Source organism: Podarcis filfolensis (genome assembly GCF_964270895.1).
Source record: "Podarcis filfolensis genome assembly, chromosome: 1".
NCBI lineage: Eukaryota > Metazoa > Chordata > Lepidosauria > Squamata > Lacertidae > Podarcis > Podarcis filfolensis.
In genome coordinates, this window is record NC_139604.1 from 20,149,500 (window position 1) to 20,220,404 (window position 70,905).

The following is a 70,905-nucleotide window of genomic DNA, read 5'->3' on the forward strand; positions in this document are numbered from 1 at the left end:
CGCGCGGTTGTTGTCTAGGGCGAGGAATCCGACCAAAGTCTCCCTACCCTCCTCTTCTTCTTCCTCCTCCTCCTCCTCCTCCTCCACCTCCAGCCTCCCCGGCCAGTCCACTTACAGCTCAGGGATCCTCGGGGAGAAGGCGGCGGCTGGGTCTTCCTCAGGTGCGCAGCTGCTTCGCTGCTTCTTCTCCTGCTGCTGGAGGGAACCGTGGATGCTGGAGAACGCGCAACTCTACTTCTTTCGGCAGCTTAGACGGGCTTTTCACCGCCGGGGTGGGGTGGGAGTTTTGTGGACAGGGAAGTCTCTCAATTCCCTGACCCGCCGAAGAAGGTGATCTGCTGAAGGGAGGCAGGCTGGGTGGATCCCTTCCAGTTTGGCTCAGACACTCCCCCAAGGGATTTCAGCCTCAGTGTTGTTTGGATTTGGAGCAGGGCGTTCACTTAGGTCTCAGTTGTTCCGCTTCCTTCTAACCATCTCTCTTTCTCCAGCCAGCCAGCGAGCAAGCTGCTCTCAGGCTCTGGGAAAGGAGTGAGCCACAGAGCGAGCGAGCGAGCGCGCCCGTGGGGAGGGGAGGCCTCCCCACTAATATCTGTAACGCCATCAGCAATGTAATTTGTGCGGAATGTTCATTTTGTATTGGTGTTCTCCCTGTGCCAAAAATGTGCGCTTGATTGCATAGAGTGGGCTCGTTGACGGAGCAAGGTGTGACCGCTGTCGAGGGGCGGAGGAGGGTGAGGGAGAAGGAGAAGGAGAAGTTCAGCTCAGGCCAAAGCGTGGGGGTGGGGTTTTTATATATAGATGGATATATAGATAGATATATAGATCTCGATCTCTTCCTCACCCCCAGGCTGTTTTAGACTGCAAAGGCGCCGCGCGCCGCGATGAGTGTTAAATAGATGGCTAATTACGCGTATGAAAATTAAACATCAGTGTTATGCTAATAGGGCCGCCTTCAGCTGTGGATCAGAGCACTTGAGACTAGCATTTAATCAAAGGAATCAGTAACTAATACTGCTGCACGTGTGAACTTTCCTCAAGATCATCATCTCTCCACCCCCGCCGCCGAGCGGCTCCTGGGTCCCGCGCGCCCAAGCGAAATGATGGAAGCGGAGCGGGGGAGGGGGGGAGAGAAATAATTAGCAGGCGCTTTCTAATTATTTAGACGACGAAAAGTCAGTTGGGATTCAGCCCAGAAGGCCTTTGCCTGGCAGCGACTCTGAAGCGCCCCACACACTATCGCCCCCCCCCCCGCACCCCCGACAGCCAACACTTTGGTTCTGGTTGGTCAGAGAGAATTTGGCAAAGTGGGAAGAGGCGGGGATCGGGCTTCGACTTTTTAAGGGAACGGGATCAGGCCAACACGCAGGTCGCTTCCGTCTCTGGGTGGCTTGGTGTGTAGATCGGGGAGGAGTATTACTCTGGTTGAGCTCCCCCCCACCGCGCCCCCGGAAGCACAAAACAGCTGGCCTTTGGCTAGCTGCCCTGGAAAGAAAGCCGCTGATTTATTTCCCCATTCCAAGCTGAGCAGGCCTGTTGTCAGAGGAAAAGCCAGCTTCCCAGTGACACAGAACTCTTCGTCAAAGTTTGACTTCAGAAATGTAACCCGAAAAGTACTTCTCATGGTGGACCTCCTGCTCGCTAAGGATGAAAAATTGAGAACCCTTCCTTCACCCCAAACACTGAAATCCTGATCGTGATTACCAAAAGCTGGTAGAAGGGAACTTTGTTTGTTTGTTTGTTTATAACAGGGGTCTCAAGACAGCAAAAGGCTTTTTCTCACCAGTCTTGGCTCAGCAGCCAACACTGCGTTTGCTTTCCATACTGTCTGACGAAGAGTTCTGTGCTCGCGCTAATGTCGGCGCAGTTTTTCAGCTGACCAAACCAAAAACATGAATGACAGCCCCATCCCCGAAGCAACCCCGAAGGTTCCCAGGTAAACCTGTGAAAAGCAGCTTCTTCTGAGGTCTCCTGCATCCCCATCCTGCGGGGTATCTTCTTTGCCACAGAAGGGGACCGTGAAGATCTCTCCTCCCCTCCTTCCTTAAGATAAGCGACAAAGCCTTTGTATTGGGTAGGGCAACGACATCAGCTGCCGCTTTTGGGGGGACGAGGGAGAGCTGCTACACAATGGATCCCCTAACACGTGCGAAATTGATCAGATGCACCCTCCGCGGAACATCCCAGTCCCAAATGCACACACCTGACTATATACCACAACAACTTTGCCGGTGGCAGTTGCTGTTTTCTTTCTAAGCAGCGGGCATGGTGGGCTTCAGGCGGTGCTAACCATTTCTGGACGCGCACGCACGCACCTCGTGTCCCCGTTACTGGTCCTAATACAGTGGTACCTCGGGTTAAGAACTTAATTCGTTCCGGAGGTCCGTTCTTAACCTGAAACTGTTCTTAACCCGAAGCACCACTTTAGCTAATGGGGCCTCCTGCTGCCGCTGCACGATTTCTGTTCTAATCCTGAAGCAAAGTTCTTAACCCGAGGTACTATTTCTGGGTTAGCGGAGTCTGTAACCTGAAGTGTCTGTAACCTGAAGCGTCTGTAAACCGAGGTACCACTGTATAATATTTGAAGAAGCTGGACGATCTGTTCCCATCTCTCTGTGAGAGACCTCCTCCAAGGGGGAGATCTGCAAGGGTAGGAGGGGGTCTGAGAGAGAGCGAGAGAGAGAGAGAGAGCGAGAGAGCCCCCTTCCTCTCTCTCAATCCATCTGATGTTCTGACATCAGGTTGTTGGCGCTGCTAGAGGTAGTAGATAGCAAAATCGTTTGGAGACGTCAGAGGGGTCCTGGAGCCTGGGATCTTTCCCTCTCCATAGGAGGGGTTTTTGCGCCCCTCCTTCCTCCCCTGGGGGCCAGGGAGGGGTCTCTGGGCGGCCCCCCTCGCGCTGGCCCCGTCCAGCTCGGCGCCGTCGTCTCTGCCTTCTCTCCTTCCTTCCTTCTGCTGCTTCTCTCCTTCCTTCGCGTCTCTCTCTCTCTCTCTCGCTCGCTCGCTCGCTCGGGTCCAGCAGGCGAGCCCCCGAAAAGCGTCTCCGGCCAATCGCGCGCGATCCTGCCAGGCGGCGGGCCAATCAGCTCGGCGGGCTCATGCATATTCATCGCTTTTGGCTGAGTCAAAGCTTTTAGGCGAGTTTGTGTAGATCTCCAAGCATCATGCCTTAGACTTTTTCAAAGAGACAAACTCCATTTTCTTATGAATGGAAAGTGAAAAGCCCCGGGCCTCTTAAATTGGGTCCTGAGAGAGAGAGAGAAAGAGAAAGAGGAAAGAGAGAGGGAGAAAGGGAGAGAGAGAGAGAGACCCCCCCAAAAAGGCAGGCTGGAGGAAGAGAGAGAGAGAGAGACAGAGAGAGATCGCCAGGGAGAGAAAGAGAGAGAGGCACCCAAGGCAGCGGCGCGCAATGACCATGACTACCATGCCAGAGAGCCTCAATAGCCCTGTCTCCGGCAAGGCGGTCTTTATGGAGTTTGGGCCGCCCGGGCAGCAAATGCCGCCGTCGCCCATGTCTCACGGACACTATTCCATGCACTGTTTACACTCGGCCGGCCACTCGCAGCCGGACAGCTCCTACAGCGCAGCTTCGTCCTTCTCCAGACCGCTGGGCTACCCCTATGTCAACTCGGTCAGCAGCCACGCGGCCAATCCTTACATGAGCTCAGTGCAGTCCTACCCCAACAGCACCAGCTTGGCTCAGACCCGGTTAGAGGAGACAGGTACGTGCCTGCAGAGGGGAGGGGAGGGGAGCTGGCTGGGTTCTGTGGGGAGAAAGGGGGAGGAAACGGGGGAGGGGGAGGGGAGGGGGGGCTCTGGGAAGCACCAAACGACACCCCTCCCCAGAAAAGAACAAGATCTGAAAGGGGGGAGGGAATCCCGAAGGAAGCAAAACATAATAATAATAATAATAATAATAATAATAATAATAATGTTATCAAGCTACACCCCCCCTCCTCTTCCTCCTCCTTCCCAGTCCTCAAGAGAGCAAGCAAATTCCTCCAGCCAAACCTCCAAGATCTCTGGAGTTTGCACACAAAGCCGCCCCGTGCCCGGCTGGCAAAACCCAGAAAGAAATTCCTTCTCTCCTCTCCTCAATCTCTCTCTCCCTCTCTCTCCCTCTCTCCACCCCCCCCCCCCAGATGTGCGCCTATTAGGCTCGGCAATTATTTATTGCGTAGCGCTATAAACAATGTATGCAATTAAGGGTAATTAAACCTAAAGTGCCGCCGCCTGTAAAAATAGCAAACTTTCTTTCTTCTCCGGCGACCGAGCCTCCGGGACTCAGCAGCCTCTCTGGAGTTGCCGAGCAGCAGCAGCAGAAGAGGAGGAGGAGGAGGAGGAAGAGGCAGCCACCGGGCTCCGGGGCTCCTTGAGAGTGGCGAGGAAAAGGAGGAGGAGGTGAAGGAGGGTTGCTTGACACGGCTGCTCCCGGGGCACCTCCAAGGCCAACGGAGGAAAATTTGGGCCCTTGTTAGGATTGCCTTCTCATCAGCACCATCAGCATCGCTGGTCATTGCTCATCCATCCATCCCTCCATCCAGTCATCCAGTCCCTCACTGGCCCGCTTTCTTGCTTCTTGCAGGGGCCGAGACGGAGAAAAGCACCGTGGTGGAAGGCGGAGAAGTGCGCTTCAACGGCAAAGGGAAGAAAATCCGAAAGCCCCGGACTATTTACTCCAGTTTGCAGCTGCAGGCTTTGAACCGGCGGTTCCAGCAGACTCAGTACCTGGCTTTGCCCGAGAGAGCCGAGCTGGCCGCCTCCTTGGGGCTCACCCAGACCCAGGTAGGCAGCGCCAGCAGCACCTGCATCCCCAGAGCATCCTTCGCCCGCTCAACCCCATCCCTGCGCCCCAGGAACTTCCTGGCGGCCTCGCCTGCCCGCGGCCCTCTCGGCTCGCCATCCCTCCGGAGGCCCAAGAGGCAAGATCCCGGGGGAAGCTGGGCGGGGTAGGTGGTGGGGCTGCTGCTGCCTGGTGGTGGGGCAGAGGGCCCTCCGAAGCATCAGTCGAAAAAGACCTTCTTCTGCTCCACTGCTGCCCCACCACCAGACCATGTTCGCTCCCCTACCTTCCCAAGCGCGCTTAAGATTTAGGAAACCCCTGATCTCATTGATGTTTCTTCGAGAGCTTGCCATAAAAAAGTCGGTCGATCTCTCTCTCTTTCTTTATCTATCTTTCCAACCCCCGCGTTAAAATTCCAAGGAGGGGCACTGGAGAGTGGCATGCCCGTTTTTAAGGGCAATTCTGGGGAGAATGGTGTCCCCAGTAATGATAGCTGCCCTTATCCTATGCCTGGCTTACTCGGTCTTCCTGAACCCAGTGGAACTAATTGCCCTCCCTCCCTCCCTCCAACAAACAAACAAACAAACAAACAAGCAAACAAAGATGCCCAGGTGATGTCTTGAAGATGTAGGTGTTTAGATCTCCATTTCTGAAGGATCTCACCATCTGCTCCAGCGGTTTAATTGTCCATCTTTCAAGTCTTGGAGGATCCTATTTGGTTTGGGTTAAAAGAAGGCTCCTCTCCCCCTCGAATCACATACAAAGGCGCGCGCCCTTATCTTCTCAACCACCATCAAATCTTCACCTTTGTCTATCTGAGAAAGATGTACAGGGTGTGTGTGTATTTGTCACCCAAATAGACTGATCCCCGTTGCAAAATGCGATTTTTCTTATTCTTTTTGTTTAAGTTGCTCCAAATAAAATATTTCATTTGTCTAGACTTGGGTCCCTCGTGGGCTTTGGAACCTGGGAGATCCGAGGCCTTTTGCCTCTGTGATGTATCACCCTCCTGAAACTTGCTTCTCTTGGAGCAAGGCTGTCCCATCTTCCTTGTGGCGCAGGAACTTTAATTAAGGATGGCGGCTTGATTTCAGTAACTGTAGTTGGGATTGTCTTTAGGATTCCTAGGCCTTAAAACCCCCCAAAAAACTCGGATGTTGCCTCAGATGGAAACTAACAGGCCTTCCTGCTCTCAACCCATGTATATATTTTTTAATTTTTTAAAAACTGTCCTTGTGGCTCCTCGAATGACCCACACACTTCGCTGGTGGTGCATTTACGCATTTGTTTTGGGGGAGCTCTTTTTGTTTTGTTGTGTTTACAGATGACCTAGTGCGGGGAGTGTGGTTTTTAGCTCCGCTAAAGAAAGGGGAGAAGTTAGTAGTGCGCCTTCATTTCCGGAAATGTGGTCCCCCGAGCGAAAGACGCGCGTTGGTATCAATCAAGCATCCCTCCCTGGGGGTGGGGGAATCACAGCCAAGCGTTGCCTTGGGCCTTGGGCCTGGTACCATATTTCTCCGGGCAGAGACCCTCTTGGCCACTGGGTGCCCTTTTTCCTGTTGCCTCCCGGATTCTGTCTAGCTTGTCTTCTCTGCTGGCGCCTTCAACTTTCGTTTTTCTCTCTCTCCCCACCCCTTTGGGGACAGGTCAAGATCTGGTTCCAAAACAAGCGCTCCAAATTCAAGAAACTGATGAAGCAAGGAGGGGCCGCTTTGGAAAGCAGCGCACTGGCCAACGGCAGGTCCCTGTCTGCCAGTTCCCCCCCAGTGCCCCCAGTTTGGAACACCACCTCGACGTCGGGTAAGACCTCCACTGGGACCCCGGCCACTTACATCCCCAGCTACACGTCTTGGTACCCTTCGGCCCACCAGGAAACTATGCAGCAGCCTCAGCTGATGTGATTGGGGTTTTTTGGAGGGGGTTTTCTTTCGGGTTTGGTATTTCGTTCGTTTTTTGTTTTTTTATTTTTTTATTTTTAATATAATAATAAGAAAGAAAGAAAAAGTTGAACCAACAAGCCGATCTCCCCGTCGGCATCAACCAGAATACTTAAAAGAAAAAGAAAAAAAAATACTAAACACCCCACACAAACACGCGCTCGAACACTGTGGTTAGTTTGGGGAAAGCGCGCACGCACGACCCAAGGAGCCTGAGAAAAGGCAACGTGGGAAGAGGCGCCAGCCAAAAAATTTAAAAAAGAAAAGAAAAAAGAAAAAAGGACACACCACGCGCGGACAGTCTTTGGGAAAGTCCTCCTGGGCGCAGCCGCTGCTGAGCTGCCGGGCGAGGCAGGCACAGATGCGACGCGGGGCTGGTTCCCAGTGCAGACAGCTGACGCGGCAGCCACGGATCGGCCCGAGAGCAGCCGGACAACAGCCTGCCAGCAGCGCCGGAAAAACCCTCGGCTTAGTTGGACAATCAGGAAAAAAAATATGAGAAGAATAATCTGTTTGTACCAGGAAGAGGGGCGGGGAGGAATCTATGTCCTCTTTCTTGTCTGTCTCTCGTGTCTGTTCTAATGAAATGTAGGTCATTCCCTTCATCTCTGGTCTCCGAAAAACGGAACACAAGTCGTCTTTCTTTCTTTCTTTCTTTTCTTTCTTTCTTTCTCTTTCTTTTCTTTCTTTCTCTTTCCTTCCTTCCTTCTTTTCTTTCCATTCCCCCCGCCACCTCCCACAATGTTCGTTGTTAGTCCTCGGTGTATATTTTTTTTTCTTCTGTCGAAGGGGAAAGGGGGGATTTTTTTTGTTTTTGTTTAAATTATTATTATTTATTGACTTTGAAATCTACCACTATGAGAGTCCTAAGCATTTTTCTATAAAAAATAATAATAATAAACTTACGGGCAGATCTGGTTTGCAGAAGTGACGTTGTTTTCATGCTGTTTGTTTCAAAGCCGAAGACCTCGCACACATACTAGGGAGGAGATGCTCAGGCGCTCAGTTTAATTTTAATTTTAATCTGTGTGCATTCGCTTTCCTGTTTCGGGAAGGTGTGGGGCAGACCGGAACGAGAGCATTCGGGTTTCACACACGCATTTATGGAGAGATCTATTCCCCCACCCGCTTAGCGCACGTCTCACGTTAATTATAACTGAGAGAAAGAATTTTTAAAAAGCGGGGGGGGGGGGAGAAATAAAGCAAGGTAGTTTGCTTTGGAAGCAGAGTGAGGCCAAGGCGTTGTTTTCTTTGCTTTTAGCGAAGTAACCATGCCCGTGTACAGGCAGCTACCTTTAATGAGCCAATTGACTAGATGCCAATTGGGCTTCGCAGCTTTAAATCTCAATTTCTTAAGGCCACGGAATTATCAATGTGAAATCTCCCTGCGCTTATTTTCAAGTGCAACCTTTGGTCGCTATACATTTTTTTTAAAAAAATTAATAATAATAATATTGTCCTGTGAACACGTTGCACAAAAACTAGCTTTTTTATTGTTTTGGGTTCTTTCTCCCACCCACCCCGCATTTTTAAAATTTAAATCGGGCGTGGCTACAATATAGGATGCTTTGTGAAAGCTGAGATTCTTGGAGATTTTGCCTGTGGACAAAAAACCAAACCAAACCAAACCACCCTCTCTGGTGCTCTACGTCGGAAGATGCGATACTAGCCTTGGGGTTCCGCGCTGTTGCTTTAGTGCTCTAAAATGTCAATGTTTAGTTTTGCATTTGAGGAGATTAACTTATTTCATTTTTTCATATGGGGTGGGGTGGAGGAATAAACAACAAAAAGAGGATGAAAACACACACACACAAGCCCACCCAACGCCGCCCTGATTCAGCCACCGTCCTGGCCCTGCCCTAAAAATATTTGCACACACAATATGATGAAAAGTTTCTTTTGATAGTGTGAAATTATGTTTTGGAAGCGGGGGGGTGGAGAGCCCGTGCCATGTTTCCTGCCGGGGGCGGATGATGAAGGGACACGGGGACTTTAGGTCATCCTATCCGTAGTCGTGAAAAAGCGAAGAAAAAGGCAGTTGACTGATTGGAAACGTGACCTGCGGTGGAGAGAATCATTTGTAACTTGGGTTGTTCTGATGCGCGCAAGGGTTAAAAGGAAGAAACCGCACGATCTTTAATGCTCATTCCCTAACGAGGCATTGTGAGTGTGTGGAATGAAATCAAGGGTGAGTTGTGAGCTCAGAATCCTGGTTCCTGTGTGCATTCTGGATGCGCTACGGTGGTCGGATGGAAACAAACCACCTTAAAAGCGCGACGGAAACGCTCAGTTCTGAAGTGAGAAGCCCGGGCTGGATCTTCTGCAGGGCATTAAGGGAGGCTCTCTTGCAAATGGAAACGCAGGGCGCAGGGGCGACGCAGCGCAACAGGGCGCGTGCATGTGTGCATGGGGTAAGAAGCCCAGACCTAATCTGGGCTGCGATCTACTACAACGCTTTTCTTTTGCTTGTTCCCCAACTCCCACTACGATCTTGAATTTATGGTTGCTTCTATAAATAACTCTCCAGCGAGCTAAAGGCTGAAATATGGAGACACTTTCCTCCCAGGCAGCTTTCCAGGCAAGGTGCTATGTTTAATTCCATCCTACGCGATCGCCTTTCCCTTTGCGGGGGCGGGGGGGGGATGCAGTGAGTGCGCGCTTGCGGTAGGTCTTCGCTCAGGAGGCAGAACAGGTGCTAGCTAGGGAAAAGGTCTGCGGTTGCCTTCTTAGAGGAAAGCAAGAGGAACTGGGACGGAGGGGGGGGTGAAATGGGCAAAAAAAGACGGGCTTGCCTCTGGTTTCAGAGGCACCCAGGTCTAGGAGCTGAGGTCCTGCGGGATTACAAAAGAAAGAGAGGTTTCCCACCGCAAATAGCGGTATATTATTATTATTATTATTATTATTATTATTATTATTATTATAGCGTATGGCTCGGGACAGCTTGGAGCACACGTGTGTGTGTGTGTGTGTGTGTGTGTGTGGTGCAGCTTTCTGCCCCCTCTTGCTGCCCTGAATTTTAGCTCTCCTCTTTTTTTAATTATTCCTCCCCCAAACAACCCCGAAGACGAGCCGCCGCTTGTCACTACCTCCTGCGCCGTTTCGTCAAGCTCAAACTTTTCAGCGGAGGAAATTGGCAGCTACACGCGTTTCCATCCCTAAAACGCGATGCCGCCTCTCTCTATTAAGCATCCAGGAGGCTGGGACCGGCTCCAGCGGAGCCTTCCCCTCGGGGACGCGCATCTGTTTGGACAGCAGTTCTTGGGAAGGGAAGGAGAACCTGGAAGAAAGGAGATGGGGGGGTGCGGGGAGAGAAAGATTTCTATGGGCATCGCACATGTATGTGTGTATGTAGGCAAGCACGCACGGGGGATGACAAACTGGGTCTTTGACCTGGGTAACAGAAAGCCTAGTTTCGCCATTGCAAATGCGCCTGGGCAAGAAAATAAAACCGAGATTGGGGTGGAGGGCAGCGAGGAAGGCGAGGGATTGAGGAAAGCGGTGGATCACCGTTTGGGAGGTGGTTTTACTGTCTTTCTCTATGGGTGGTCTCTGTATGTGAGAGATCAGGGGAGGGGATGGCTTAGGAAACTTTGGGCGCCTTGCACAGGCTTTTGCGCCTTGCACGTGGTTTTGGAAGATCAAAGCGCCACCGCTTTTGGAGAAGAACAGCTGTGTGTGTGTGTGTGTTGGTTCTTTCTTTGCTCATCAGGACAAGACAAAATTCAATAGATATTTCTGAGGCACACCACCGAAGTCTCAGAAGGATGCATTATGTCCCTCGACCCCCGCCCACCCCACCTCCTCCGCTTAGTTGCTATTAAAAATGAATAAACAACCAATCCACATAAGCCTTCAGATTCATCACCCCAGAGCCAGAACGAGGACACTTTCCCTATTTCCCCATTGAAGGGAAAGTAAAGAGGAGTTTGCGGAGCGGCACGTGGGGCCTGTCGTAGTTTGGTACCTCGGGGCAAATGGCAAGTGAGATGCGTCACTCGGGCAAACTCCGCCGGCAAAGTTCAGTATGTCCTACCAAGCGGGCGGAGGAAAGCAAGCAAAAGAAAGATTAAAACTAGATAGATCACCGCTGGGATCAGGACCCAGATCCCAGAGCCAGGGCTTTCCCGCTGCCTTGGCAAGATCATCTTTGCTCTGTGTTTCTGAGACAGAGAAGGAAGTTCCTTCTCTCTTTCGCTCCCCCCCACCCTTTCCTCCAAGCTGAGGATTGCATCCGTTTGCAAGTTCCCTATGGGGTGAGTGGGTGGGGAGAGGAGGAGGCAAAAGTGGGTGGGTGTTGCGGGGGTGGGGGAGCAGGTTTCCGGGAGGCTGCTGGAGGAGGAAGCGAATGATAAATTGTATCGATTTTTGTTTTGACACGCACCCATTTTTCAATTCTGGGCGATGAGTGATCAAATGATGCGGCCCTCTCTGGCTAATGTACTTGGGAGAGAGACGGAAAGCGGGAGGGAGATAAGGCACCATAGTGCGGTGTGTGATTGTGTGTGTGTGTGTGTGTGTGTATGTGGGGTGGGGGGGTGGACGGACAGGGGTGGGAAGGCACCAGAAGGAACTGAAGCAGCTTGGAGGAAAGAGAGACAAGCCAGGCCGTGGGAGAATCCCAGCCCGCCGGATTCCCCGGGGAAGAAAGAGAGAAGCTGCCCGCAGGGGCTTCCTGAAACCTCATTGACTGGTTTCCTAGATCCCCCCGAAGACAAAATCTGGCCGCCACCCGGTGGTTAGCAGAGACGCTTGAACCACACATGCCGGAGCCGGTGGTGGCCGCTTTGCGCGCGTCCCTCCACTCCCCCTCCGGGAGAAAGCCTGACGCCGAATCCAGAGGCCCCCTGTCTGAACGCGAGAGCGAATGATTTGGAAAACAAAACCGAAATCCAACCGCGATGGTCAAGCAAACTTCTGGCTGGGTTGCTCTCCTATGCTGCGGCTCCTCTTAATTCAATCAAGGTCTTGCTAAACCGTCCAAATGGAGAAATTATTAGTTTTCTCCCAACGAAGGCGGGCTCGAGTTAGCGCCTATTATAACTGTACATTTGCAAATGTTAATCTCACCACAGACCTAATTAATTCTGCCTTGTTACTGACAAGCAGTTCATCAAATATCTGATTCGAAGATGTTCGTAATGAGGATATTAATTAAATTCTGAATCATCCGAAAGGGCTTCTATTGAAACAATACCTCATTACAATGATTAAAAACTGATTTCGAATATTACGCCTTTCCCACCGTTCTCTCTCTCTCTGCAAACACAGAACCCTCCCGGATAAATCTGCACATGGCAAAAAATATAAAATATAAAAATGAATTACAAAATGTGCAATTTAGGGATATGCATTTTCCCCATTTTGGGGTGGGGTGGGGGTTGAGGAAAGGAAGCGCCAGCCCCTCATTTCCCAACACTTCTGCAATAGGTTACACGCAGCTTAATGATAATCAAAATGACTTTTTTCCCCCTCTCCCCCCCCCAGCTAAAAAAGACCCCAAAGTGCGCGTACAGCTGCAAAACCCAAGAGGGTCAGCATCATTTCACTGTATTCTCTTCTTGATTACAAGCCGAGCCCATCAAACACAACATAATTACAGTAATTTCAGGTTTATTTATTCTAATGCAGTTTCCCCATCTCTCTGGTAATTATGAGCAATTTTTTCGCCCAGGGAATCTTTTTGCATTAACAAAAGAGATAACGCACTGAAAGCCAAATTTGCTGTGCATTGAGAATGGGGAAGAAGAAGAAGGGAGGAGAGAGAGAGAGAGAGTGAGACAGAAAGAAATAAAATAGGTGCGAGAGAGCTGCCATCCCTTCCCGCTCCATTCTCTGCTCTGCAGAGTGGAGCGCAGCAAATTGCCTGCAGGTGTGCGGAGCCCGGGCTGTCAAAGGGGGGGGGGGTTAAAAAAAAAAAGAGCGGACTTCCAAATTAGCAAATGCACAATGTTGAAGTAATGAAGACCGACTTAGCAAAATTGCCAAACAACAGATACCTCTTTAATATGTCCTGCTTAAAAAAAAAAAAATCTTCACACACACTCCCCCATCCCCATATCCACCCACAACTCTTTCGTGTTAAAGAACCCCCTCAATAGCTGGGGACTTGTCAGTCTCCCACAGCAAAGCCCAGCTGCATCTCTGCATTTTCAATCAGTCCAACATATAAATCCCATCCAGATTACATCCATCTGCCTTCTTCCCATTCTCTCTCTCTCTCTCTCTTTCTCTTTCTCTTTCTTTCTTTCTTTCTTTCTTTCTTTCTTTCTTTCTCTCTCTCTCTCTCTCTCTCTCTCTCTCTCTCTCTCTCTCTCTCTCTCTTTCTATTTCCAGCACACGCAACACACGCGTTTCCCACTCGCGTATGACCAAAGGAAATTCTCGACTAGTCCCTGCAGACGATTTAGCCATCGTCTTTCACCCATGAGCAGATTCTTAGAAGGGGGTGCTGTGCGAAGCCGTCCCCACCACCTCCTCTTGAACCCATCTGCACCTACCCACATGCGAACCTTGGGTATGCCCAAGTAAATGTTACAGAAGAGAAAGCTCTTTAAATCAGTGCAAATGATCAAAGAAGAGAGAGAGAGAGCAATCAAGGAAGGGGGCGACGGGAAACGGGGGGTGGGGGCTTCCTCAACTTTACTTCTTGTCCTCTTTTTGCTATTAAAAGCAGGCAGGTGAAAGGAAAGTGCGGGGGGCCGTATCGTTGGAAATGGAGGCCCCCCCACCCTTCTCCAGTGTCAGCCTCTCTCGGTGGCTGCGCGCACCACACCGTCACGCTTGTTCTCCACGGATAGCCACTGCCTCTCTCTTGTTACCTACACAGCTTTACTTCAAGAACGGAGACACAAACCAAAAGGTGGATCCGGGACATATATAAATATATATATATATTCAACAACTCGCAGAGTCCTCGAAGTCCAGCGCGCGCCCCTCCCCGTCTTTACCTTCGTATACTATATAAACCTTCAGGGATTGAGCACCCCTTTCTCTCCCCGCGCCACTCCTCCCCATCCGTCCTCATGCAACACACACACACACACACAATAATCTTGACACAACTGACAAGAAGTTTTGGATGAAGAATTGGTTGATGCGCCATCAGCTCCTGCGCCTTTTCTCCTATGCCGGAGCTGGGAAGGACGAGAGGCATCCATGAAAGTGGGGGTTGTTGTGGGGCGGGGGGTGGAAAGAGGAGAAAGAAAAGAACTGAAAATAAAAAATAAAAAATAAAAAAGAGGGAAGCCGTGTTATCCCCCGCCCGGTCCCGTCCCGCCGCGTCCCCCCAACCACACTTAACTTACCTTCGGTGTCAATTTTCCTGCAATCCCCATTCGCTTCTGCTTTATTGCAAAAGGTTGGAACCAGCACGTTGGTAGGAAAAAGTTGAGGGGAAGAGGTGAATAGAGGGGTCGGGGTTAGGTTGGGGAGGCTGGGGGGGGAAGAGCCTTGCCACAAGAATAAATATCCAAAGGACTCCCAAAAAATGTGGGCTTGAGGTCCCTGGGAACCGAAACTCAGCCTCTGAGCGCAGGAGGATTTTTCGCAGCCCTCCTCTTGCAGAATATCACTGAAATTTTCTGCTATATAGCCTCTGTCTTTATAGCTGATGGGAAAAAAATTGCAGATTATTAGCATAAATGTTTACTCTTCATTACGCTGATGACATTGTGCACTCGAGATCTTGGTAATCTTTGGGAAAATTATGAGTAATTTTTAAAAATTTTAAAGCAGCAGCAGTTACCGTGCAATTCAGGCTAATTCTGCGTAGGCTCCGAACGGATATAATTATCGAGGAGTCAAGATGTTATGCTAAAAACTATGCATTGATATTCCCATTTATTATGTACATACAACTTTGACAATGTTGATGCTTGAAATAGCAGGAAATTGTCTTGCGCAAAAATTACAGTCCATATTAGGACATGTGAAATTGCGAAGAATTATATAGTAATTGCAGGCTTTCAGATGGGAGAGCCAGAATGCTCAAACTAGTGCAAATGTGGATAAAATTACAGATCAGAGCAAAAATTAGGGGAAAAGGGGGTCTGGGATTTTTCAAGTTGGCTATAGGATTCCGGAAGTGTCTAATGCCACATGATTGCTACAGCTTTAGGGGAGATATTCATGCCTCAAATAGCTCTTTGGCCAGAGCTGCTTTAATTGGATTTCTTGGGTGTTCTTTTCACCCCCCACCCCCTTCAAATAGGGCCAAATGAGCAAATCGCCTGCCCAGTGGCATTTTTTTTAAAACCCCAGGCCCTCCCCCCGACCATCAACTCCCCCCCCCAGCCCAAGATACAGAGGGAGCTTATTCCCTTCGCTCAGGTTGCGTTCCAGGGTGACACCCCCATTGGAAAAAAGGTGGGTGGGTGGGGGTTTAATTGCACACCATTACACGCCACCCTGCGCTTTCACCATTCTTTCCCCCACCTACTTTCCCAGCCCCCCCCCCGGGGCGATGCAAGCACTAGGTGCTCTGACAAGCAGCAGGAGAGGGAGGAAGGACACGTGGGGGGGGGGGACACGACCGAGAAACCGAGCCGTTGTCCCAGAGGAAGTGGGGTGCAGCTGAAATTAAGGGGAACTGATTTTGGGGGGGTGCAGGGTGAACCACCAGGCAGCCGTGATCGTTCTGGAGAAGGAAGGGTGGGGTTATTTGTGTATCTGAACTAACCAGTCATCGCTACCACCCATCCTGTCCGCTTTTACCAGGGCGGAAGAGGGTTGTGGGGTGGGGTGGAGGAAAACGAGCTCTCTTCTTTCTCGGCCCACCATCTCTCTCTCTCTCTCTCTCTCTCTCTCTCTCTCTCTCTCTCTCTCTCTCACCCCCCCCTCTCCTGTGATATGGCCATGTGAGATTCCCTCCCGCCCCAAACCCAGGCGAAATCTTAAAGACAAATAAACGCAGCAACAAGGCTAAAGGTCTGAAAGGGGATCGTTGTTGCTTAAGGCATCTCTCTCCACCCCCAGCCCAGCCCGTCTCTTTCTCTCCCCTGCTGGATTCCAAAAGGTTACCAAAAGGAGGGAAAGAAATGTGTGGCGGGGTGTGGAGGGGATATTCATGCTGCCCCACTCCCACCCGTGACAATGTGCACGTGTTTTGGAGTCAATAATAATAACAATAATAATATTTAATAATTTTATTATTTATACCCCGCCCACCTGGCTGGGTCTTCAGGATCAGAACAGCAATACAGTAATAACAATGGCAAAGGAGAGATGGACGACTTTGATCCTAGAGCACATTCGTCTCCAAGCCGGGTGCCCCCTGAGGAACACGTATTGTGTGTGTGTGTGTGTGTGTGTGTGTGTACATACATACATATGCATGCATATACATATATACAGATATCTATATATATCTGGAAACGCCAGCCGAGTCCTGTCTTCCCAGCTGCGATCTCCCTCGACTCTGCGTCTCCGTTCAAGCAGGACAGCTTAAACGGTGGGTTCTCCCCCCCGCCCCCCGTTTTATTTTAAAGCCCCAGGGAGGAACGTGATGCCTTGCAATCTACCAATCGCGGCCAGAAACATTTCCGGTTATGTACACCTTAATTCTCGAGGCGTCGGACCTCTGTTGCTTCCTGGATGCTGAGGCCGCCTGATGAGAGATGCAACCAACTCCTGCTTGATCCTTTTTCATCTAAGCGCTGAAATGCAACATGCACGCATTCAGCTCTAAATAATAATCACAATATCCCCGTTCTGTTAGTGTGATGAGATGCAAGGTTGCAAAATACGATTGTTGTAGGTCCCGCCCCCCCGGGCCACAGGTGCAGTTACTTGTCTCATATTTGCACTCACCGACCAACCCTAAGATAGGTACCATTCAGCCACCAGATACGTCTGTAGCTGCACCCAAACCTGCCCCTGGACCATAAATTATAACGGTATTTTGTTGGTGATTAAACGCATACGGAAAATATGCAGCCTGGCTAAATCTGATACGTCTCCAGTTGGTGTAGGCTCCTTGCCATCGGAAGCCAGGATCAGTTTCACCCAGAAATCAGTGGAGCTCCGTTAGTCCAGCTGACAATAGACGGAGCTATTTCGTCCTCGATCGGAAGAGTTTATTCTTGCTCAGAAGACTACCACTCGGGTGTCTGCTTGCAACAGTAATAAACGATGGCAATGGACTGTTGTTTCCCTTCGTTTCCAAGCGTGTTGGTATTTCACCAAAATACTGAACTGCCTTGAGAGACAGAAGGTGCATCAGTACACCAAACAAACGAAACTCCTGTGTTGCAACCTGGAGGAAGAGATTATGGAGAAGCCTTTAAAAAACGCCCGCTCCAACGCACGTTGTGTGTTTGAAGAGATTTTATTATTTATTGGAGAGATTTTATTTGTAAAAACATGCGAGTTTCTTCTAAATTGAGGCCGAGGACCCACGTGTTTAGGGCTGCCCATTTTCGACAAGTTGCAAAATAGGGCTTGGGAAGCCTAGATGGGCATATTTTTCCAAACCAAAAACCCCCAAACCCTGTTTGCAGGAAGTTGGGAAATATAGTTACAGACGCGTAGTATCACTAATTATGCCAAATTATGCTCCGACGGAAGCCAGCCAACCTTAAGATACATATGTTGGAAGCCGCCCAGAGTGGCTGGGGCAACCCAGTCAGATGGGCGGGTACTATTATCATTATTATTGGGCTGGTACCATCATCATCCTTATTCCCCTTCCCAGTTTTCTCCTTAAATCGGCTGTGCCTGTATGTATGTGCGTGTCTCGTGTGAATCCCTTGCCCACGGCCTGCGCGCGCTAAGTGTCCACACACGCCCCGATTACTTCGGAGTAGCCCCCATTCAACCCAGTGGCGGCTTTCTTCCTCCGCGGTAAACCGGCACAGGAAAAGACCGAGCCGCGTTAAGGCCGGCGGAAACATCCCGCTCGTAATCTGACCGCCGTGCCCAACGGCGACATGATGGCGTGTCTTCAGAGGCGAGAGTGCTTCATTGGGCTGCCGTCCCCGCCTGGCGCCTCATGGCCGCGGGGCCAGAATCTTGGCTTTTCTTCCCCCACGGTCGTCGTGGGTTGGTCGGTCCGCCTTGGGACTCGCGGGAAAGGGTGTCGGCTTCCCTAGTTCCACGCCGTCGGCTTCCCATTCCCATTTTTCGCCGTCGCTGGAAGGAAGGAGAGCGGGGTCGCCACAGAGACAGGCCGCGGGGGGGCGGCGGCTGCGGCCTTGACAGGCCTCCGTTGTCTCTGAGGGAGCGCGAGTGTGTGGGAAACGTCTCCCTGCGCCGCGCCTGAGGCGGCTGTGGAGACACGAGCAGGCCCCGCCTCGGCTTCCTCCCTCCCCGCCGCCCCCCAAGCGCCGCTGCCCTTCTTCACCCCACGATCTCTTCTCCTACCCCGCACCCTACATTTCTTCTTCCCACCCGCCTTGCCCTCTTCAAGCGGGAAGGGCCTTGCCCCGCACGCGATGCCGCCCCCCCAATACATTTTCCCGCCTTTTTGCCCCGCTCTCCTCCTTTTGCCCGTCCTCTTTCAAGGGGAAGGCGATTGAGGACGGATTTTTATTAGGGGCGGGTTTTTGTTGGGTGGGCAGAATCTCAAATTTGTATTGATTCAGGGGGAGCAATTGTCCCCCCCTCTTTCTACGCCCATGGTTTACGGCTCCGGCGCAGTGGCTTGAGAGAACTTAGGCCCGTTGAAGAGCCCAGGCCCGCTTCGTTGTCCGCCACGAACTGACAGGAAAAAAAGCTCCTTTTCCTCATCTTTGACCCGCGGCATGTGGGGAACGATAAAGTGTCCCGGCTTGCAGGGTTGCTGTGAAGATGGCTGCCGGACATAGTAGTCAACTCCTAGGGGCCGAAGTCCCTTCCGCCGCCTACCCCTCAATAAAATATTTGAGGTCCGTCGGGCTCCCACCAAAGCTGATGGGGCGAAAGGCGTGGAGCGGGGCTTATCAGGGCCTGTCGGCCGCCCCCCACCCCAATATCTTATTCAAGTTGGCAGATCATGTATATGCGACAGGTTTCCCTCCCCTCATTTTGGTTTTCAGAGAACAATTATGCCAGAACAGGATTTGTGGGGGCAAAGCGTCCCCCCCCGCCTCAGCGCTTGGGTTTCGCCCGCCTATCTGTGTCCGCCCCACCCCCACCCCGACCCGCCTTTTTCGTGCCAAGGCCCGTTGCGTGATTCCCTCTCAGGCTGCACATTCCCCGCCTCGGGCGCTTCGAGGGTTTAGGCCCCTTAATCATCCTGTCTGTTTGGCAGCCGCATTCGTCTCCTCCTTTCTTTCTCTCCCTCCCTCTCACACGGAAGGAGCGAGCGAGAAGGAGGTAGAGAGAGAGAGGCCTGGCCTGCTCCAACTCCCGCGCTCTCCGCGCCGCTGCCAGAGAACAAGGAGAGCCACACATTCTCCTCGAGCGGAAAGGTCGCCGCCCCTGGGCCTGGCAGCCCCGAGCTTGCCAGGCCCGGCCTATTGCCACCGCGCCAGCCGCTTTCTGGGCAAAGAGGCCCTTGTCAGGGCACCCGCCCGCCTCACGCAACAGGCGCACGCGCACTCCGGCAGCGAAAACCAGAATCCCCTGGGGCGCACAAGGCCTATACCGTGGGTCCAACCCCACCAGCGAGAGGAAGGAAAATGGTGGCCCTTTCCGTCTTCCTACCAACACTGTTGGGGTTTTTTTGGACGCATAGAAAGGGGGAAACTGTCCAGCAGGGGAAATGAGATGGGGCAGAGGAATAGGGGATTCTTTACTGTGGAAAACACCTCTATTATTATTTCAATTTATATACACTAGCCTTTCTCAAAAGATCCCAGGGAGGTGTCCAACGTTAAAAACACATAACAGAGCAACCATAATAAAATATAATAAAAAGCATACTGACAGACAAAATAATAAAATAGCTAATAACAGTTGTCTCCCTGCTCCCACACAGTTTGGCAGGTCATAGGCCTGGGTAAAGAGGATGTTTTTTGCCTGGTGCCTAAAGACATGTAAGGATGGCACCAGGTGAGGCTCTCTGGGGAGAGCTTTCCTCAGTTGGGGAGCCACCACAGAGAAGGCCCTATCCTCACTGCTGATCACTTTATCTGCTTAATACAGTGGTACCTCGGGTTAAGAACTTAATTCGTTCTAGAGGTCCGTTCTTAACCTGAGGTACCACTTTAGCTAATGGGGCCTTCTGCTGCCACCGCGCCACTGCTGCATGATTTCTGTTCTCATCCTGAAGCAAAGTTCTTAACCCGAGGTACTATTTCTGGGTTGGTAGAGTCTGCAACCTGAAGCGTATGTAACCCGAGGTACCACTGTACACCTCCTAAGCAACAGCCTTCCTTGTTAGGTACAATAGCCTACACTGGGCAAGATCCTTGCTGGCACAATTGTGAGTAGGGCCCCAAAGAACCTCAGTACTAATGGGAAAAAAGAACAGAAGAGACAGGCAGCCCCCTCTCCTTGAAGCCTGCTGTATTTCTTTTTACAGGTCACGTTGGGGTGGGAAAGCTCCAGATTTACACAAGGGGAAGAGAGAACCAAGAAGGGTGTGCATGTGTACATGCATCTAGTCCTTACATTAGGAAGGGGTGTGGAGGGCTTCCATGATCTAATGGACCTGCAATAGAATCACTGGGGCTACAAAAGCAATGTGGAATAATGAAATCAGTGTTATATCTATCTATCATCTATCTATCTATCATCTATCTATCTCTCTCTCTCTATCTATCATCTATCTATCTATCATCTTTTGCATTTTATATACCATTCTTAAATACTAAAACAAATAAATAATATAGCGTAAAGTTGGGCTTGTGGGTGGGGTCCAGGAGGACAAGTCAATGTATTCGGGATTTGCAAGGTGGTAAGGTCAAAAACAAACAACTGGCCTGTGACGAAGATGTCTTATGTTAGTCAGCAACTGAAAGCAACAAGAAGAAAGTTTGAAGCCCCTTTGGTGGTTAGCTGATTTAGCTTCATCAAAATCTTGAAGTGGGGGTTGCCCCTGCTGTGTAACAAACCAGCTAGTTTTGTGCCACTGCGTTTTTCTATTTCTTAGTCGGTCTTTGTGCTATTTTACTTTATTTTTAAATCACAATCAACAGAATATTGTGGACTCTTAAAGACTGACAGATTCATTGGGGCATAAGCCATAATAAATCTGCTGGCCTTTCAGGTGTCTCAATGCTCTTTTGTTGTTTTCTCCTTGCAAACGACTTAAAGCGCAACCCTAGCCATGTCTACTCAGAAGCAGTTCCCATCGAATTCAAATACTTTTTCTCCCAGGTAATCAGGATTAGGAGGGTGGTGGCCTCCGTCCCTCTTTATGTATATATGCTGAATTTTACTAAACCAAAAGGCTGGACTTTCTGCAGTAGAAAAAAGTGACATTTGGTTCTCACACCCAGGAAGAACCTTTAAGGTGGGCTATAAGGACAACAGACGAACAAAAGCACCTAAATGCATAAAATAACGTGTCGAAAAAATGTCAGCACCCTGAGTGCATATGTACGCAGGCGGTGTGCCAAAAAAAGGTGCCCAATAAATTTATAAACGTTAGCGCGATTTTTCGTGAAGTAGAGACATTCTTGGCCATTTACACAGGATACCCAAGACGTTGTTCTCTGGGCGGCTGGCTAATCCCAGATCACGAACACTTCACCTTCAGAAGCGCGCACACTGGTGCGCTTTTACGCACACGGGAAGAGCGCATTTGGAACCTTTCATTCCCTCTGCGCGCATAGTGAGTGTAGCGCGCCGTGGAACTTCGTGCCTGCCTTTTATCCGTTACCAACACTGCCCAGAAGAGGATCAGCCGCTCCGCCTTGCCGCCGCACTGCCTGGATCCTAACGCGGGAAGCCGCCAGGAGCCTGTCCCGGACTCCCTAAATGTCTGTGGCGCCAGAGAGCGGCGGGGAGGGGCCGAGTCTAGGCGAGCCTGGAGGAGCGTGCTGAGTGATTCATGGCTGCGGCGGAGGCCAGGCTGCCCCCCGGCCCCTGTCTTCTTCTGGCTGAGGGGCTAGCAGCAGGGGCACCGCCAAGCCCCACAGAATGGGCTTGCCTCTCCACCCACACAACAATTCAAGGATACTCCAGGTCAGTTGGTGCGCAGCAAGTACCGTGGCGGCAGCGACGGAAAACTGAGTAAGTCTCCCCAAAATAAAGCCCTTTGATGTGTTTTAGACCCGAGCAAAGTGGGAAAAGGGGCCCTGATAGGAAGAAGGCCGTTTTCTTAACGGAATAAACCTGCATCGGGTCTAGCATACAGTTTTGGGTAAGGGTAGGAAGAAATAAAATGGACCACCCTCAGCGTGGATGTTAGGGATAGTGGAGCGCCACTACAGAGTCTCCTGTAGGCTGATATCCCGTACCCACTTACCTGGGGGGAAAGCCCACTGATGTAAACGGGACTTCTGAGCAGACACGTGTAGGCTTGCGCTTCTAGTGAATATGTAGGTGTCGGAAGTGGGGGGGGGGGAATAATATCGAAGGCCGAACAAACTCCGGTGCAAACAATAATTTATTTAAATAATCTCTTCATAGTGTAAAAGTAACATCGAGAGATTTTGTTTTGTTTTTGTAATAAATAACCAAGAAAATACCTTTTTATGTTTTAAAGGTTTTAACGACGAACTGGGAAAAATTCAGTAGCTTATTCTTTTTGACAGCGAAGAGAAAAGGTATCAAACAGAATAATTAAAGGATATGGAAACTGCTCAGAGAGAAACAGGATGACGTTATGGCATTAACAGATCTTGGTTTACAAACATAAACAAATACAGGCTGTCCAATGCAACTCTTCACCCCTCTCTATTTATTTTTTTACACCAAGAAGCCAAGGAGGGGAGAAATCGGCACAAAACAGCGTTATTACAAACATATTTTTTCCTCGTGAAAAAAAAAGTCCTGCAAACATTAAAAAAAGATAATTTAAACACAGCTGGGTTCTTTTTAATTTTAAATATCTACATATAAAAATTATTTAATCTTTTTTCCCCCAACATCAAAATGAGGTCATCTGCAAAGGCACCTATAAAAAGTTTACAAAAATAATAATAAAAATTAAATAAGAAATTCTGCACTGGCGATTGGATGCGAAATGGGAGAAGAGTGAATTCCCCCCTCCCCGCATTTGAAGAATAGAAGGTAGGTAAAAAAAGAGAAGGGGATATATCAAAGAATAGATGGAGCGGATGGGAGGGAAATAACCTTAAAATCTGTAGAGACTTTTGGAGCGAGTTTGTGAGCACAGGTTTACCCGGATTCCATGGTGGTCAATGGGAATGTTGCCAGCGGCTTCAAAGACACCTACTGGATTAGGGGTGTTCTGATTTGAAGTGTGTGCGGGAGGATAACCACAGGCCCTGATTCGGTCCCAACTTCAGGGAAGGCTCTCATCTCCCAGCTGGGTATGTAAGAAGTACCGCCTGGAAAGGACCAGCGTCGGAGTAACTCCGGAGTGGGTAGCAGCGGGGCGGGCGGGTTGGGAGCAGCTCGGTTCTCCAACGAAGCACCCGGGTATGTACCTCTCTATCCTTTGGGGACAGGAGCGCGGAGTGAACAGGGCTCCCCCTCCTCCCCCAACTCCACTTGGGGGAGCTGGGTTGCGCGCGGCAAACGCGCGGGCGGGTTAGAAAATCGTCCCTGCGCTGACAGCAGCGCCGTGGTGGTGGTGATGGTGGAGGTGCGGGTGGTGTTGGTGAGGCTGCGCTTGCTGCAGGATCGGGGAGGCGGCTTGCAAGTGGGAAGCAGCGGCGCTCGACGCCTGGTGGTACCACGAGTAGTTGCCCAGGAAAGCAGCCGTCGCGCCCGGGGCGCCGGGGCTGGATCCAGCGCTGCTCCCGCCGCCTCCGCCCCCGCTGCTCATCCGCTGCGGGTGTGGCGCGAAGTCCCAGGTTAGCGTGGTCGACGCCGGAGACGCCGCCGAGCAAGGCGGGGAGCTGCTGCCGCCCGGGTGCTGGTCGGCGGGGATCTCACCGCTTTTCCACATCTTCTTGAACTTGGAACGGCGGTTCTGGAACCAGATCTTCACCTGGACAAAGGGAGGAGGAGCAGGAAGAGAGACGAGAGTGAGAGAGAGGCCCCTCTCACCAAATTTTTGCGGTCACCAGAGAGCAAGCCCCCCAAAACACACACACAAAGCTCTCACACACACACACCTTGTTTAATTTAACTGGAGGAGCCCTTCTCCCAAAGCAGACCCCTCACAGAGAGAAGAAAAGGAGACAGCTGTCTCCAAAAGCAGGCTGGTGGATTCCCCCTGTCGCAGGCTGCTAGGAAAACGAGCAAATCAACCGACTGTTTCGGTGTGAGGTTTGGTTTGGCAACGTGGGAGGGAGAGAGCGGTTTTTAAATAACAGGGTAAACAGTTTTACTGGGTTTTGCTGAGTTTTCAGGCTGCGCGTGTGAGAAGAGGGACAATTGTGCTGTGTTGGTCTTTGTAACCACAGATGTTGTCTCGTGTGTGTGTGTGTGTGTGTGTGTGTGTGTCCCTCCTGATGTGTGCGTTTAGAGGTAGGGATTTCTGATATCAGCCATTCTCAGAAGTCCCCCCCCCTCCCCAAGTATGTTAGATGCCTTTTAAAATGGCATTCTTTTGTTTCCCCTAGTTTCATTCCCGCCTGTCTCCCTGACCAATACCAGATATAGTATCTTCCTTTCTTAAATGTGCACTAACAGCCTTTGAGAAAGGGAGGCTCGGTGTGCTCTTAGCACTGCGTCGCTCATCCAGATCGAAAGGAGGTTTAAATAACGCTGAATAACTTTGCTTCCTGAAAGATGCCAGATAAAGAGGGGAGGAGGGGTGACTTTTCTTCCACGTGTACAATGAAACAGGATACTTCGTGAAATGAGTGTGTTGGAGACAGAGAGGCTAACAGCTAAACCCAGAAGCAAAGAGGCGCGCTTAATCAATGCGCACCTAAACTCTGTGCTGCGAATAGATCACAAAAAGGAGGATCTGGCCTATGATCCGGTTCAAGTCACATTAACACTTCCACTGAAAACAAAGACATGCTTAAATCTTCCCCCACTGCGATCGACGGGGCTTAAAAACTGTGTCAAGATCCCACCCATACGTTTGAAACAGAACTATTTCGCGTGCTGTAGCTTCTGCTGCACCGCCCAAGCGTGGTCTGTCTGAGCAAGGCTGCTCGGCTACAGGTGGTCTATATTGTACAAAGCCACCCGCTTTTCTGCGTTCACAAAGGGCAACACTACCAAACAACAATAAGATGGTGGGAACCTCTGCTTGGATGAACCTCCTCTGGAAAAAACCACACCTTCCGGACTGCCGCTGGCAAAAAAAGGCTGGAATGGTCGCTATGCAATAAACTAGCCAACGTGGGGGGACCCGACGTGAAGCCTTCGCGCGTCGGAGTGCAAGCCGCTTCTGAGCCTTCTTTCCTTACCTGAGTTTGGGTGAGGCCTAGGGAGGCTGCCAGCTCGGCTCTCTCGGGCAGGGCCAGATACTGGGTCTTCTGGAAGCGTCGCTGCAGAGCCGCCAGCTGGAAGCTGGAGTAGATCGTCCTGGGCTTGCGCACTTTCTTGGGTTTGCCGTTGACTATCCGGATCTCGGGCTCGCCTTCTTCTTTCTCGGCTGCGAGGGAAGGGAAAGCACCGTGAATAACGAGGCACCCCCAGCGGCATCACCCACCACCGCCACATGCCAACCTCTCCTGGGTGGCGGGTTATTATAGCTTTGCCTCCCACAAGTAGCTATGTTCAGCATGGCTCCCCGCACTCGTCTAACCTTGGAGAGAGCAGGCGCGCAACGGAGAGAGAGAAAGAGCGCTCCTACTGCCAGGATACCTTCCAACCCAACCAGGTTTTTTTTTAATTATTATTATTATTATTATTATTATTATTATTATTATTATTATTATTTACCAACCACGTGCTGCTCCTCTTCTGCGTGTGCTAGACGGAAAAGTCAGCGCAGGGCGCCACACTTTCCCAAGCAAATTTCCCACCGCCCCCTCAACCCTCCTGGAGGGAGTTGGTTCTTACCAGGATCGTTGCTGACCGGGGACGTCCTTGCCCCGTAGGTTGCATAGGAGCTGTAAGAGGCCGAGTACCCCAGGTCGTAGCTGCCGGCTTTGGTGGAGTAAGGCACCGCGCTGATCCCGCTCGGGTGGTACTGGTAGGAGCCCATCTGCGCGTACGGGGACCCGCTGCCCGCGTTGCTCCCGGCGCTTCCTCCTCCTCCTCCTCCTCCTCCTCCTCCTCCTCCTCCGTGGTGCTGTTGCTGGTTGGTGTAGTAGCTGCTGTCCGTGGCGGTGGACACAGGCAACGTGGGAGACTCCTGGGGTTTGTGTAAGCTGTGGTGGTGTTGTTGTTGCTGCTGCTGCTGGTGATGGTAACTGCTGGAGGTAATCTGGTTGGAATGCATATCTGAGGCGAGGCTGTCAAAGACCCCCGTCATCCTGATCCTCTCTCCCCGCCCCTTGCTCCCTCCCTCCCTCGCTCCGAGGATGCAGGAGGGCAAACCAACAGCGGGGAGGGGGACCACGAGAGAGAGAGAGAGAGAGAGAGAGAGAGAGAGAGAGAAGGAAAAAGCAGGTCTCCTCTTTGGCAACAGGGCGCGCGTGGAAAAGTTACAACGCGCCTCTCTTTCTTTCTTTTCTTTCCTTCTCTCTCTCTCTCTTTCCTCACACACCCGGGGGTTCGCCTTCTTGAAGCAGACTGGAAACCCCAAGCCCAAGAAAAGAGATCACTGCTGGGGATCCCTTTGCACCCGAGGAGGCGGGCAGGAGGCCGCCGCTGCCATCGCCTCTCCAAAGCGCCAGGGCGCGTTTGCGCGCACAAGACTTTCCCCCCCCGTGCGCGCTGCAAGCAGCAGCAACAGCAGCAACAGCAGCAGCAACGCCTCCGCTTCTGCAGCTGCTTTAGGATTGTCTGCGTCTGCTGGGCACCGTCAGGCGGGCATTTAACACCGGTCACGTGAGGGCGGGCGACGTCACCTAGCAACAGCCAACCAGAGGTTCCGATCGCGTTGTAGTGCGCTCTCTCTCTCTCCCCACGCCCTGCTTCTCCTCTTGGCTTCCCGGGGCGGTGGAGGCGCCTTGCAGGTGACACACACAGAGAAGAGAGGGTGGGAGGAGGAGGAGGAGGAAAATACATCCCCCTAAAAAAAAAAAATAGTGTCTCAGATTTGGGGTGCTGGTCTGGTGGAGTTAGAGTTGGAAGGAAAATAGTTTTTGCAGTGGTTTAGTCTTCTCACTGTAAATCATAGCTGTCAACTTTTCCCTTTTCTTGCGAGGAATCCTATTCGGAATAAGGGAATTTCCTTTAAAAAAGGGGAAATGTTGACAGCTATGCTGTAAATGGGAATATTCGAAACGTGTGTCGTGATGAAGACGCGGAATGGTCAGGCTAGGTTCTTGCTTGGTGGTTCTTGTTCTACCTCAAGATTATTATTGTTATTTATTAAGTTTTTATACCGTCCTTCACCCGGAAACTCCAGGGCTGTTCACAACACAAAAATAAAAAAAACGAGGACAAAAGAATACATAATAAAACAAAAACAGGAATGGAAACAAAGATCAGAATTTTTATTATTTGTATACCGTCCTTCACCGGAAGATCCCAGGGCGATTCACAACACAAAAGGAGGACACAAGAATACACAAGAAAACAAGAACAAGAACAAGAACAGAAACCAAGAAAATCAGAATTCTTCCTCCTTCTCCTCCTGTTCTTCTTCGTTGTTAAAGTTGTGCACCGTCTTTAGCCCGAAGATTCCAGGGCGGCTCACAACAGAAACATGTCAAATGATCAAGGTGTCTCCCTTTGCTAGGTAAAAATGACCAGTCTGATCCAGTTAGATTCAGGTCACACAGCGGGATGCCACGGAAGGGTTTACTTCGAATCTGTAGGAAGGCCTCGCTGTGTTCAGTGGAGCTTTTCTCCCTTGTAAGTGTGGTTACTAGGCTGCATAAATGTTTGCTAAAACCATATCTCTTAAGCCACGTTGTCCGGCGAGCATAACCGTCGTATAATAAGACGAAACATACCGGCTTATTCGTCTTCCTGCGCGCTTTCTTCCAATAAGTAGGATGACTTCAAAGGCCAAGAAGAAAGCACAGCTTATAGGCTTTTAAACTTTAGCTGCGAAAAGAGGGTTGACGTTATCAGGGGCGGAAAGACGAAGGTGGAGGACAACTTCACAGCTCTTAGGAAAGGATTGGTCTTTTATGCTTACAGCTTTTGCATCTATGAAATGAGCAGTTTCTAAAACCCGTGGCAAATACGCCCCGCTTCCCATTTACTTTCGTTATCTGCCTTCGTCACTCAATAATGCACAAAGTACCATTGCAGGAGTTTGTGTGTGTGTGTGTGTTTTGTTGCGCGAGGAAATAAAATCTATAAAGACTGGCTGTTTTGCGCTTGAATAAGGTAGGGGGGGTTAAACGAAAGGCCCGATGTTACAGGTAAATGGTGCGATTTAAACTGGGGAATCCATCCTTTGAGACGTTCAATGGAAAACAAAATGAGAATGTTTTTCAAAGTGAAAAACAAAACAAATCCGTACACACGGAGTGGAGCGAAAACTCCTGGCTCCATATCCTCGAGCAATTCTGGACCTTCTAAGTTTTGCAGAGCCGTTCCTAGGCAGAGAAATAAGGTTTGAAATAGCAACAGCCACTAAGTTCACGTCTTGATCGTCTAACACAAGATTTATAAAGACATAACACATAATCATGATATATAGTTGTAGACAGCATTTTTTAAAAAAATTAAAACACTCCTGGCTATCCCATATTTTGAGAGATTTAATTCGAGGGCAGCCTCCATTATTAAACAAACAAACAAAAAGCCCGCGGCGTCTGATAAGATTCCTGCCACCCCATAGGAAGAAGGATGTTGTACTGGAGAGGCGACAGGAGGTGTTTATGACCTTGCCTTTTAGCGCCACCTAGCGTGGAAACCGCGCGCCCGCGAGGCCAGGTAGGAGACGGCGTAATCGCACCTGGGCGCCAGTCTCTTCAGTCAGCCCGCCGAGCAAAATAGTAATTAAAAGCCGCAATTAAAAAAAAAAAAAAAAAAAAAAAATAAAAGCCGCAACCCTGTGCTGGCGCGCATCGTCTGAAATCCTCAGAAGAAAGAAACAGACCTGTGCGGTTTGAATCGACTTGTTGCAACAGCAGCTGAGCGGAAAGGCAGCTCATATTCTGAGAAACATGATGAAAATAAAAAGGAAAAACCCGTCTCTCTCTGTTTTTCCCCTCTTCTCCCCATCCCACGGGCAATTAAAGTGAGGAGAGGCTGGGAGACAAGAGTTAAGCCCTCCAGGGACCAGTTTGTCCTTAGCCTCAATTGGCACCCAAATCACTGGCTGCTCATCATCATCGTCATCGATTAGATTTATACTTCAGCTTCACTCAATGTAGCTTTTTCAATCCACCTACAGACCCCCATCCCACCCTGTCCGTTTATACAATACTTAATTTGTGTGTCAGAAGAGGTAAGGGGTCATTTTGGCCCAGGACAAGCAACTTTTCTTTTTAAAAAATCCTGTTACTGTAGATACAACAAACGCATTGGGACCTTCGGATCCCTCAAAGAATGTGTATTTTTTTTTTTTAGAATAATGTACTTTCTTGGGCTCCATGATCACTGCAGATGGTGACAGCAGTCACGAAATTAAAAGCCGCCTGCTTCTTGGGAGAAAAGCAAACCTAGACAGCATCTTAAAAAGCAGAGACATCACCTTGCCAACAAAGGTCCGTATAGTTAAAGCTATGGTTTTCCCAGTAGTGATGTATGGAAGTGAGAGCTGGACCATAAAGAAGGCTAATCGCCGAAGAATTGATGCTTTTGAATTATGGTGCTGGAGGAGACTCTTGAGAGTCCCATGGACTGCAAGAAGATCAAACCTATCCATTCTGAAGGAAATCAGCCCTGAGTGCTCACTGGAAGGACAGATCCTGAAGCTGAGGCTCCAATACTTTGGCCACCTCATGAGAAGAGAAGACTCCCTGGAAAAGACCCTGATGTTGGAAAAGATTCAGGGCACAAGGAGAAGGGGATGACAGAGGACGAGATGGTTGGACAGTGTTCTTGAAGCTGCCAGCATGAGTTTGACCAAACTGTGGGAGGCAGTGGAAGACAAGAGTGCCTGGTGTGCTCTGGTCCATGGTGTCACGAAGAGTCGGACATGACTAAACAACAACACATGCTTGAAAGAAAAGGGTATCCCATTGAGGAGGTTGAAAGGGGTGAAACAAGATAGGAAGCTCACTGTAGGGACAGGTCTAATCCATAATTTCATTTCAACACTCTGATCTGTGTCTGTGTGAAGCCACTCTATATAATAAACATGTCTGTGAAAGGTTTGACGTGTTGGTGTGTGTAACTTGAGGGAGGCCTCTCAGAAACCATATCTCTCTATCTTTCATTTAAAAAAAAAATCAGTTGAACCTGAAAAATAGCTTCTTGACAAGTGTTGCTTTTCCTCATAGTGTGTTCCATACTCTGGCTATCTTGAAATACTTGTAATCAAATTGATTACAATTTGGATAAAATCAGCTCCAGTTCTACACTGTCCAGAGTGGACATTGGGTCAAATGAGGAAGTTTCAGTAAAATGAGCTTTCGTTTTCTTTTAGCAAGGTGTAGAATTATCCCTGACTTTCTCCTCCCTCTGGCACAAATCCGGCTTTTAGAGATTCTGGAGTAGATGGCTCCATAACATGTTATCAAATGTCTCCTGCGTTTTTACAGTGAACCCACAAGGGCTGACTTATTTCTGAACACCCTGAGAAGCAGGAGACCATAAATGAGTTAGCCAAGCTGATTTGACAACTCTAGCCACAGTATATACACTTAGACGAGAGGGCCAAAATGATGTCTATTGTTGCATGGTGCCTCATCCAGTTCCTCATAAGAACGCAGCGTGTGTGGTAGATTATTATTCACATGGAAAGAATTCTTCTTGGTTTTTTGGGGGTGGGTGGGAAAGGGGAGAAGAGATTCAGCTTAAGGTTCTCGACCAATTACAACACCTTTGTGGTTGTAGAACCAGGAGTGTCTCAGTAATAACTCTCAGCGTTTTTAAGGCACTCCTTAAGAGTCTAAAGTACTTCATAAGGCTCAGCTTTCCTTACAACAACCCTGTAATGTAGGCCAGTTATTAGGATAATGCAAATGGGTACTGTGGTGATCACACAGGGCTCACACATGACCACCACATATGATAAAAGGTACCTTCGCCACTTTTCATTCTACTTGGTTTAGCTTTGTTTCGTTACGATAATCTTTATTGTCATTGTCCCATATAGAACAACGAAACTGAAAATCTGCATCAGACATTCAGAAACCAACAAGCCTGCTATCCCAGCTATCCCAGCCTGGTTGGCCCCCTAAAAGCTCTGATACCCCATAATTAAATACAATATACTCCCACAGAGACTACCTTACACTGTGTTTAAAACCAAAATCACATTTGGATAGAAACTGTTTCTCAGGCGGCTAGTCCTAGTCTTTATAACCCTGTACCTTCTTCCAGAAGGCAGAAGCTGAAAGAGATAATTTTCGGGGTGCGCACTATCCTGCACTATATCTGCAGCTTTCTTATGACACCTGGAAGCATAGATTCTTATGCATCTCAAAAGGAACATGGATATAGGCATCCCATGGTGACCTATGGAAAGGCGACACATATAGCTAGTCTATCTCTTTTCAATCTGGATGCATTATTGGGGGAGTGGGGAACTTAAAAAAAAAAGGACAGAAAACCAAACACGTAGGAAAGGACTCTTAAGTAACTTGAAATTTCCTGCTGATGACATTCTTCAGATGTGCTAAGTAACAGGAGGAACGATGGAAATCATAGTGAGAGATGAAGCCATCTAACCCTTTACTGGGGGAAAATCCACAAGAGCCTTGCTTTTGCAAGTTATTCTATTGCTGTAGTCGCTGTGGCTACATTCATGCATGCACACACTGTACAGCAAGTATGAGGAAATGTTCTTAGGCCAAGGGCCACATTGTCCCAGTGGAAAGCTGTCAGGGGCCGCATTCCAAAAGTGGGTGGGCCCAGACCCTGGTTTGAGCAGGGCCAGAAATGTACAGAATCACACTTAACACTTGCTTGGCACTTAGCCAGTGTACAGCGTGGTTTCAAGACATGGTACGAGTAGGGATATCTGCTGGAAGATCAAGAGGAAGAAAAGTTTCTGAGACAAGCTCGCGACAAGCAATGCTAGCCAAGCATAACTGCTGTCCTAGCATCAGTAGGGTCACTTGCCACTCATTTTCAAGCAGATTTTTCTGCTGTTCAGTTCTGACTAAGAGGCTGTGGTGTAACAGAGGTAAGGTAAAGGGACCCCTGACCATTAGGTCCAGTCATGGCCGACTGGGGTTGCGGCGCTCATCTTGCTTTATTGGCCGAGGGAGCCGGTGTACAGCTTCTGGGGCATGTGGCCAGCATGACTAAGCTGCTTCTGGCGAACCAGAGGCTTTGTGAGTCACAGAGTCTGCGTATTTCCTGTTCACAGGAAGTTTATATTTTGTCTATTGCTTTCGTTTCTCTTTCTGTGCCTGAGACATCGAAGCAGGCAGTCATGTTTTCCTTTGTTCTGATCAACGCTGAATAAAGTTGTAAATAATGCTCTCCTGAGTGCGCCTTTCGTTGTGCGAACTCTGCTGATAGAGCGTGCACAAGCCCTGGAATGTGGCAAGCTATTTCTGAAGCTTCGTGTCGCTAATTGACTGATACTGTATCTACGGGAGATCGATGGATCGTCCGGAGGCGACGTGGAACCATGATGTACTCTGTCTCCCTGGCAGTATCCCAACAAAAGGTTTCGGGCCCAGATTCACGGCACTTACAGGAGAGTAAGACTGCAAAAGACTGTGTTGAGATATGTAGGAAAAGCAAAAGTAAGGCTTTTCTGTTGCCGCGACAGAGAGCCTTTGATGACCGGCTGGCTTAATTGGCCTGGGAGCCGCGCCAGAGGCTTCGTGATTTATGAGCTGCCGAGATAAGAAGTTTTTGAAGGCATAAAGGCTCACGGCTCAAGAAAAACCCTGGAATGGAGTTTTTACAAGCCTCAGATGATGGCACTCAGTGCCCAAAGTTGAATGCCCACAATTATGGGACCTGGGCTGTGTGGTGTGAGAGCTTGCTTCAACAGTTTGGAGTGTGGCATACTGTGTGTGAAGCCCCTCCAGTTCCTCTGACAGATAGATGGAGGGCCCAAGATTCAAGGGCCATAGACGTAATTGTCTTGTCCGTCTCTCTGGAGGAAATTGCTACGCTAGCTGGCAACACGACAGCACATCAGATGTGGAATGCTTTGAAAGTAGCCCATCTGCCACTCATCCCAGCCCAGAGTTTCACTGCTTCGGAGGTCCTGGCTGTTTCCCAGAATGCGAGTGAATGCAGGGATGCCGAGGGCACCGGTTGCAAGCTGCAGGGGGAGCTGACTGTCACGTCATCCCAGGCAGCATTCCAGCCTCCAGGGGGAGCCAAGGAGTCGGCAGCTGACAGCTCTGTTTCTCATGAGAACCAAGGTCATCGTCTCTGCAGAGGCCGGAAGGCCAGAAGTAAACAGAGACAGAACCCTGCAGATGGCCCAAAGCAGAAGGGGGGTGGAAAGTCCACGCCAGTGGAAAACAAGGTTTTGTTTGCTGGCAATGCTTCACCAAAGGCTAAAGGCAAGTTTGATGGCCAGGAGCAGGGGGGCAAGCAGCAGGAGCCCAAGCCAGTGGAAAACAAGGTTCTGTTTGCTGGCACTGCATCCCCAAAAGCCAAAGGAAGGTTTATTGTTGACTCTGGAGCGACCCGCCATCTGGCAAAGGATCGGCACCTTTTTATCTCCTTCACGCCTCAAGACGGAGAGATCCACCAGGCTGATGGAAAGACGTTGCGAATTGCAGGAGTCGGGACTGTGAAACTGGCAAGTCTGCACACAACCATCAAATATGTACTTTATGTTCCAGATTCTGCAGACAATTTGCTCAGTGTCCCACAGCTGACGGGGCGTGGCTTTGAGATTTCCTTCAAAAGGAGCGTCTGTGTCATCAGGAAAGGCAAAGAGGACATTTTGCATGCAAAGTTTATAGATGGTTTGTTCTGTATAATTTATGATGACAATGGTGCTGCTGTGTCTAATGTTGATTCTTGTTGTGTTGCACAAACTAACAAAGTTCTTCATGCAGGATGCATTCACGAGGCGCACAGAAAATTTGGTCACGTCTTGGCAGGCGCTGGCCAAGATGCCTGAATTGGTTCAGGGTTTGAACATCAAGCCCTGTAAGTTTCACATGAAATGTGTATCTTGTGCAGAGAACAAGGTGAAGGTTGCTCCAAAAGGCAAGGAGTCTAGCAGGCAGGCTTCCAAACCCTACCAGCTAGTCCACGCAGACCTGGTTGGTCCACTTGCGCCCTCTTTGGGTGGAGCAAGGTACTTCATGGTTCTAATTGATTCTTTTTCCAGGTACATTCATGTGTTTATGCTCGAGCAGAAATCACAAGCGTTTTCTAGGTTCAAGGCATTCTGTGCTTGGTTAGAGAATGCTCACAGTAAACGTATCGGCTGTTTGTTTACTGATCGAGGTGGGGAATTCACTTCTCAGCAGTTTGAAGCTTTCCTGACTGAGAAGGGAATCCAGCATGACCTCTCAACACCTAGATCTCCATGGATGAATGGACTTGCGGAGCAAGCAAATCAGACTTTGCTTCAAGGCCTGAAAAGGCCTTGTTGCATGATGCCAAACTCCCTGAGAAGTATTGGGGGGAGGCTTTGTCCACGTTTGTTTATTCCTATAACAGGAGACTGTCATCACCTATTGGTTGTACTCCCTATGAGAAGATGTTTGGTAAGAAACCTTACGTCAAGCACATGAGAATCTTTGGTTCTGACATGTGGGTACACACCCCACAGAGCAAGAAGCTTGGGAAGTGTGGGGCACATGGTTTGTTCATGGGGTACGAAAAAGGTTCATACAGGGTATGGATGACTGACTCTAAGTCCATTAAGTTCACAAAGAGTGTTGAGTACAATCCTAAGTGGGGGGGAAATGTGGGAATTTTCCAGAGTTACCCAGAGGAAGATGAAGGTGATGTGAAAAAGCAGATGGTGCTGAGGTAGAAGAGGAAGCTGAGGATGATGATGATGATCAGAGTTCGGATTCCAGCTCAGTGGGCGGCGCTGCTGCTGATGTCAGCGACAGTGATGACACAGCAGACTACAAGAGCGCAAAGGCCTCAGTCAGACCATCTGATGTGTCTGACAATGAACTGGAAGAACCACTGTTCACCATTGGTCATTTTTCTCCTAAGAAGGAGGAGATGAGTGAAGGAGGAGATCTAGTTCGCAGGTCTGAAAGGGCCACGAAAGGCAAACCTCCAAAGAGATTTGCTGATGAGTTTGCTAAGACAGCAACTGCTGTTCTTAGTAGCTCAGAGAAGGTGTGGGAACCTTCAAGCTTCAAAGAGGTTCAGGCGTTAACCTCTAAAGATGCTGAGCCTTGGCTTAATGCCTTGAAGGCTGAAATTGATTCCTTGAATAGGAACCAAACTTGGGAACTGGTACCAGTAGTCCCAGGAATGAGACTGGTTGGCAGCAAATGGGTCTTCAAGGCCAAGACAGACCAGAATGGCAAGGTTGTCAGACACAAAGCCAGATTGGTTGCCAGAGGTTTTTCACAGGTACCAGGACAGGATTACCATGAGATCTACTCACCCACTGTCAAGTATGAGAGCATTCGGCTAATGCTCAAGATTGCTGCAGAGGAGAAACTGCATGTTTCCCATCATGACATTAATACAGCTTTTTTGTACGGGGTTTTGGGGGAGGAGCTGTTTATGCTTCCACCTGATGGAATGCAGATACAGAAGGGAATGGTCTGTAAACTTCGGAAATCCTTATATGGTCTCAAGCAGAGTGCCAGGTGCTGGAACACAAAACTCACTGAGACATTGCTTTCTCTAGGTTTTCACCAGGGCAAAGCTGATTCGTGTGTGTTTGTCAAGGAGGAGGGGCAAAACAAACTGTATTGTTTATGTTTTGTTGATGATCTTCTGATGTTTTGGAAGAATCAGGCTTTGTACCAAAGCACCCTTGCTCAGCTGACGGAGCACTTTGACATGAAGGATCTTGGTGAGGTATCCAACTATCTTTCTCTGCAGGTGGAGAGGGACCAAGCAGGTAATTTTCTGGTACACCAAACACAGAAAATTGCTGATGTATTAACCAGGTTGAATTTGGTTGATGCAAACCCAACAGACACACCGATGGTGACAGGTTACCAGGTAGATAGTACTGCTGAAGCGTTTTCTGACACTACGCTGTACAGATGCATTCTAGGCAAGTTGTATTTCATTGCTAGATGCTCAAGACCTGACATAGCTGTAAGCACTAACCTGCTTAGCAGACATGCTAACAATCCTACTGTTCAGGATTGGAAAGCTCTGAAGCGCATAGCCCGCTATTTGAAAGGGACTTTGCACTACAGGCTGAGGTTCACCAGTCAGAAGACTGGAGGTCTTGAAATCTTTGCGGATGCTAGTTTTGGAAGTGACACCACGGATGGTACAAGCACTTCTGGAGTATGCTACATGTACAACTACTGTCTGTTTGACTGGCTGTGCAAGAAGCAGATGACAGTAAGCCTAAATTCCTGTGAAGCAGAACTCAATGCTCTGTCATTTTCACTCATGGACTGTGAATGGTTGATGCAACTGTTTAAGGACATCAGAGTTTCTGTGAAATGTCCTATACAAGTGAATCAAGACAACAGATCCTGTTTGGCTTTGCTGAACTCAGAGAGTTGCAAGCAAAGAACCAAGTACTTGCAGATTAAGCTACATCGTGCAAGAAAGTGTATTCAGAAAGGACTCATTCAGGTGTCCTACATGCCAGGAAATGAAATTCCTGCTGATCTGTTGTCTAAGGTTTTTAACAGAGAACAACTTAAGGTTTATGTACAGAGGTTGCAATTGGGTTGAACCACAGGTACTACAGGTTACACGGAAAGGGGGAGGATGTTAGGATATTTCCGTTCCACCTTAAAAGGGAGCAGGTTTTTGTGAGTCACAGAGTCTGCGTATTTCCTGTTCACAGGAAGTTTATATTTTGTCTATTGCTTTCGTTTCTCTCTCTGTGCCTGAGACATTGAAGCAGGCAGTCATGTTTTTCTTTGTTCTGATCAACGCTGAATAAAGTTGTAAATAATGCTCTCCTGAGTGCGCCTTTCGCTGTGCGAACTCTGCTGATAGAGCGTGCACAAGCCCTGGAATGTGGCAAGCTATTTCTGAAGCTTCGTGTCGCTAATTGACTGATACTGTATCTACGGGAGATCGATGGATCATCCGGAGGCGACGTGGAACCATGATGTACTCTGTCTCCCTGGCAGTATCCCAACAGTGGCCGATTCTGGGGTTGCGGCGCTCATCTCGCTTTATTGGCCGAGGGAGCTTCTGGGTGTACAGCTTCTGGGTCATGTGGCCAGCATAACTAAGCCGCTTCTGGCGAACCAGAGCAGCGCACGGAAACGCCGTTTACCTTCCCGCCGGTGTGGTACCTATTTATCTACTTGAACTTTGACGTGCTTTCGAACTACTGGGTGGGCTGGGACTGAACAACGGGAGCTCACCCCGTCGCGGGGATTTGAACCGCCAACCTTCTGATCAGCTGGTCCTAGGCTCTGTGGTTTAACCCACAGTGCCACCCACGTCTGGTGTAACAGAAGCCTATGATTATTGCAGGGCCATTGCTGGGCTTTAGAAATGCAGCGTGTTGCTTGCATTTTATTTTAAAGTCAAATAAGAATAAGGCATGGTGGAAAAATCATGCCAATTTCCCTTGTGCCAGCTCAGCATTTATTTATTTTTTTGCTTGAATCTAGTGTTGATTAGACATAGGCTTATGATTTCTCAGTTGTTTGTGCCCTAGTGTTAGTTCAAAAATGTTCAGAGGGATTGATCAGGCACCCCAAAATATGAGGAGACAATATTCACTTCCATCTGTCCAGAGATTTTAAGTGTTTTCAGCTTGAACGCAGAAAATCAGCTCTGTACTCAAAACTGGAGTTCGGATGTTGCAAAGTATATGCTGGATGTTGCATCACCAAGAACTAAGGGTGGATCTACACACAGGAGAAGAACGCTATAAATAAGTCAGAAATTAAATTGTTATAACAAAAGCGGAAAAAAACTCTTTGTAAAATCACATAGAAAGGTTTTGTGCTCTACAGCTCCAGGTGGTGTTGCATGTTAAACGACGCATTTAAAACACTGTTTTTTGTAGCCAAGTCCTAAAAGTTAAATGTCACCATCAAACTCTTGGCTTGATATCTGCTGCAGGCCACATTTCATAGTCTTAAAAACTGGGATTCATGCCTGGAAAGTTGAATTGTAATAGATACAAAACCACTTGACTCTGCTTAGAGTTGATGAGTAACCACATGGTTAATTTAAGTAATATCAAATATATGTGTGTGTTTTATTTTTTAAATACGGTAAGGGTTAGCCTGAATCATTCAGCTTGCCTGATTTCAGGATTATTATTTTTTGGCGTTGATAGAGCCATAAACAGAATACGTTCGTAAGAGAGCTGTGGACACTCCTGATTGACTGTGCTCACCACTAAGAGAACAGTCAGCATTCATTAAAGGCAGCATTGAGAAGGCTGATCCAAGTTGTTTACAAGCCAGCTGCTTATGAGTCACCAAAGTGCTTTGAAATCATCCTACAGCATCATTCTACAGCACATGATTCTCGCTTTCCCTTCTGTTGTCGACTTGGGTTTCTGAAGTGAATGGAGTGGTAGTAAAATAAAGGTATGTTTAAGGGTTCGTTCACATTTTCGTATGTGGTCGTCAAAGAGCGAGCCGTCAGTAAATCACAGTGTTCAAAGCTGGAGTTAACTCTTCATGAGCAAAAACACAATCTTCACAGTGTCAGGCCTAAATGAGCACAGCAGCTCATCTCCGGTAGGCCTTACCCCATGAATCAGTTGCTGAGACTGAAAACCCCTGTCTCCCCAAAGCCGTCTGAGTCTCCTCCTCTCCAGGGCTTTCCCCAAGCAATCGGAGACTGTGTCTGCATGCGGCCTGCATGTCTTTTCTGGTTCTGGGAGATGGGGGTGGAAGGGAGCTTGTCACAGGGGGGGACACCTGTGTCTTCACCAGCCAGACTCATCTCTGCCTCTTGGCTTTCCTCCTCCCACTTTCCTGTTTCATCTTCTGCTTCTGATTCCAGACTTCTCTCTACCACAGACTCCCCCTGCTCACTAAGCCCTGTTACCCCTTCAACTTCTGACACCTCCTCTTCCGAGTCTTCTCTCTTTGACCACTCATCGTCACCCCACCACCAATCCCTGGGGTCTGAGACTTCTTCCCTTGGGGGTTCTCCAGCTGGTTCCTTCCACCATTCCTCTGCGTCCAGCCAGTTCATGACAACGGTTGATCTAGTCTGGGTCAACAATCCATTAGCAGAACTTCAACAGAGAAATTGGTGAGGGTTTGCTTTGGTTTTTAGCCGGTTATCAAGGCAAAATGAGTCGCCACACAGTGACCAGGCCCTGTACCCTGTCGTTGTGTGGTCCGTGCCCTTGCAATAATGCTAAGTGCTATTTGCACAGAGAGGGCCTGATGGTATACAGTGGTACTTCAGGTTAAGTACTTAATTCGTTCTGGAGGTCTGTGCTTAACCTGAAACTGTTCTTTACCTGAAGCACCACTTTAGCTAATGGGGCCTCCTGCTGCCGCCGTGCCACTGGAGCACAATTTCTGTTCTCATCCTGAAGCAAAGTTCTTAACCTGAAGCACTATTTCTGGGTTAGCGGAGTCTGTAACCCGAAGCGTATGTAACCTGAAGCGTATGTAACCCGAGGTACCACTGTATAATATGGGTTTCTTCTATGGGCAAATGATTGCATTTTTTTAAAATAGTTCTTACACATGGTCCCATTTCCTTCCAAATACAGTGGTACCTCAGGTTAAGTACTTAATTCGTTCCGGAGGTCTGTGCTTAACCTGAAACTGTTCTTTACCTGAAGCACCACTTTAGCTAATGGGGCCTCCCACTGCCGCCGCGCCGCCAGAGCACGATTTCTGCTCTCATCCTGAAGCAAAGTTCTTAACCCGAGGTACCATTTCTGGGTTAGCGGAGTCTGTAACCTGAAACGTATGTAACCTGAAGTGTATGTAACCCAAGGTATCACTGTATGGATTATGTATTGCAGAAAATTCTTGTAGCTGAAACCCGCTTCCTGCAGCAGTTTACTCCAAAATACCAATTCACACTTTAGCGAGTTAAAAAAATGGTCAGGAAGGGGGGGTCCTGCAACAAAATACTGAAGTGTATCCTCACCTCTTAACAGGAATGCTCTTATTAGGTTTGAGCCAATCCGCCACATACCCCTTCAGGATATGCCATTTTGATCTCCCCTATCCTTCCTCTTTTCTTTCCAGCTGACAGCCAGCATACCACGTTTATTGTGCATGCTCTGTCCTTGGTGGTCTGTTTTTGGGTTATTACTTCTTCTTGCCCCCAGTTCCCTGAACACTTCCTGTGGTCCTTTTGCAAACCACACCTGAGTAAACTTATACACTCTTATATGCACTGTTAGGACGTGGGTGGTGCCAGGGACGTAGGAAGGGGGTGCGGTGGGGGTGGTCTGCCCTGGATGCCCTCACCAAGGGGGGTGACATTTGGCTTGCCGCCCGCCCGCGACTCCCAAGCCTACCCCGAGCTGCTGGGGTAAGGAGGGGAGCTGCACCGCTTTGCCAGCAGCCTTCCCCCTTTCCCCCTTTGTTTTTGACAGCTTGGGTGAGGCTTGGGAGTCGTGGGCGGGCGGTGTGCTGAATGTCCGCCACGGGCGTCTCGCTCCGGCCCCGGCTGCAGGGTGCGCGCGCCACTCTGGGCACCCAAGCAGCTATCCCGCCGCGCCTGGGAGGGCAACCTCCGAACCATGCCCCCCTTGGGAGTGTGCCATGCCCCCTCGGGAGCACGGGCATATGCTCTGCCGCTGGGTGGTGCTGTGGTCTAAACCACTGAGCCTCTTGGTCTTGCTGATCAGAAGGTTGGCAGTTTGTATCCCTGCAACAGAGTGAGCTCCCATTGCTCTGTCCCAGCTCCTGCCAACCTAGCAGTTCGAAAGCACACCAGTGCAAGTAGATAAATAGATACTGCTATAGTGGAAAGGTAAATGGCATTTCCGTGCGCTCTGGTTTCCATCATGGTATCCTGTTGTGCCAGAAATGCTTTAGTCATGCTGGCCACGTGACCCGGAAAGCTGTCTGTGGAGAAACGCCAGCTCCTTTGGCCTGAAAGCGAGATGAGCACTGCACCCCATAGTCACCTTTGACTGGACTTAACCATCAAGGGGTCCTTTAGATTTACCTTTACCTTCACTAGCAGGCTAATCTAGATTTGTTATCAGCTCCTTACTTAGGGCAGGAACCTAACACTGGCTATTGAGTCAGTACAACTGAAGAGGCTTGCACCTCTGCTTTGAATGTAATGGATAGTGCAAATGCAATAGATATTGTTACAAAAGGCGGGTGTCACCTCCACTCTCTGTCAGGCAGTAAGATTCCAAGGGGTTCCAGGTACTCACCCAGGACCTGTGGTCCTTTGGAGAATTTAGACATGGTGGAGACTATCATAGCTTTATGGTTTATTCATCAAGGACTCAGCTACATTAGTAAAAAACCCAACATTTTGAATTCGTTATAAACATGCAACATCAGATGGCGCCAGAGAGCAAACAAATTTTCTATGTGATTTTTACATAATGTTTTTCCCCCTTTCTTTTCTGACTTATTTATAGTTGGTCCTCCCCCTCCCCCCCGTGCATAGATCCACCCCTATTTACACCTTCAGTCTGCATGGAGGGAGCCCAGAGCTTACAGCATGGTCATTTTAAGAGGGGCTTTTCCTCCACAGTAGTGCAACCCAGGAGCGCAAGCCATCTCTCCTGGCCGGCCTTCCCAAGATGGATCCCAATCTTTCTTCTTCCCTTCTTCTATCCAGCAACCCTTGCTCAAAAATCTCTTTTCCTGTCACCTCACCCCCACTTACCCTGGCAACCTTTCTGACCCCCAGTCTCTGTTCACACGTCAAGGCAAGGGGGGAGGACAATTCTCTTGCATTGCCAATGACCCTCAATGGTCCTTTATTGTTTCTTAATGGCCTAGCTTGGCCAGGTCATTTTTGCATAGGCTAGCCCAGGAGGTGCTATTGCCATTGGGACAAAATCCACCACTGATCCTGTGCCCAGTAGGACGGTATTGATAACAACAACAACAACAACAACACGCACCACCACTCCTCTGACTGGTTTGTCCCAGCCACTCTGGGCAGCTCCCAACAAAAAATAGTAAAAGCACAATACAACATCACACACTAAAAACTTCCCTGAACAAGGCTGCCTTCAGTTGCCTTCTAAAAATCAGGTAGTTGTTTATTTCCTGGACATCTGATGGGAAGGCGTTCCACAGGGCGGGTGCCACCACCGAGAAGGCCCTCTGCCTGGTTCCCTGGAACCTCATTTCTCACATCAAGGGAACCACCAGAAGGCCCTCGGAGCTGGACCTCAGTGTCCGGGCTGAACGATGGGGGTAGAGACACTCCTTCAGGTATACAGGGCTGAGGCCATTTTAGGGCTTTAAATCCAGCACTTTGAATTGTGCTCAGAAACATACTGGGAGCCAGTGTAGATCCTTTAGGACCAGTGCTAAACAGCTACAGACACTTCAAGAAGATGATAGCCAGTATGACAATCAAAGACACAGGTTTCTGACTCTCTCTCCTGAGTGGAGGTGATGTCACTGGGGTGCTTGTGAATCTGACAGAGAACAGTAGACTGACAGTTTTGGGGTCGCACACAGTTAGGAAAAGAGGCTGTTTTAGACTCTGGAAGCTCACAGTATTTCGGAGGCTGGCTGTTGGACTCTAGAAATCTGATGAGGAGCAGTCAACTCTGAGACATCTGGGGAGTTAAGCTGCAGCTCCACTGTGCTTACCTGCCTATAGGTATGAGTCAAATCAAGTATCACAAAAGTGCCAAAGACTCTCGTGATTTCATTCCAATGAAACAGATCCTGGGTACAAACCGCACTCCCAATGCTTGATCCTATTTTGCACACTAGCTAAAATTTTTTGAATTTAAAAAAGTCAGTGGTGGAACTCCACTCAGTGGCTGCCTACTGGCAGCTGCCCTTGCTCCCCCTTTTTGTTTTTGCTCTGAAGAAGAGCCCTGCAGAACTCAAAAGCTTGCACGCTACCTGGTGATTTTTGAGCGGCTCCCCTGTCTCTGTGTGGAGGTAATCCAATCAACCACTGGGGGTCGCTATTGGCTCATGCTAGTACATCTGCTGTGGCATTTATCCAGCAGAACAAAGCTTCTCCCATGTCCCCTGGGCAGCATTCGCTTAGTTTTATTGCGCTGTGGGGCAGGTGCTGCTATGCTCTTACAAAGAACGAACTCTGTCCAGTTTGCATTTAAATTCACTTGGGATTGCAGCTGGTGGAAGGGGTATCAAATGAAGGTGGGTATTTGCTTGGCTCCCATGCTAGGCAATTGGGGGCATTTGTTTATTCATATGCATATGGGCTTCTGAATGGGGAAGATCCTTGCAAAGGAACCAATTCAGTGCAAGGAGAACTTCTTGCTTCTTCAGGACTTTGTTTCATTGTATTGCTTATAATATATTCCCTCTTATCCCTAAGGTTAAGGGGCGCAGGTGGCGCTGTGTGTTAAACCACAGAGCCTAGGACTTGCCGATCAGAATGTCGGCGGTTCGAATCCCCACGATGGGGTGCTCCCGTTGCTCAGTCCCTGCTCCTGCCAACCTAGCAATTCGAAAGCATATCAAAGTGCAAGTAGATAAACAGGTACCACTCCAGCGGGAAGGTAAACGGCGTTTCCGTGCGCTGCTCTGGTTCGCCAGAAGCGGCTTAGTCATGCTGGCCACATGACCCGGAAGCTGTACGCTGGTTCCCTCGGCCAATAAAGCGAGATGAGCGCCACAACCCCAGAGTTGGCCATGACTGGACCTAATCAAGGGCAGTGGCGTAGCGTGGGGGGTGCAGGGGGGGCCGGCCGCACTGGGCGCAACATCTGGGGGGGGGGCGCGCTCGCACTCGCAGCTCTCTGCCCCTACCTGGCTCACTCACTCTCTCTCACTGCAGTGCTGGCTGTGTGAATCCGATCCGAGCCGCTGGGTCGCCGCCCACTGTGGAGGGGGTGGGTGCCAGGCGTGCGGTGCGGAGAGAGAGCGAGGGACTATCTGGGGGAGGGACAGTGCAGCGGCCACCCAGCGCAGCGCTGAGCGTGGGAGAGAACCACACCAGACCAGCCCTGGTGACAGCAGTCATGAAATTAAAAAACTCCTGCTTCTTGGGAGAAAAGCAATGACAAACCTAGACAGCATCTTAAAAAGCAGACACATCACCTTGCCAACAAAGGTCCGTATAGTTAAAGCCATGGTTTTCCCAGTAGTGATGTATGGAAGTGAGAGCTGGACCATAAAGAAGGCTGATCGCCGAAGAATTGATGCTTTTGAATTATGGTGCTGGAGGAGACTCTTGAGAGTCCCATGGACTGCAAGAAGATCAAACCTATCCATTCTGAAGGAAATCAGCTCTGAGTGCTCACTGGAAGGACAGATCGTGAAGCAGAGGCTCCAATACTTTGGCCACCTCATGAGAAGAGATGACTCCCTGGAAAAGACCCTGATGTTGGGAAAGATTGAAGGCACAAGGAGAAGGGGATGACAGAGGACGAGATGGTTGGACAGTGTTCTTGAAGCTGCCAGCATGAGTTTGACCAAACTGTGGGAGGCAGTGGAAGACAGGAGGGCCTGACGTGCTCTGGTCCATGGGGTCACAAAGAGTCGGACACGACAAAACGACTAAACAACAACAACAAAGTGTTTGAAATGTCCTTCGTACCTCCATGTATTTTATAGTTTTGCTTTTGGACCTTGATCTTTTTTTGAACTCTGATCCTCTGCCCTGATGAAGCAGAAGCTTTAATTGGTTTTAACATTTACTGAGGCTTCTTAACTGGGTAGATGCAAAGGTTGCATTACCAGACACTTAAGGTTGCTTAATTGTTGCGGCATTTGGCTCTTCAGAATAAAATCTAAAAATGTTAATTCTTGAAAACAACTCTTACTGACCTCACATGTTGTAGGAAAGAGATATAACTGAAATCCCTGGCAATCTGCAGATTAGTGTGTGACACTTAAGTCTGAATGTTTCATGCAATGCTTTGTTTTTATGCTAGCTCCATGACTGTGTTGTAAGTGGCTTTTGAAAAGTCAACGATGACAATGCAGATTTCAGTGGAGGTGGGGATAGAGTTAGGAGTGGGTTGAGGGAGTCTCAGCAAGAATTAACTTGGTGTGGCCCTACTAAACATCTTCCAAGACAACAATGCCCATTTACACCACAAAGAACTCATAACCCACCTACTTTCAGCAGCCCGAAACACCATAACCAGACACTGGAGAGACCTGTCAGAAGTAAGCATAGACCAATGGTACCAAATAGTATGGGAAACAGCCCCACTAGAAAAATTAACCAATAAACTGAGACTGACACGGGGACAAACAGAAGAAGACGCCTTTACCCCGGTATGGCTCCCCTTTATCACATACACAGCCTAACAAGACAATGACAATAATCCACCAATAGCATACAAATCAAAATGACTAACCTGATCCAAAACACCCTCTCACCCCACTCACACATGAAAACAAAGATCACCACAGCCAATCACAAACAAACAACCACACCCTAGGCCAACCCCAACCTCTCTCACCACCAAAGGAACACAAGTGAACAGCACAAGCAACTCTGACACCAAACCCTACATACGGTAAGCATAATAGAAACATCGCCACCCGACCCCACCCCCACCCATCTCCCCCCCTCCACCCCTTTTTTTTCTCCCCCTAATGTCTCAACAAATGAAACGGATTTGTAAAAATGTTACATGGAAAAAATACGAGAGACATTACACATACTTCTGCAAAACAAGAAAATTTTTAATAAAAACAAAACAAAAAAACCAAAAAAAGCAAGAATTAAAGGCAAATTTTGGATCTCTTCAGAACGAAATGGCAAAACAGCACGGCATTTGTCCAGCGTTTGTTGTGGTTGCTTGTTAAATAATTATGACGATGCTGTTAACACGAGTTTAAAAAATAAGTGGAATGATTTATTTGCTTGTTGCCTTAGATGCCGGGAAGTTGTGTTTCCTTTCCTTTTTTTGTAATTTGATTCACTTTTGTTTTTTTTTAAAAAAAGATATTTATTAAAATTTTCCATTTTATACAAACCACAAAGAAAAAGAAAAAAGAGAAAAAAGTTAAAAAGAAAAAATATTAAAAACACATAAATTTCATATCATATTTTCCAATAACATATTTCCCTGACCTCCTCATACCTCCCCTTCTTGTATTCCAGTTCAAATTGTTCATCCAGCAAATCCTTATCTCATAGCATTACAGCTATAAACCTTATTTTCTATCCATCTTCTTAAATTATTGTAACTTATACTTTAACTTATGTACAAAAAAGAGCTATTTTTTCATATTCTTTTGTACCATTACAGCTGACCACCCCTTAATTTCAATCCAACATCACTCAGTATTCCTTGATGTTACAATATTTTTGCAAATAATCTTTAAATTTCTTCCATTCTTCTTCTGCCGATGTTACAATATTTTTGCAAATAATCTTTAAATTTCTTCCATTCTTCTTCTGCCGATTCTTCTCCCTGGTCACGAATTCTGCCAGTCAATTCTGCCAGTCCCATAAAGTCAATCAATTTCGTCTGCCATTCTTCCAGAGTGGGTAGATCTTGCGTCTTCCAATACTTTGCAATGAGTATTCTTGCTGCTGCTGTGGCATACATAAAGAAAATTCTATCCTTTTTTAACACCAATTGGCCGACCATGCCCAGGAGAAAGGCCTCTGGTTTCTTCAGGAAGGTATATTTAAATACCTTTTTCAGTTCATTATAAATCATTTCCCAGAAAGCCTTAATCCTAGGGCACGTCCACCAAAGGTGGAAAAAAGTACCTTCAATTTCTTTACATTTCCAACATTTATTATCGGGCAAATGATAAATTTTTGCAAGCTTGACTGGGGTCATGTACCACCTGTATATCATTTTCATAATATTTTCTCTTAAGGCATTACATGCCGTAAATTTCATACCTGTGGTCCACAACTGTTCCCAGTCAGCGAACATAATGTTATGTCCAACATCTTGTGCCCATTTAATTATAGTAGATTTAACCGTTTCATCCTGAGTATTCCATTTCAGCAGCAAGTTATACATTCTTGATAGTATCTTAGTTTTGGGTTCTATAAGTTCTGTTTCTAGTTGTAATTTGATTCACTTTTGAGGCTAAGATTGTGTTTAAGGTTTTTTGTTTCTGGGTGTTTTAAAATCAACCAATCTGGCACAACATATTTTTTTTTAAGTCACTCTTCATTAAGAGAAGAGACTTGTACCCTTGGCATGTGGAACCTAGTGCAGGAAGCTATTAAATTATTTGCTGCATATTTATACAGTGCATTTTAATGGCAAATTCTTAAAGCAAAGTACACTAGGCTTTGCCAACTTGGTGTCTTCCAGTTGTTTTGGACTACATCTCCCATCATCCTCGGCCATCAGCCATGAGGGCTGGAGCTAGACGAGAATTGCTGTCCAAAATGCATCTGCAATGGATTCTTCTTCTTCCTCTTCTTCTTCTTCTTCTTCTTCTTCTTCTTCTTCTTCTTCTTCTTCTTCTTCTATAAAATGTTTATTGGAGAAGTTACCTTGATGGACCAAAGAGCAACAACCTTTCATCCTTATTTTTTTGTTTCTCTCTCTCTTTCTCTCTTTTTAAAAAAGCAATATTCTTTGTCTTCATGTCTTTAAGGTGAACCCAAAAGATGCTCTACAGAAATTGTGCCAAGACAGTTCCACAAGGCATTCCAGCATGGATTACTCATATCTGCATCATTAAAATAGTCACCCACACACTCTTTCACCACCCTCCTCTCTCAGAATTGCAGCCTCTTAAAGACATTGCTGGCACAGGAGCCCATCTTCCTCTTCAATCTGCAGCAGTATTTTCCACATCACAGGCTATCATTTTCACTTTATGCACTTCCACAAGCTCTGTGATCTCTCTGAATTCAACTTCATTCAGTACAAATGTCCAAACGTTGTCACAAAATCTGTATGTGTTCAGGGAGCCCCTGAAATTGATTCTGTTTCTGACCTGTTGTGCCAATGCAGAATTGATAGCTTTGTCAAACTGAAGGGAAAGCTGGGTGGGTGATCTGCTGAGACTATATTCATCTAGGCTCTCCTGAAGACTACAGTGGTACCTCGGGTTACATACGCTTCAGGTTACAGACTCCGCTAACCCAGAAATAGTACCTCGGGTTAAGAAATCATTAAGAAATCATGCTCCGGTGGCATGGTGGCAGCGGGAGGCCCCATTAGCTAAAGTGGTGAGGTTAAGAACAGTTTCAGGTTAAGAACGGACCTCCGGAACGAATTAAGTACTTAACCCGAGGTACTACTGTATTCCCCAGCGTGCTATTTCTATAGAGCTGGTAGGTCATGGCTCATGAGAAGGACAGAAAACTTTTGTTGACCACCCACAGATCTGAAACTGCTGTGACTTTGACCAAAGGCCTGGAGGAGGAGGAGGCGCTGCCTCTCGGCCCTCACGGCCACCGACCATGGACGGATTGTTCTGATGTGTGTTGGGCCTGAAATAAACCTTTCATCGAGCACCTGGAGTTACTTTCTCTCTTCCCCTGCCCCCAACTGGTGGTGTAAGACTGGCTCAAGATAGTTTGCTGCCTGAGGCAAAAGACAAGATAGTGCTGCCTGCATTTCAGGTACAGAAGCTGACTGGGCTGGTGGCTGCATTTTCCTTCAGCACTGGAAGTGAGAGAGCATCGTTCATTGCACCTGAGTGGAACTCAGAGGGTCCCACTTGCTTAGGGAGTGCTTAGGAGAATGACGGGTGTGGGTCTAGGAGGAATAGCTGGAGGGAAGGGTTGCCTGAGATGATTGCCTCACTCTGCCTAATGGTAGGGATGTCCATTTCCAGTGTCTGTGGTCAGTTTAATACAGACACCCAGCACACATCAATGTCCGTAGTGAGTTTATTTTGAGCCAAGCTGTAAAAATATATATCTGGTATTCAAAAAGTGCAAAGATGGCTAGATGGGAAGGTATTTTAGATCCCAGAATCATAGAATTGTAGAGTTGGAAGGGACCATGAGGGTCATCTAGTTCAACCCCCTGCAACGCAGGGATCTTTTGCTCAACGTGGGGCTCGAACCTGCAACCTTGAGATTAAAAGTCTCACGCTCTACCGACTGAGCTGTGTCTCAATCTGATACGGATATCCCGTATTTTTCACTCCATGACGCACCAGACCATAAGGCGCACCTAGTTTTGGGAGGAGGAAAACAAGAAAAAATTATTTTGAATCCCAGAAGCCTGAACAGCAAGAGGGATATGGCTTCTGGGATACCGTGTGGCTGTTCTGGCTTCTGGGATAACCGCGCCAAGCCTCTTCAGGGCAGCGGGATGAAGGCTCCCCCTGCCCGGAAGAGGCTGCGCATGGCTAAGGCAGAAGCCAGGACAGGCATGTCGCTGAAGGGGCGTGGCGCAGAGAGGGAGAACTGCACAGCGCCCCTTCAGCGAAGTGGGAGGAGGAACAGAAGGGGCTCCGTTCCTCCTCCCGCTTCGCTGAAGGGGCGCTGCGCAGCTCTACCTCTCCGTGCAGCGCTATTCACCCCATAAGACGCACTCACATTTCCCCTTACTTTGTAGGAGGAAAAAAGTGTGTCTTATGGAGCGAAAAATACGGTAATTGAGACCAGTGTGCCTTATAAGCATTTCGTTATCTGAGCCACTGAACTTTTGCTGCTGCCAGAAAGAGTCTGCAGGGAAATGGACCATGCAACCACTTTGGGCAGAAAGAGCAGCAATAGGGTAGGAGCTAAACCAGCCAGCTAGTCTTCGCCACAGTCTGGCACAGGACTACTGAGCTGTTCTTCTGAATGTGCCCACTTGGCTGTGCTGTAGCTTTAGCTATGCCCTTTCAAGGGAAGCGAAAGCTCCCCCTCCTGACTGCAGGCTTACAAAATTGATTCACGAAGGTTGAGGAGCCATCTCTGCCCCTTGGTGCAAATGTTTGTAAGTGCTGGGGTCACTTGCGTAAAGAGGGTTGGTGCAAATAATACCTGCTTGACTGAAATATACTCGGAGTTGAGAGTGGATTTCATGCTCTTTATTCAGCTCATAGTGGTGAGAAGGAATGAAGTTCCCCCAGAATGTCGGCTTTATAGACATCATTTACACAATGGCCCCCACGTGATTGGCTAATTCCGTGATTCTCCTGTAGGCCAATCAGGTTGTGGATTCACTTCCACCTGGAGCTGGATTGGGTGGCTCCTGTGGACCAATCAGACTGCTGCATTCTGTATATAATGGGGCCTTCTGCTGCCGCCTCGCCACCACAGTGCGATTTCTGTTCTCATCCTGAAGCAAAGTTCTTAACCCGAGGTACTATTCTGGGCTAGCGGAGTCTGTAACCTGAAGCGTCTGTAACCCGAGGTACCACTGTACTGGGTGGCATTTGGCTATGTTTCAGTGTAGACTCATTGACATTAATGAACAGGACTAAGTTAGGTCTACTCTCTGAACAAAACTTTATTGAGTTCCACCCTCTGTTTCTACCCCACCCCCTCAATGCTATAGCACAGGATTCTCACAGAGAGCAAACTGGGCCTCCATGTGCCTTGCAGATTAAATTCCGTGATTGCCCGTCTACTGTCTTCTTTCACACATACAGACACCCTGATAAAGGGCAAAAGATTCCTGCGTTGGGGCTGGACTAGATGACCCCCATGGTCCCTCCCTTCCAGTCTATGATTCTTTGATGACATCACATCTCATGGGTGGCGTGGGTGGGGAAGCCAGTCCTGATTCCCAAATCAGCAAACAGGGAAGGGTCATAGTGCTGTGGCAGAAGATCCCAGGTTTCTCTATGCAAGCCTGAAAAGGACTCTTGCCTGAAACCTTGGAGTACTACCAAAGGTCCTGAAAGGCTTACATTGGCTCCCAGTATGTTTCTGAGCACAATTCAAAGTGTTGGTGCTGACCTTTAAAGCCCTAAACGGCCTTGGTCCAGTATACCTGAAGGAGTGTCTCCACCCCCATCGTTCAGCTGAGGTCCAGCTCTGAGGGCCTTCTAGCGGTTCCCTCATTGCAAGAAGTGAAGCTACAGGGTACCAGGTCTTCTTGGTAGTGGCACCCACCCTGTGGAACGCCCTCCCATCAGATGTCAAGGGAAAAAACTACTATCCGACTTTTAGAAAACATCTGAAGGCAGCCCTGTTTAGGGAAGTTTTTAATGTCTGATGTTTTATCATGTTTTTAATATTCTGTTGGGAGCCGCCCAGAGTGGATGGGGAAACCCAGCCCAATGGGCAGGGTATAGATAATAAATTGCTGCTCCTGTTGTTGTTGTTGCTGTTGTTGTTGTTGTAGACTATCCTGAGCTAGATGGGCCAATAGTCTGACTCAGTCTAAGGCAGCTTTTTGTTTTGTCCCTCTCCTTCCAGAACAGCCTATCCATTGAGAGACATTTCAGGGACAAGACAGAGTACTGGACCACTCCATCAAGCCATAAAGAACATAATCAGCAGGCTTGCTGGTTCCATTTACGGTACCTTCTCCCGACTAAACACCAATCTTATAACCTAGAATCACAAAGTTCTTTGGGATCCCTCAGACGAAGTCTCCCCTACCAAATGTACAATGAAGTCTGCTGTTCCCATTGAATCAGTTCACTTTGGAATTGACCAGAATGGTGTGTGTGTGTGCGTTGTCTAACTTGGCCAAATCCCCTGCTAAGTTCCTCTAACTCAAAGATACACAAATGTTGCCCAAACCATAGTAAGCAATTCACTGCTTCAAAACTGTCAGTGATACATATTCCTAGCAGTCCATTTTCAATGAGGGCTCCAGATTCTCCTGCAAGGAGCACAGTGTGGCCTTCATAGCCTGGAAAATAGGGAAAGCTGTGTTAACTAAACCATCGACTTAGCCAACGGCTTCCCTTGGCAGCCTGTGCTCTCTGGTTTATAAAAAGGCCTTGGCTTTCACATCACAGAGATCTTTGTGTGCCTGCCAACATACTTTCGACAACACTGCCTTTATGGGCGTGTGAGGCTTCGGAAGAGGAAAAAGCCCGACGAAATCTCCACAGATGGTGCATCAAGCTTTACAGGTTCCTTATCTTAGCTGTGCAACTAAATCCAGCTTCTTGAAGATATGGCCTCTTCTCAGGAGGCAATTGAATGCTCCTATTCTCCCTGGGTTTTTTCCCCCTGGTAGCTTTTCCTAGTAAATCACTGACTGTCTTTATGTTGGATGGGTGTGTGGGGAGCCTTGCTTCTGTTATTTTTCCATTAGTTAACAAACTAATTTGCCCCAGAAGAATAAGAAGTGCACAGCAATGACAGAGGGAGCTACAGGACACAGTTCAACAATTATCATCTTTCTGTGTTTCATTGATAATTTTATTAATTATACCACTTAGAGAGTTTTTTTATTAAGTAGTGTCTAATTTCCCCTCACATATATGCTTAGTGTTGAGTGGAATTCCACAGTCTGAATTATCAAATTCTGAATCAGATTTTGGGGTTGAAATTTGTTTGGAATTGAAACTTACCTAGTGCTTAAAAAAGAAAAGAAAAAGGTGTCTGTACTCACCATGAAGTTGTTATAATAAGTGCCACACTTTTAACATGAAAAAGGTGTCAGTACTGTGTCAGTACCCTTGAGTACCCCCAGGAAAAAAGCACTGATTACCTCAAAATATTATTTTTATAAGCCAGCTGTTGAATTCTATGCATGTCTGCTCAGAAGTAAGTCCCACTGAGTTTAATGAGACATACTCCCAGGTAAGTATGCTTGCTATAGGATTGCAGCCTGAGTGAAATTATTAGAAAATGTACTAAATTCTGCTGCAAGTCAGCTGCTGCTGCTGTCAAACATTAATTTCTTCTGCATATCAGCTGTCGACTGCAGCCAAATAACAATTGCCACATATCAAATATAGACTGCCATGATGCTCAGTGTCAAATGCTGGCTGATACAAGCCAAGTACTTTCAAATATTGGGAAGAAGGGGTGGAGAAAATGATCCCAGTGATCCTAAATAAATTAAATAAGGCAGTTGTAAGGAGGTATACTAAACACAGCAGGTGGCGCTGTGGTCTAAACCACTGAGCCTTGGGCTTGCCGATTGGAAGGTCGCCGGTTCAAATCCCTGCTACGAAGTGAGCTCCCATTGCTCTGTCCCTGCTCCTGCCAACCTAGCAGTTCGAAAGCACATCAAAGTGCAAGTAGATAAATAGGTACCGCTCCGGCGGGAAGGTAAATGGCGTTTCCGTGCGCTGCTCTGGTTTCTGCTCTGCTGGCCGCATGACCTGGAAAAACTGTCTGCGGACAAACGCCGGCTCCCTCGGCCAGTAAAGAGAGATGAGCGCCGCAATCCCAGAGTCATTGGACTTAACTGTCAGGGGTCCTTTACCTTTACCTTTATACTAAACATGGGATTGTATGACTGCCAGAAAAAACCCACAGTGTAAACAAACATATGTTGTCAAGTGCTGACTTCCACATGTCTGGCCATTAGATATTGTCAAACATTGGCTTTTGTTTTGACATCTTTGGATGTCCAAAGCTGATGATGAATTAAACTATTTGCAGAACATCCTGAGAATATTTGTAGACTTTCAGGAATATTCAGAAAACGCTGGCCATTAAAAATGGCAGAGGAGAATTTACTGGGGTTTGTGTGTGGGCATTTATTTCAAGACTCTCTGTACAAAAGCATGCGTGTGTCATTTGGCGACTTCTATAAAAGGGATAATATAATAGGGCTGGGTGACAGAGAGAGAAAGAGATTGAACAAAAAAAAAAGTTTCAGTAACCTCAAAATCATGTTGGGAACTCTTATGTGTATTCCGTGGTCTAGTTTAGACTGTTGCATATTAGGTCATTCCTCTTTGACATCAACCTTTGATCTCTTTGGGGTTGCTGAAAACCCTCTTCATCTTTATGTCCCAAAACAATGCCCAATTTGTATGATCAGCACAATGCTTTCATTCTAAGCCTCCTACATGTTGTCACAGTAGAGAAGTCTGAAAGAAGAGGCTGAGTCTGCAAGAATGTTACCCTTTGAACAATCCAGGGTTTCTTCCTTCTTGATAACGCTCAGGCTTGGGCACATGCATGTAATTTTTCTGAAGACACCTCCCTTTATAGCAGATAAGATAGGACGGAAATTCCCGTTTTTTAATTGGAGGGATGCCTTTAAAAAACCGCTTCTTCGCCACTTCTAGAAGTCCTGCACCTGAGAACTGCTAGCGGAAGCATCAAAGGAACAGATCTTTCCATAGATTAAAGAAAACAATGTTTGCTGAATTTCCATTTCCATATTTAGGTGTCTCAGAACCTGCAGGAGAGGTTTAAATACAGCGAGCTCCTGCAGATGTTCCGTGTGTCAAGGTAAGTTCAAAATACAACAACCCAGTAACAAGAAAGAAGCCATAATACAGCAGCATTGAACCAAGATCTCATCTCTGAATCTTCATTCTCTACAAGTGTGCAGAAGGATAGTGCTGTTATTTTGCAGACCTTGCAAGTGTCCCTATTTTCTAGGGACAGTCCCAGATTTACAGAAGCCATCCCGGTTTCAGATTTGATCCTTGAATGTCCTGGTTTTATTTAGGATGTCCATATTTTCATTGGAGAAACGTTGGAAGATATAGAATAGGATGTCCCTATTTTCGTTGGAGACATGTTGGTGGGGTTGTTTATATTTTCATCGGAGAAACGATGGAAGGTATGGTTCTGCTCTAGCACTTTAAAGGTGAATAAATTCAACACGGCATAAACCAGGGGTGGGGAAATCTTTTTCCTTCACATTTCAGCAGTGTGTGGGGCCAAAGGAGACAGTGGGTGGAATACCATAGGCTACATTTCAGTAGGCTGCTTTTCAGTCACACAAAATTTGGAGAGTTCTACACCACACACCTTTCTTCACCCACACCCACCCAGACCCCCATTCTGACAAGCAAGAGGCATCATCAGGGTTCTAGGGCACATTCCAGCCAGGCAACAGCACTCACGGAGGGTGTGGAGAAGAGTCAGTGAGCAGTATGGCCTGGGGCGAGTACCAAGGTCCAGACAGAGAGGGCTGAAGGCTCCCCACTGCTGACATAAACTTTCATGGCTCATTGTCTGATTCATCAGATGCTGCTTCTTCTTCTTTGGCGATCACTCGTAGCCGAGTAAGATTGTCTTCCTTGAACACAGTTTTAACAGTGAGTCCATAAGTGACTGTGGAGGCCAATTCTGGATCCACACATCCTTCCACAGTGGGGACATAGGTTTCCGGGTGGGAGTTGATCACGGTGAGGGTTTGCCAAATGCGCCTTCCTCTTAGTACATTTCTCCGTTTCATCCTGAGTTTGAGCGTCTTCAAAGCCCATGACACCTTTGGTAACGGCTGTTCTCCAACTGGAGCGCTCGGAGGCCAGTGTTTCCCAGTTGTCAGTGTTTATACAGTGGTATCTCGGGTTACATACGCTTCAGGTTACATACGCTTCAGGTTACAGACTCCGCTAACCCAGAAATAGTGCTTCAGGTTAGGAACTTTGCTTCAGGATAAGAACAGAAATCGTGCTCTGGCGGTGCAGTGGCAGCAGGAGGCCCCATTAGCTAAAGTGGTGCTTCAGGTTAAGAACAGTTTCAGGTTAAGAACAGACCTCCAGAATGAATTAAGTACTTAACCCAAGGTACCACTGTACTACATTTTTTTAGATTTGCCTTGAGAGAGTCCTTAAAACTCTTTTATTGACCACCAGCATTACACTTTCCATTTTTAAGTTTGGAATAGAGTAGTTGCTTTGGAAGACAATAATTAGGCACCCAAACAACATATGAAGTTGATGTTGACACTGGTGATCTTTGCTTCTTCCAGTACACTGGCATTAGTTCGCCTGTCTTCCCAAGTGATATGTAAAAAAATTTCGGAGACACCACTGATGGAATCTTTTGAGGAGCTGGAGATGGTGTTTATTAGTGGTCCATGTTTCACAAGCATACAGTAAGATACATGGGGTAACTTTAAACAGGCGACCTCATATACTTGTGGTGGTGATGGTGAAACACACCGCAAGTCAGTGCAAATGCAAAAAGAACATACAGTTATGCTTATCTGACATAGCTGACAATTCACCAGACAGGGAGAGAAGCAGCCTATTAACCAAGCGGCTTGGTGATAACACAAACATCCTGGCGTAATTAGGAAGCTAATCAACACATGCATCTGAAGACCCTTCGTTCAAACGTGATCACCTTAAGGTCATCTCAGTTTCTTGCAGGGTCTGGTCCCTCCATTTGTCTTAGGTGGCCTGTTGTTGATGGTAAGAATTTTGAGTTGGAAGGGTTATTAGTATAGTCTTACCACCCCAAGGCATGTGGGAGGGAAGAGTCATTGTCCAGGACCCTATCTATTGTCCAGGCTGCAGATCACTGAAGATATGGATGGCTTTAGCTGGGAGCCATACGTGACGTTCTGCCGTTTCCTTTTTCTAGATCTGCCCTGCAGCAGAGCATTCCTGCAAACCAGTCTGGTCTTGCTGATCTGATCCTCCCTCTACTCTGCTGGGCAAGTCCTGTAGTCTGAAAAATGCTTGGTGCAAATCCTTAAGTTGTGAGTCTCTGATGAATCTGAACAGATGTGGTTGTATCGTAAGGGCTTGGCTGCAGACAATGGATTTTGTGGTGTGTTTCTGGATGGGAGCCAAAAGCATGTAGGTGTGTGTAACAGTCAAAGGTTTCTGATATGAAGTGGTGTCTGTATGAACATTGTGTAGTTAAATAGTACAGTGGTACCTCAGGTTAAGTACTTAATTCGTTCCGGAGGTCCATTCTTAACCTGAAACTGTTCTTAACCTGAAGCACCACTTTAGCTAATGAGGCCTCCTGCTGCCACCACGCCGCCGGAGCACGATTTCTGTTCTTATCCTGAAGCAAAGTTCTTAACCTGAAGCACTATTTCTGGGTTAGCAGAGTCTGTAACCTGAAGCCTATGTAACCCGAGGTACCACTGTACAAACCAAAAAATAAAACTTCTTTATCTCCCTCCCTATGTGTATATGCTTGCCAGTTTAGGGTTATACGTTTAGCCAGGTAAAGAGGAGACTGAAAGGAGATACGAAAGCCATCTTAAAATATCTCAAGGGCTGTCACATGGAGGATGGAGGCTTCCTAGCAGAGGAGCAGGCCCCTGTCCAGTTGCTGCAGTTGTGCTTGAGCACCAGAGTTAAGGCAACGTTTTGCACAATGCCTGCCTCGCCTCCTCCATACTCAGGGCATCCACAGGAAAATATTATGGGAGCCCGGGCCCCCCAGAGATGGCATGTCTGACCCTGCTCAAAACCTCCAAGATTGTTGTGTCCCCTCAAAATATATGCCAAAGCTTTGTGATAATTGATGCAGGGCAATATGACAGCTACTCAGGGGCCTAGTGTATGTGGGGCCTGTCAGGGTGATGCCCCAGGTGCATTTTTTTGGGGGAGGAGCTGTTCATGTCGCCCTCCCGGAGCCAGACCTGTGCCACTTTGCGAGGCTCAGATCTGTTCAGATGTTTGGAAGGACCTTAGTGCAACAAAGTCACTAAAAAACTAAACAAAAACCTGGATTTTTTACAGTTTGGAAAGTGACTAGGAAATGAACTGAAAAGTGCAGTGTTAAGTTGTGGGTGAACATATCAGACGACACAGCGATTCTTCAAACAGCTCTTGTTTATTCACAGGCCAGGACAGAACTGAACTGAAGGGTTCAGTCGGCCTGCTTATATAGAGCTCCAGTACAATGTAACTGTAACAATTTTCTAAAACTATCCAATCACTGAACGTCACTTTCGATCCCTTATTTGCATAACTATCTACAGTATCCCCCTGCTGGCCCGGGGTGAGAACTTCAGTACATAACATGCAGGATGACCGAATAATGGGGAAATGCTTCACAAGCAAATCAGGATGAATGCAGAGGACGAGTGCTTATGATTGCAAACAAATCAAGGCAAAGGCTCAATAAAAACAGGACGAAGTCTAACCACTGTGTAAGCTTTGCGCAAACAAATCAAGATGGATGCTGAATGAAGAGGTCATTTGGAGGAGTCTCATGTCAGTACAGTAGGTGATATGCAACATTAACCATTGATATCAATGGACCTGAGCTGCTTAAATCCATTGATTTCGACTATGGATATAGCTCTGGGCATCACCCAGCTTAATTTTGCTAAATTTAACTTTAGTAACAATTAAGCTGGAAGCCAGACTCAGACCAAAGCCCTTCCGTTGAATCTACCCCTCCAAGTTCATTCCTGGCTGTTGACATTAGCATCCACTTTTTCCGCGGTAGCAAAAGATCTCAACAGGCAGCAGAGCAGTGCATGTCAGGCTAATTAACTGAAACACTGAGTTTCCTCCAGAGGCCCTGCGCATCCCCAGAGCAGTGTGTCCGATAAGCAGGAGGTGAGCTCTGCAGAGGCCTTTGCTGTTTGCTTTGGACCGAACCCTCGCATGTATCAAGCTTCCTTCCCTTGTTCCCCAACATTTCAACGGAGAACAAAGCGACTGTAAAACAGTGACTCACCAAAGAGTCAGTCCGCGCTGTGTTTATTCTCAGAAATATCGCTTTGGGGTTTGCATTTGTGCGAGCTGTTTCAAGCTTATTCATATCGCCCTAAAGGCTTATCGTTGTGCAAGCTCTTGCTTGTGCAGAATGGAAACCTTCGTGCGCTGCAGAGAATCGCATTCCTGGACTGTAGGTATTGTTGTTGTTATTGTTTAGTCGTTTAGTCGTTTCCAACTCTTCGTGACCCCATGGACCAGAGCACGCCAGGCACTCCTGTCTTCCACTGCCTCCCGCAGTTTGGTCAAACTCATGCTGGTAGCTTCGAGAACACTGTCTAACCATCTCGTCCTCTGTCGTCCCCTTCTCCTTGTGCCCTCCATCTTTCCCAGCATCAGGGTCTTTTCCAGGGAGTCTTCTCTTCTCATGAGGTGGCCAAAGTATTGGAGTCTCAGCTTCAGGACCTGTTCTTCCAGTGAGCACTCAGGGCTGATTTCCTTCAGAATGGATAGGTTTGTTCTTCTTGCAGTCCATGGGACTCTCAAGAGTCTCCTCCAGCACCATAATTCAAAAGCATCAATTCTTCGGTGATCAGTCTTCTTTATGGTCCAGCTCTAACTTCCATACATCACTATTGGGAAAACCATAGCTTTAACTATATGGACCTTTGTTGGCGAGGTGATGTCTCTGCTTTTTAAGATGCTGTCTAGGTTTGTCATTGCTTTTCTCCCAAGAAGCAGGCGTCTTTTAATTTTGTGGCTGCTGTCACCATCTGCGGTGATCATGGAGCCCAAGAAAGTAAAATCTCTCACTGCCTCCATTTCTGTAGGTATTAGTATGATTCAATTTGTGTGAGTACATGAAAACACTCATGAATCTACCATGCTAAATCACAGAACCCGTATGCCAACCTTCCTAACCTTGTGACCACCTCATGTTTTGCACTACAACTCCCATCATCCCTGACTATTGGTTGTGCTTGCTGAGGCTGTTGGGAGTTGCAGTTGAAAATATCCCACACTGGGGAAGTTCCCCGTGGGATTTATCTTTGCTAGACTATCAGATACTTACTCTGACCTAGCGTTGGGTCATTGGTTTGTTTCGTATGCGGCAATTCCACAGCACAATTTTTTTGAGGAACTAGATATGCTCCAGTCTGCATTCCATAGACTTGACGAGTTTCATATTTGCCTGATCACACTACTGATGGAGACAATCCAGGTTTGCTGCTATTGGTGCTGAGGGTTCATCAGGAAAAGATACTCATCTTTCCCAGGGATAGTTAAATGCATATCAGCAACCAATCTGGAAACAGGAGCAGAAGGGGTTGTAGTGAGTCACCTTATCCTAGCTAGATGCTACAGAAGGCTGGCTTCCCCTGTGTGACTTGCAGTAAGATTATAAGTGGGGGCTATGTAGTAAATGGGACACAGGTGGCGCTGTGGGTTAAACCACAGAGCCTAGGACTTGCCAATCAGAAGGTCGGCGGTTCGAATCCCTGCGACGGGGTGAGCTCCCGTTGCTCGGTCCCAGCTCCTGCCAACCTAGCAGTTCGAAAGCACATCAAAGTGCAAGTAGATAAATAGGTATTGCTCCTGCGGGAAGGTAAACAGCGTTTCTGTGCGCTGCTCTGGTTCTTAGTCATGCTGGCCACATGACCCGGAAGCTGTACGCTGGCTCCCTCGGCCAATAAAGCGAGATGAGCGCCGCAACCCCAGAGTCGGTCACGACTGGACCTAATGGTCAGGGGTCCCTTTACCTTTATGTGGTAAATGGGGCTTTGCAATTACAGAATAGCTACGGAATGCATGACGTTGTAGGACATATTGTTGGCACCTGTCTGTCTTGAGAGACAGTGGAGTGTGCCTTCTGGGATGGAGTCAAACCCTGCCTCAGCAGAACCAACATGACCTTTCTGGGGCACAAACCTGGGCAGTGTGTATGGAGGTCCTGGGCCGCCCAGATGACAAGACGCCACCTCTCGGTCTCACTGATGTGGTCCAAAAGAAAGCAGAGCAATATGTTTGGCACCAGCTTGGCTGCAGGAGTTGGTGGAAGGAGGCGTACAAGGCACCATCCAACCACTTCAGGAACTCTGCTCTGGATTTGTGTAGGGTTTACTCATTAGGCTGCTCCCCCCCCCCACAGGGCAGCAGAGGTTTAGGTTCATATTTTTCCTTCTCCTAGACGGGCTACCTTCCCAGGTTGATAAGCCCCATCTTCCCCATTGTTTCCAAAGTATGCAAAGATTTATAGGGGAAGGGTGACAGATCGGTGGTGTCACATATTCAGAAAGTCCCAGGTTGGCTCTTCCAGTACTACTGTTGTGGCCTAATTTAGTCAGGTGGTGAGCCAGTGTGGTGTAGTGGTTAAGAGCGGTAGACTCGTAATCTGGTGAACCGGGTTCGATTCCCTGCTCCTCCACATGCAGCTGCTGGGTGACCTTGGGCTAGTCACACTTCTCTGAAGTCTCTCAGCCCCACTCACCTCACAGAGTGTTTGTTGTGGGGGAGGAAGGGAAAGGAGAATGTTAGCCGCTTTGAGACTCCTTCGGGTAGTGATAAAGTGAGATATCAAATCCAAACTCTTCTTCTTCTTCTTCAGGTTGCAACCCAGTAGTGTGTCCCAGCTCACCAGCTGGAAAGCAGTACTTAAGACCTTCTAAAACAGTTCCACACACTCATCCTGCTAACCCCTCGGAACACAGAGACACATGATGGCCAATGGTTTTATATTGTCCCCAAACAGAAGGAGAGTCACGTTCACTTATCCTACTACAAGCAGGAGGGTGCAACCGACAAGGCAATTTAAAACAATCTGAGAAGATTTGGGTGGCATTATTGGAGCATGGGAAGTACATAACACTCAACTCCCAACCACCACCCCTCTTTTTAATACAAAAAATGAAGAAAATGTCATTGAAATGGCAGAAGCACTGGTTAGCGTTTTGGGGAAAATGTGTTGAATGTTCCTGCCCTGTAACCATGATAGGAACTGTGTGTGTTTCTCATCAGTAAATGTGATATAAGCACTAGCAGGTCACAGCCAACACTGTGGGGAAAACATGTTGTTGTTGTTGTTTAGTCGTTTGGTCGTGTCCGACTCTTTGTGACCCCATGGACCAGGCACTCCTGTCTTCCACTGCCTCCTGCAATTTGGTCAAACTCATGCTGGTAGCTTCGAGAACACTGTCCAACCATCTCATCCTCTGTCGTCCCCTTCTCCTTGTGCCCTCCATCTTTCCCAGCATCAGGGTCTTTTCCAGGGAGTCTTCTCTTCTCATAAGGTGGCCATAGTATTGGAGCCTCAGCTTCAGAATCTGCCCTTCCACTGAGCACTCAGAGCTGATTTCCTTAAGAATGGATAGGTTTGATCTTCTTGCAGTCCATGGGACTCTCAAGAGTCTCCTCCAGCACCATAATTCAAAAGCATCAATTCCTCGGCGATCAGCCTTCTTTATGGTCCAGCTCTCACTTCCATACATCACCACAGGGAAAACCATAGCTTTACTATGTATACGGACCTTTGCTGACAAGATGATCCCCTTCATGGATCACTGCCTTGCCGTGGCGAAGGGGCTGGAATAACTCAGAGAAGCTATGAGCTATGCCGTGCAGGGCCACCCAAGACAGACAGGTCATAGTGGAGAATTTTGACCAAACGTGATCCACCTGGAGCAGGAACCGGCAAGCCACTCCAGTATCCCTGCCAAGAAAACTCCATGGACAAAGACAACAGGGGAAAACACAAACCTGCAGTTTATCTGCAACTGTGCAGGCTAGCATGGGGAAATATATTTCAAACCAATGGTTCAATCACCATTCTATGATTCTATGATCATTCCATTGATGAACAATAACTCTACACTTCTTGCACCCAAAAAGAGGAAAGATCCTTGGAAATATCCACTTCAGCTTGACTTTTGTTGCTACAGTTCCCCCAAACCACTTGGCCAGCATATTTTGTATACAAAACTGCAACTAGTACAAAAAGGGCTCCAGACGATGGCACTGTGGAGAACCCTTTGTGACCTTTAGCAATAGTTGCTTTCACTTCTCTCTATAGTTGCTGCCACATGCATTATATATAGTTTTTGTCACAGTCGCTCATCTTTGCTTCATTGCTCATCCCCCGCCTCCAACTCTCACTGTATTGCAGAAGTGTAGCTGTTGTTATAAAAATTTGATCACAAAGCAGTTTCCAAGACACCAACCCTGGAATTTCATCACAGTCCATTGTAAAATAGTCTAAAAATGGCTATGAGGAAATAGCAATGACTTTTGCTTCCTGATTCCATTCCACTACTTTCCATGTTCTGCTGCTCAAGTCATAAGTCCAAACATTTAACATGGGTGGCGGACCAGCTTCTTATTAGCTTGATCTTTGTTTTATTTTATTTTGCACAGCCCATCTCAGCTAGCGCAGAGAAGAAATTTAAAGGGTGCTGAAGAAAGACAAAACACCATTGGATTAGCTTACGTGAGTCAAATATTGGTATGTCACTATGCCAGTATGGTGTTTTGTCTTTCTTCAGCACCCTTTAAATTTCTTCTCTGCGCTAGCTGAGATGGGCTGTGCAAAATAAAATAAAACAAAGATCATACTATGCAGCCTGGGGTTTCATCCGGACAATACAAATGACTTGCAACAGCATTTTGATGTTAACTCCATCAGATACTTGGTTTGATTCTGTACAATCTAGATTTCTCATGGACATAAAGGTAAAGGGACCCCTGACAATTAAGTGCAGTTGCGAACGACTCTGGGATTGCAGAGCTCATCTCGCTTTACAGGCCGAGGGAGCCAGCGTTTGCCCATTTCCGCAGACAGTTTTTCCGGGTCATGTGGCCAGCATGACTAAGCTGCTTCTGGTGAAACCAGAGCAGTGCACGGAAACACCGTTTGCCTTCCCCCCGGAGTGGTACCTATTTATCTACTTGCACTGCTTGCTTTCGAACTGCTAGGTTGGCAGGAGCTGGGACTGAGCAACGGGAGCTCACCCCGTTGCGGGTATTTGAACCACCGACCTTTTGATCGCCAAGCCCAAACGGCACAGTGGTTTAACCCACAGCGCCACCCACAACCCTCTCATGGACATAGCGTTGCCATCTTTCAAGAAGTAAAAATCTGGGTTATTGGCGGCTCAACAAAAGTTGTGAATATTCATGGAACTTTGAAGTGTCAGGCATAGCTCTAATGGCTTTAGCCCAAACGTAGCAGAGTTTTCCTGCACAGCGAAGAAGCTAGTTGAGGTGGAAATGACTAGTCAGCTAGACTCAGAATAACTATTTACAGGATTTATTAAAAGGAAAAATAAAACCAGCAGAGTTTCTGCATACAAAACAAAGCAAAATAAATCCTTTCTTTCTCTCTCTCTCCTAACCATACACAGCACTTCTACTCCTAACACACCCCTAACACACCAAACTGTGCTAGCAATCCCTAGATAACAGAGTTGAGTGCTGGTCGTTAACCAATCAGAGTAAGTAGTTTCTAGGTCAAGCTGACCTTGGCTTTCTGCCAAGAGTAAATTGACACGGCCTTGAGTTAATTGTGTGAAGCCAGAATCTGTAAGTTTCCCATGAGAACCAATTAACAGAAACTGAACACCCCCTCACAGATTCTGCTGGACAATTAACATCAAATACACCTATGTAGGAGATTATTTTTCCAGCAAACCTAAACCCTTGCACATTCGCTTGTTCTTTACCTTTGCCAATGGTTTAGTTAACACATCTGCTACATTTTCTTCACTTGATACATAAGTACAGGTGATTACATTGTCTTGTACACAGCAACGCACATTTTGGTATTTTACAGAGATATGTTTGGAACACGATTTGAAACCCTCTGTTTTACTTAAGGTTATACAAGCTTGATTATCAATGTAAACTTGTACTGGTTCTCCACAATTTACATTTAAATCTGTTAACAAATGCTTGAAATAAATCACCTCGTTGCACAATTCACTCAACGCGGCGTACTCTGATTCCGTTGATGACACACTTACAACGTCTTGCTTGCGTGACCGTCTTGGGCCCAGCACACTTCCAACCCTAGATATGTCCTAACCGGGCCTAAGTCTTTCACTTTGAACTTACTGGACAATTGCTTGGCAAACCTTTTAGTTTGTTTATCTGTTTTGCAAGCATACAATACATCATCTACATAAATCAGACAAAACTCTTGATCACTGCCTGTACCACGTACATAAACACAATTGTCAGCTGTACTCTGCTTGAAACCAAATGACACTAAGGCCTCATGGAAACATTTGTTCCAAGATCTTGCAGCCTGTTTGAGACCATATAGAGCTTTGTTTAATTTCAACACTCTATTGGAACCTGTCTCATAACCAGGCGGTTCGGCTAGATACAGGTCTTCTGATATTGATGCATGTAAATATGCAGTCTGGATATCAAAATGGTTTAACAGGAGTTTTCTCTTTGCTCCAAGCGTTAGAATCAGCCTTACACTGTCCCCCTTAGCAGTAGGGGAAAAAGTCTCGTCATAATCTTTTCCAGGCCGCTGAGAGTATCCTTGAGCCACTAAACGAGCTTTGTATTTGTACTCTCCTGTCACCAGAGGTTTAAGTTTGTACACCCACCTGCAGCCTACAATCTTTGCCCCCTCAGGCGCTGCTACTGGTGTAAAGACCTTGTGCTCATTCAGAGAGGACATCTCTTCCTCCATTGCCTGTTTCCAGAGCTCTGCCTCCTCTTTTGGTAACTTTAACACCTCCTGAAAACTCTTGGGCTCTGCAATTACACTAAACACATTCGCAGTATCTGGAGAAAAACGCACCGGAGGCACTCCTTTGTTTTGTCTTTTAGATCTTCTGGGAGAAAATTTTTCTTCTGACCCACTTTCCTCCTCAGAACTACGACCTCTCTTTTGTTGCTTAGCAACTGGTCTCTGGCTAATTCCACTTTCTTGAGAGCTCTTATCTGAACTTTCCTCCCCCTCAGACTCTGATTCTCTATGTTTACCTTCAGAGTCATGAAGCTCCTGGGAAGGTTCAAACCAAACCTCAGTATTGGCATGTAGTCTCTCCCAGCCACTATGTTCACAAAAACTGGCATTCCTGGAGATCACAATGCCATTTGTCCCTTCAGCAAAACGGAAACCTTTTCCCAGCTCCTGGTAACCCACAAACACTAACTGTTTGGTCTTAGGATCTCCCTTCTTTCTCATTTGTTTTGGAATTAATACCCAGGCTTTTGATCCAAACACATGCAAATGGTCAATTTTGGGTTTTTTCTGAAACAATTTAAAGTATGGAGTTGTACCTATTGTTTGATGAAAGAGCCTATTTTGGAGATAACACGCGGTGAGCATGCTCTCCCCCCAATAAGACATGGGCAAATCAGCATCATCAAGCATGGCAAACATCATGTCTTGTAAAGATCTGTTTTTTCGCTCTGCAACGCCATTCTCCTCTGGGGAAAAAGTGTTCGTTTTTCTATGCCCAATGCCACGCTTTTGTAACCAATCTCTAAAAGCATTTGACATAAATTCGCCACCTCTGTCCGTCTGAATCCTTCTGAGTTTAATGGACAGAAATCTTTCCACAGATGCCACCCAGCTTTTAAACTTAGTGAACACGTCACCCTTATTCTTCATGGGATAAACCCAAGAGTAACGCGTGGCGTCATCCACAATTGTTAATGAAAAACGCGATCCACCCCTGCTTACAGCAAACGGACCAATTACGTCCATGTGAACCAGCTGTAGCGGTGACTCACTAACTCTGTCACTTCTGGGGTAAGAGACTCTGTGGGTTTTAACCTTTTTACAAACATTACAATCAAGGTACTTGTTACAACTCTTTAACTTACCCCCATCAGCCAATTCAGACATTTTTAGTATACTTTTCCAGCCAGCATGCCCCATTTTCCTATGCAATAAGTGCACACAGTTGTCATGTATAGCTTTGTTATTCACTGCAGGCTGAGATTTACTGACTACTGCTGCAACTTGAGATCCCGCTTTAAGCCAAAACAAGCCTCCCTCTGACTTAGCAGTGCCTAAAATCTCACCAGCCTTCTTAATAATGCAACTGTCTCCTTCAAAATACACTTTAAACCCAGCTTTTAGCAAACAATCTACAGACATCAGATTGCTCCTTAATGAAGGCACATAAAGTACATTTTGCAGGCATTCACGAAGACAAGGAACAAAAACTGCACCCCCTGAAATCGCTTCGGAAGTACTTCCGTCTGCTAGAGCCACCTGGCTGCGCTGTGCTGAGTTCTTGGAAACAAACAATTCATCTGAATTTACGATGTGCCGAGACGCTCCCGAATCGACCACCCAGACAGCTTGTTTCTCATCAGCAATCTTGACCTCGGCGGTCACCAGCTGAGCCGACTGTTTTTGTTTGAAGAACTTCTTTTTCCGCTGCTGCTGCTGCTGCTGCTGCTCTCGTCTCTGCTCCTGCACCGGCAACTGAGACTTGACCAACTCAGGACATTGTCGTTTTAGATGCGCTGAAGACCCACATCGGAAACAACGCCTAACAGCAAACGCAGACTCCTCACCGGCACGCTGCTCTTGCTTCACCCCGGCACGGCATGAGAACTCCTTCCAAACCGCCCGCCTGTAGAAGCCTCTGCAGCCAACGACCTTTCTTGCCTCTTCTGCCACTCTTCAATCAAACGCCCAGTAACGTAACTGATTGATAAATCACGCTCCTGTATGCCTTCTAGAGACAAAACTAAATTATCCCAGCTTTCCGGGAGAGAACTCAAAATAATAGCCACCTTCTCCTGCTGGTCTAATGCACAGTCTCTTTCCTGTAGCGCAGCAAACTTTAACTGTAAACTGTGTAGGTGTTCCTGCATTGTAACCCCAGGCTGTAACATTGCCTTGTACAATGCCTTGCGAATGAACAGCTTGGAAACCGCTGTCTCACGCACATGGAGTTCTTTAAGTGCTTGCCACACACCTCTAGCTGTCTTGATTCCCCTCACATACGGCAACTGGGAATCTTCCAGCCCCAAGACAATTGTGGCCCTTGCTCTTTGGTCTTTATCGAGGTCTTCATCATCAGGCTTCGCAGGAAACTTACTCACCACTTGCCAGAGACGATCCCTCTGCAGCACTGCCTGCATGCGTTCCGACCACAGCAAGTAATTGGAGTCATTCAGACGCTCAAAAGCCATCTGAACTGGTTGTGAGGCCATCTTGAGAGCGATGTCCCTGGAACCTGGAACCAGCTACTCACGACCACCGAAAGAGAAAACAGGAACCACAGCACCCAGCACTCACACGCTGCAGCTGTTGTCCTTGTGTCCACTGCGTCACCAGCTCACAACAGTCAGGAACCAGCCAGTGTCCATCTGCTGCACCAACAGGAACAACAACTTCTGGAACTACTGGAACCAACGCCGTTGATGCTGACACCACCACAACTCAGGCTGGCAGCACAATGCCCATAACCTCATGGAACTTTGAAGTGTCAGGCATAGCTCTAATGGCTTTAGCCCAAACGTAGCAGAGTTTTCCTGCACAGCGAAGAAGCTAGTTGAGGTGGAAATGACTAGTCAGCTAGACTCAGAATAACTATTTACAGGATTTATTAAAAGGAAAAATAAAACCAGCAGAGTTTCTGCATACAAAACAAAGCAAAATAAATCCTTTCTTTCTCTCTCTCTCCTAACCATACACAGCACTTCTACTCCTAACACACCCCTAACACACCAAACTGTGCTAGCAATCCCTAGATAACAGAGTTGAGTGCTGGTCGTTAACCAATCAGAGTAAGTAGTTTCTAGGTCAAGCTGACCTTGGCTTTCTGCCAAGAGTAAATTGACACGGCCTTGAGTTAATTGTGTGAAGCCAGAATCTGTAAGTTTCCCATGAGAACCAATGAACAGAAACTGAACAAATATAGACTTTTTCATATTTAAGGTTTCATTGTAATATTTTTATCAACAATTTTGAAAATATTTATTACCCCCATTTGCAATTCAGTACAAAACAATGTACCTGACCACCAATATTTTACCAGCTTGGCATCATCTATAAGGTGCACACCTGAAAATATTTAAACTTTTGCAAGGTTGAATTTCCTCTATCCCATCATGCCTCTTTTCTGCTACACAAAAACTATGCACGGTGTTACTGTGATGTAAATAGCAGTGGTTGCTATTGCAGACACATCAATGCTTACCCATCCTGCTTTGCTGTTGCATTGTAAGCTCACAGAGCCATTATGGGACCGTCAGCCATCATGCTGCCTGGCATACCAGCTGCTATTACCTTTCTGAGGAGGTTTTGCCAACTTACCAGGAAATACACACACAAAAGCAACAGCCAGGCTTGCTTTTGTGTTCTTAACAGAGGATGGGTGTGCAGAAATCAGCAGGTGAAGCTTTTCACAGCATTAAGCTAAACTTTATCTCTTGCTAATGTTTGCACATCAACCGGTGCTACAGAGGCCAGTTAAATTCAGTGGACATGTTAGGTTGCAACTCAGCTGCATGAGAAGGCTAGATAGAGAGGAACCCTAAAGCTTTTTAAATCGCTTTTTAAAAAACCATGTGATTTTTGTTGCCTTTTTGAATTTTGTGGAAATGAAACTTACAGGCTGCATAAGAACGAGTATAATACCTTGTTACACCCAATAGACCTAGCAAGCCAGTGCACAGGCTACCTGGCAGATGGCTTTGTCATATGATTATTGAAGGGTGAACGGCGTTTCCGTGCGCTCTGGTTTCTGTCACGGTGTCCTGTTGTGCCAGAAGCGGTTTAGTTATGCTGGCCACATGACCCGGAAAGCTGTCTGTGGACAAACGCCGGCTCCCTTGGCCTGAAAGCGAGATGAGTGCCACAATAGGGCGGTTCATAAAAAAACTTATTTTTGAAAATGCCTGCTCCAAAGGTCTTATCTTACTACACTAGGGATTATATAGCTATATCTGAACGGCCTCGGTCCAGTATATCTGAAGGAGCGTCTCCACCCCCATCGTTCTACCCAGACATTGAGGTCCAGCGCCGAGGGCCTTCTGGTGGTTCTCTCACTGCAAGAAGCGAAGTTACAGTGAACCAGGCAGAGGGCCTTCTCGGTAGTGGCACCCACCCTGTGGAACACCCTCCCACCAGATGTCAAAGAGAACAACAACTACCAGACTTTTAGAAGACATCTGAAGGCAACCCTGTTTAGGGAAGCTTTTAATGTTTGATGTATTGCTGTATTTTAATATTTTGTTGAAAGCTGCCCAGAGTGGCTGGGGAAGCCCACCCAGATGGGTGGGGTATTAATAATAATAATAATAATAATAATAATAATAATTAGTTAATATCTTGATGCTGCTCTACTGAATTGAAATTTCAGCCTTCATGACATAGGAAAATGGCCAAGTAGTAAACAGCTGTTTTCGTGGAGGAGGGTCAAGATATTAACTGATATGCGTGAAATTTCAGATATAGCTATATAATTCCTAGTGTAGCAAGATAAGACCTTTGGAGCAGGCATTTTTTTAAAAAAATTAGCTTTTAATGAACCACCCTAGTGCCACAGTACCATAGTCACCTTTGACTGGACTTAACCCTCCAGAGATCCTTTACCTATTGAAGGACACATCTTGCTGAAAAGTGAATTAGCTTTGAGGGGCAGATTTTGGGTTTATTGTGGCCGGACAGAAGTACAAGTTTAGTCCAATCCACAGATGTGTTGAAAGCGCATCTCTCATATTTCAGTCTCTCATATTTCAGTCACCTGCATTTTTGTACAGATCACTTGGCAGGAGACCCGTATTGCAAAATCTGAAGAAGTGCAAATTTCAAAGGACGGCTGAGTTTCAATTCATGCATTGCTTTGAAAAGTACAAGTTATGGAAGAGTCCGTGACCAGAAGGAGGAGGACTACTAGGAGGAATGGAGGAAATTTAAAGACTATTTAGCTAAACATGCTAAGATAACTTAAATTGGAAAGCTTGCAAATATCAGATAGGCTTAGGGTTTAAATATGTAATGTGATGAATTAATATGTTTAAAGCAGAATTAGAAAGAAAGATGTTAAGTGTCAGGGACTCAGGAGCAGGAGCACTGGGGAGAGAGGAAATGGAGAGCGAAGGGGAAGAATCTGAGGGCAGCGTAGGGGAGTATGACAGTGGCCCGAGAGATTCCATGAGCTTCTCCAGCGAATCAGAAGATTCCCAGAAGGGGGCGCCGATGGTCAGGGCAAGGGGGGTCCCAGGGGGGACGCACCAGAAACAAGGAGCCAGAGGGGAACCCCAAAGCAGCAGTGGGGGATCGGGACCAGTTTCCCCACCAGAGCGTAGTGGGGGGGAAGAGTCACATGTGTCAGGGCCAGCGTCTCCTCCAGCGGGGAGAGAGAGTGAGTCAGGGCTGACCACGCCTCCAACGGAGGGGAGGTCAGTTGCAGCTAGCCCCCCCAGAGGGGGAAGCAGTGACAGCAGCAGCAGCAGCAGTGAAACGGTCAGGAGAAAAGTTACCGGCTGGGCGCGCGCGCGCGCCAAGTTCAAATGTACAGGCGCGGGGAACAGCAGGAGACCCGGA

At 47.6% G+C, this 70,905-nt stretch overlaps 2 protein-coding genes and 1 long non-coding RNA gene across 3 annotated transcripts; 2 read left to right on the forward strand and 1 right to left on the reverse strand.

Annotated features, from left to right (window-relative positions):
* The first annotated feature begins 2,720 nt into the window (after positions 1-2,720).
* DLX1 (distal-less homeobox 1) lies at positions 2,721-7,644 on the forward strand. The gene is made up of 3 exons (XM_083572878.1): positions 2,721-3,719; positions 4,583-4,782; positions 6,427-7,644. The coding sequence occupies exons 1-3, from the start codon at positions 3,407-3,409 to the stop codon at positions 6,679-6,681; spliced, it is 768 nt and encodes a 255-aa protein (XP_083429004.1). The 5' UTR covers positions 2,721-3,406; the 3' UTR covers positions 6,682-7,644.
* A 12,865-nt stretch (positions 7,645-20,509) lies between these two features.
* Positions 20,510-22,604, forward strand: LOC310744130. The gene is made up of 2 exons (XR_014539387.1): positions 20,510-21,813; positions 22,289-22,604. It is a non-coding gene; the product is annotated as an uncharacterized lncRNA (long non-coding RNA).
* DLX2 (distal-less homeobox 2) lies at positions 22,172-26,554 on the reverse strand. The gene is made up of 3 exons (XM_083575031.1): positions 25,678-26,554; positions 25,080-25,267; positions 22,172-23,701 (listed from the first exon to the last, which is right to left on the reverse strand). The coding sequence occupies exons 1-3, from the start codon at positions 26,090-26,092 to the stop codon at positions 23,300-23,302; spliced, it is 1,005 nt and encodes a 334-aa protein (XP_083431157.1). The 5' UTR covers positions 26,093-26,554; the 3' UTR covers positions 22,172-23,299.
* Positions 26,555-70,905: the final 44,351 nt, after the last annotated feature.

Coding starts and splice junctions, on each gene's coding strand:
- DLX1 (XM_083572878.1), top strand. CDS start 3,407: ATGACCATGACTACCATGCCAGAGAGCCTCAATAGCCCTGTCTCCGGC. Junction 3,720..4,582: donor GACCCGGTTAGAGGAGACAG/GTACGTGCCTGC, acceptor TGCTTCTTGCAG/GGGCCGAGACGGAGAAAAGC. Junction 4,783..6,426: donor TGGGGCTCACCCAGACCCAG/GTAGGCAGCGCC, acceptor CTTTGGGGACAG/GTCAAGATCTGGTTCCAAAA.
- DLX2 (XM_083575031.1), bottom strand. CDS start 26,092: ATGACGGGGGTCTTTGACAGCCTCGCCTCAGATATGCATTCCAACCAG. Junction 25,268..25,677: donor CCCGGTCAGCAACGATCCTG/GTAAGAACCAAC, acceptor CTTCCCTCGCAG/CCGAGAAAGAAGAAGGCGAG. Junction 23,702..25,079: donor TAGGCCTCACCCAAACTCAG/GTAAGGAAAGAA, acceptor CCCTTTGTCCAG/GTGAAGATCTGGTTCCAGAA.